The 70915-nt window shown below is 44.0% G+C and overlaps 2 protein-coding genes across 2 annotated transcripts; both read left to right on the top strand.

The window, feature by feature from the left end:
- The first annotated feature begins 2389 nt into the window (after positions 1-2389).
- LOC143810138 (C-C motif chemokine 24-like) lies at positions 2390-6184 on the top strand. Its single transcript, XM_077293030.1, has 4 exons — positions 2390-2511; positions 2956-3061; positions 4701-4778; positions 5944-6184. The coding sequence occupies exons 1-4, from the start codon at positions 2442-2444 to the stop codon at positions 5972-5974; spliced, it is 285 nt and encodes a 94-aa protein (XP_077149145.1). The 5' UTR covers positions 2390-2441; the 3' UTR covers positions 5975-6184.
- Positions 6185-26701: 20517 nt separating this feature from the next.
- On the top strand, positions 26702-60135 carry LOC143810137 (uncharacterized). The gene is made up of 4 exons (XM_077293029.1): positions 26702-26822; positions 45807-45924; positions 49293-49370; positions 59837-60135. The coding sequence occupies exons 1-4, from the start codon at positions 26753-26755 to the stop codon at positions 59928-59930; spliced, it is 360 nt and encodes a 119-aa protein (XP_077149144.1). The 5' UTR covers positions 26702-26752; the 3' UTR covers positions 59931-60135.
- The last annotated feature ends 10780 nt before the right edge of the window (positions 60136-70915 follow it).

The following is a 70915-nucleotide window of genomic DNA, read 5'->3' as shown; positions in this document are numbered from 1 at the left end:
AACACAAACAGAATTAACAGTTTTATGCAAGCAAAATATAATGTGATTAACCCGTTCTATGCATAAATCAAAAAGAAAACAGTATTGTGCCAGTACTTTAGTAATCGCCTACTTGAAGCAGTTTTTGTAGTTTCTCTTACAGAAGAGGCCTTTTCTCTTAACTAACTGGACCTCTATAAGGCTATTTATATATGCACGTATATATTCAGATGTAAGATAGTTCAGGTACGTTCTGAAGTTGAAATAGAAGGGTTCTGGTGGGCTGGGCTGAGTTCTAAATACTAAAAAACGCCACCTCGAAGCTCTTAGGGAATGCGATCTCTCCAACGCAGAGCTTTCCTAAGTCCTTAGCGATAGAAATGCCATCTTAAAGCTCTCAGGGAATGCTGATCTCTCCAATGCAGGGCTTCCTTATGTATTTAGAGGTAAGGCTTCATGTGGCCTTGCACAAGATGCTGTGTACTTGGTTGTCCTCACCGAGTCAGCCTTGTTAAGCTGAACAACGCATTCACCAACAACAGATCCAGAGCCCCACAGCCATATCCAAACTTTCTCCAAGGATCTGCAGCTTCACTTTCACCCAGACTCTTCTTCTTTTACTCCTCCCAACCAACCACCACCTCAAAAAAACCATGCTCTATCTCTGGCCCCTCTCCGCTGCCCTCTACTGGCCATATCATAAATTACATCACAAATCTCCAACACTACAGTAAACTGATATTAACCCTAAAGGTACCTTCACACGAAACGACTTTGTAACGATATCGCTAGCGATCCGTGACGTTGCAGCGTCCTCGCTAGCGATATCGTTTAGTTTGACACGCAGCAGCGATCAGGATCCTGCGATCGCCGGTCTGATCGCCGTGTATCGTTGTGTTTGAAAGCAAAAGCAACGATACCAGCGATGTTTTACACTGGTAACCAGGGTAAACATCGGGTTACCAAGCGCAGGGCCGCGCTTAGTAACCCGATGTTTTCCCTGGTTACCAGCGTAAAAGTAAAAAAAACAAACAGTACATACTCACCTGCGCGTCCCCCAGCGTCTGCTTCCTGACACTGACTGAGCGCCGGCCCTAAAGTGAAAGTGAAAGCACAGCGGTGACGTCACCGCTGTGCTGTTAGGGCCGGAGCTCAGTCAGTGTCAGGAAGCGGACGCCGGGGGACGCATGTAAGTATGTACTGTTTGTTTTTTTACTTTTACGCTGGTAACCAGGGAAAACATCGGGTTACTAAGCGCGGCCCTGCGCTTAGCAACCCGATGTTTACCCTGGTTACCCAGGGACCTCGGCATCGTTGGTCGCTGGAGAGCGGTCTGTGTGACAGCTCCCCAGCGATCAAACAGCGACGCTGCAGCGATCGGCATCGTTGTCGCTATCTCTGCAGCGTCGCTTCGTGTGAAGGTACCTTTACACTAATGTAATGCTTTGAGAAAATTCACAAAGCAAGTGATATTAAATTTCAAATGGTTCGATTATCTTAACTAGTAAATAATGCAGTAATTCAATAATTAAATCTTTAATATTTTTTGTACATTTTACTGCCCCTTAAATTGCAACCAGATCAGTGGGTATCTGGATTCCGAGACTCCCATTGATTGCTCAAAAACCCTTCTACTAAACAATGCTTAGTACAGGAGATAGCATAGGAAAAATAAAAATGTGACAAGTTACAGGAGAACTCTGGTACCACCATTCCTAACCACCTAAGGCAAGTGTTTCCGCTTTAGTTTGCATTACCTTCTTGCTGTATGCAGTTTACAAGGAACAATGATCAGCCATATTGGATTCCTCTAAAGTGAGTATGGCCTTGGATAAGAGCAGCGCTGGCATCCTGAACTCAAATGTATTTACATGAGTTTCACCCTGATACACTGGTTTCTTCCTATATTTCAGACTGTATCCCATTAAGCATAGTTGAGCATAACAGGCATCCACTGAAGCCAATGGAGCTCGACTTTTTCATTCTATAAAAAATAGTTAAAGATAGCTCCAAATTGATGCTCATAGAAAGAAAAAAATAATACCATAAAAAAATGATCTTTATTAGATTATATTAAAATTATATTATTTTAATATAATCTAATAAAGATCATTTTTTATGGTATTAGTTTTTTCTTTCTATGAGTATCTCATTTAACTAATCCTCCTTATCCGAGTTTATAAAAAGTAGCTCCAAATTGAGTTGGAAACTAAATGCTTATATTATTACTTTTGCACATTAATTTTGTAAAGAAAAAAAATGAATCGTCATTGAACTCATTTCACCTGAATTTGCTGATGTCACTGATGCATGCAAAAAATGAAATCATTTCCTTTTTGACTCACGAAGTTCCCCTTTACATGTCTTAAAAAGAAGGTGCCGCCAAGTGAAAATCACACCGCACAGCTGCTCAGCGTGGACGACTGAGGACACTACATACAGAAGAACAAAAACCTACAAAGATGTGCACAATGAGAGTACTGCTGTGCTTAGCCCTGCTGGCCACATACGCAATGTGCAAAACTTCCCTTGGTAAGTAGGATTATTCTGAACACTGTAAAAGTTTTACAAGACTTTATGATGCGATTCCATAGGAGATATTAGATTATTTGTATATATATATTATATTTATCATATGCTGTAGAGAAAGATTTGATTTTCCAATCAATGATAATATGTTCCTATAAACATTACTGAATCCCGAACACGCTACAGTTGATCCCATTTGGTCTTCTGCTTTTCACAAATCATGAATGTTCATCTTTATTACCTAGCTTGGTTGTATAAGTATATAACCTAATATCTAGATGTAGGATCAGTTTAGGGATCACAGTACAAGCTCTACAAGCCAGTAAGTTGACCACCATATCCAACAGCTATATTGGTTGGAAACCTTTGGCTTTTTATATGAATTATTGTCATGAATATCTAGTAAGAATTCAAACTTTCTCACTCTGTTCCAATTTTAATATACAGGCACATTTAGCTCCTGCTGTACCAAGGTCTCAAAAGGCAAACCTAGGGATGCGATTGAAAGTTTCATCATCCAAAAAGAAGATCTTCCATGTGTTGATGCAGTGATGTGAGTATTGGAAAAGTGAACAATCTTTGAGAAATTGAAATAACATTGTACATAAAACTAACCAAATATTACATACCGTAATTCTTCATAGTAACATACTGTATGTCAGAGGTGTCAAACTGCATTCCTCGAGGGCCGCCAACAGGTCATGTTTTCAGGATTTCCTTAGCATTCCACAAGGTGCTGGAATCATTCTGTGCAGGTGATTAAATTATCACCTGTGCAATACAAGGAAATCTTGAAAACATGACCTGTTGGCGGCCCTCGAGGAATGCAGTTTGACACCTCTGCTGTATGTCATATCACCATTTACTATAAAGTCCATTTGTCATGACATAGTAGCATCTATGATACCTGATCAATAGTACTGGCTGGGGGGAGCTAAATAAACAGGGTTCTCCTCATACTAAGCTGTTAAAATAAGGGTGTCTTGATACATGGTGTACATTTCCGCAAACTGTTCCATACATCTGAAGGAACTTGCAGGAATTAACGGCAAAACATATCAATTCAGATGAATTAAATCATTTTCAATCTCAGATATTTCTGAACAAAAATCTGACGCGAAAATATACTTTAAAGTGAATAAAGTACGCTTTGTAGAAAGGGAATTTGTCAGCAGGATTTATACTATTTAAATGCACATGTAGCTATATCAAAGAAAAGTCCAGCAATATCTTTACATGGCCAGTCTGTTCCTTCATTACTGAGAAATCATTTTTTTTAAAATTAATGTGCAAATGAGGCTGAAGGGATCTATGGTAGATCTGAAGCATATTTCACTCCAGCTCTATTCCCGGCCCATGCTGTGTGATGTCAGGAAAATGAGATATCAGTCAATAGAGAATAGGAATAGAGCTGGAGTGACAGAAGCTTCAGACCTACCTTCAGCATTATTTGCATATTAATTCAAACTCTGATTTCTCAGTAACGGAGGCACAGATTGACCATGTAAAGGTATTGCTGAACTTCTCTTTGTCTCTTTGAAAGAGCTACATGCACATAAATAGTTTGGGGGGATGAAATCCTGCTAACAAATTCCCTTTAAAGGTTTAAACCAGTTCACTAGTTTTAAGGTATTCAGGACCCATCCGATGGACTAGACCTTACCACTGCCTTGGCTTTACACATTATTGGGAAAATGTAATGCACAAGCTATCCAATCTAGTAAAGGGAGAGGGCAATGGGTGATGTTTTGTGGATTATCTCTTTCACTTTATTAGGCTTAAATCCAATTTCCACCTCTAAATCTGATGCTGTTTTAGACCTCAGTGTCACTGTAATTAATCTTTAGAGCTCTGCTTTTTCAGGCAGAACCCAAAATACCCTGCCTAGATATACAACTAATTAATAATAATATTGGATATACTGTATAGGACAGATGGATAGATAGATGATAGATAGATGATAGATAGATGATAGATAGATAATAGATAGATAGATAGATAGATGATAGATAGATAGATAGATAGATAGATGATAGATAGATAGATGATAGATAGATAGATAGATAGATAGATAGATAGATAGATAGATAGATGATAGATATATAGATAGATAGATGGATAGATAGATAATCTTAGGTTACATAGATAAATAGATCAGATAATAAATGTGTAACAATATCTGCTCCATTTAGATTCATCACCAATAAAGGAAAAATTATCTGCTCCACTCCTGGCGTTCCCTGGGTGAATTCAAAAATAAAGGAAATCAGGTAGGTTGTGAGTCATTTAGTTTTAAATTAAAAATCTCGGATCTTGTTAGCAGTTTATCGCACAATTTGCCGACTTCTGAATTCCACTTTAAATCTCCACATATCTATACATATTTCTTCAAACTATAATTGCTTTGTATATTTTTTTATTGCTTATATATTTTTTTATTATTGATTTAAATGGTTGCTCTATGATGTGCTTCTCTTCTTATTTTCTCTTAGTATACACAATAGTGGTCAGAAAGTTGCAACCTTCATTCAGATAGACATCCGTAATCTTTCACGTACACAAAAAAACTGGTCCCATTTTCATGAGTGTTTGGCTTTTTACCGTCAGTGTTTCATCAATAATATTCACAGACGAAAAAAAACGTTTGCATAGCTTCTCCTATCCATGGCAATGTTAATCATGGACAGCACACAGATCTGTAGCTGTTCTTATTTTTCACTGGCCCATAGACATGTATGGGTAATTTTAATCCGTGACGCCAATCAAAAATTGACAATGTGATTTTTTTGGAAGACACATGGTCTGCAAAAAAACAAGGTCATGTAAATTGCACCGCAGAATTTACTGGGTATGCGTTTTGTCCATGAAAGTTATGGATAGGGCATAGATGAGATTCACGGACATCTGAGTGAGGTCTAAGTTTGCCATATTAATCAAATTTATGGAGCTCTGTTTGGGACAACTAGTCACCCACTACCTCAAAAGTAACACACAGGACCACACCTTCTTGCTAAACAAAGTATTTTACCACTGCTCCTGACGAAGATCTGCGAAACACCCACGCACGCCAACATTATTGTCACTAAGTAGGTATTCAAAGTATAGGCATTGAGCACCAGTTTATTATTCATATATTTATGTTATGACCATTATTTGCTGCTACTACTATGCCTAGCTTTTTACCTTTATTTATATTGAACTATATTATTTATAGCCGTTTTCTGTGTCCCCTTTTAGGTTTTTCTTGTCATTTGAATAATTAAAAAATGTATTTAATTGAGACATCGTTTCACTGTTTCTCTGGGGTTTAAATAATATATACAGTACAGTCTCCTGTATTATTGCATGTTCCAATCAGGGTTGTGTTGTTTTACTAGCATTTTATTAATAATAATAATAATGTATTGTACTAAAGGGAAACTTTTTTATTTTAAGGAAAAAGAAAGAACAAGAAAATAACGAGTGAAAAAGGAAGAATAAGAAAGGTGCACTCAACGGTGGAAAGCTAATTACAAGGACACTGCAGAGAAAGAATGAATACTAATAATTTATAGATATTTAATTTTAGGGCAGTTTGCTCTTTTGATAATGTATTCCTAATATTGTGCCAAAAATATAGTATTTATTTCAATTCTAAATGGATGTTGTTTTTGTGTTAATAAATGTGCATTATTATAAAATCATTCCTTCTATTTAAAAACAGCACTCTTGTATTTGAATAGAAATTATAGTTATATAGGATTTTCAATAGTTTTCGTCTTCATTCTGCATATCCGTAAATAGCAAATGCTGTCCAGTAAGTAGTGATGATCAGATCGAACTGAGGAGAATCAACTTCGGTTCCTACAGTTCCATTAAAAAGAAAGCTCAATGCCATTTCACACACTGCTGAAGAGTGACATAGAGGGCTAATTACATCAGCCATGACTATTCATGTCTCCTCATATTGCCCTGCATCTATTATAACAAAGCACAGCCAATCAAGGATGACTATCACAGCCGGTATAAAAGATCAGGGCCAGTCAAGCAGTGCCATTTTATGATTTTACAGTGTATGGATAGGAGGTCAGAGCGCACAGCTCATTCCACATAGTGAGAGAATAAGACCAAAACTGGATTGTTGTACTATTGCACTAGTGAAGCACATTGGCGTTGAGAGTGGTAAGCAGTCTGTGAATAATAATCCATAGATTGAAATGAGATTGGTGAGGTGCTGAACCTGCATAGTCAGTGTGACTTTGAATCCATTGATTTGTGATATACTGCAGTACCAGCACAAAACCTAAATAATAGCATTTTTTTTTCTAAATCGATAAATACTGCAACTTCAATCCTGGAGTGGAGTGTAACCCTTTAATGATTGTCAATACGTGTTTTCAACGTGCCCATTAAATGGCCTTATTCCTCATTGTTGCTTTATCGTAGTGGTGATGAAAAAGAGTGTAGCACCACCCAGGGGGCAAAAATGACATGAATGTCAGTTGTATATGACAGCTGATATTCTGCGGCACCAGCCCCCAATGATTTTGGGCCGATTAACTCTTAAATGCTGCTGTCAATTGCGACAGCTGCATCTAAGTGGTTGAAAGAGGGATCGTTAACATGATCGCCCCCCACAACACTCGCAATCGTCATCACAGGTGCCGATAGTTGCAATCGCACCCAAGGCCATCTGATGACCTCAAAGTATCGTGGCCCGTTAGTTTTAGCTATAAAGAGGGTCTAATAAGCTTTGTCAGTGCAAGTCTCATGCACTGCAGTACACAAAAAATGCACAAAAATAAGGAACAATTTGCCATTAAAAACACAACTTTTGTGTTTAACCTCTGGTCGGGAGGGGGTTCACCCAAAGTTACATATATTTACATTACGGTGATCGTTTGGGCACAGGAGATGTGCCAGCACAATCGCTGCTGATGTGTCAGTGTAGGTTAAACCTGGAGCTCCAGATGTCACGGCCAAGAGCAGTGCCTGCATGCCCTGGACCATTCAACCCCCAAAATGGCGCAAACAATAGCGATCACAGCATTTAGAAGGCTAAAAGTGGGAGGTGACACTCCAGCAACATGATTTTGTGAGCCTGATCATTGCCATGGCAACCCAAGGTCATCATGATGACCTCCAGGTCAGTCAGCTACAGCAAGGCTGTTAGACCATGGTCTAAAAGGATTCTGTAAGTGCAGCACTGACAGGTATGATGCATTGCAATGCTGGAGCATTGAAATGCATTATATCAGAGATCAGACTAAAAAAAATTAAAGCCCCATAGAGGGTCAAAGTAAAATGGTAAAAAATTGCATACAAAAATATTTTTTTAAAATAACAAAATAAACAAAAAAACATACACATATTAGCTATTGCCGCATCTGGAACGTCTGACCTATAGAACTGTCACACTTTAACCTCTTCAGTGAACACAGTAAAAAAAAATTAAAATAAAAAACGAGGTAAAAATCTATGTTTTTTCATCATACTGCCAAAAAAAGTGGAATAAAACGTAATCAGAAAGTCGAATATAAATTAAAATAGTATCACTTAAAATGACATCTTGTCCCGCAAAAAACATCCTGCCATACTGCTCCATCAGCAGAAAAATAAAAAAGTGATAGCCCTCAGAATTAAGTGATGCAAAAACAATTTGTTTTTCTATAAAATAGTTTTTATCGTGTAAAAGTGCCAAAACATAAAAAAAAATAACATGGTATCACAGTAACCGTACTGACCCAAAGAATAAAGCTGCCTTATCACTTTTACCATATTTAAACAATACGGCAATAAAAAAAATCCTGAATTGCTGTTTTGTGTTCATTCTGCATCCCAAAAATCGGAATAGAAAGTGATCAAAAAATGTTATATACCCAAAAATGATACCAATAAAAACATAGACGCAAAAAACAAGCTATCACATGACTCCATCTGCAGAAATATATAAAAATTATAGCTCTCAAAATATAGGGATACGAAAACTTTTTTTGCAAAAAGCATAATTTAGTGTGTGAATGTAGTCAAACATAAAACATGATATAAATCTGGTAGCGCTGTAATCGCAGTGAGTTAGTGACCCGAAGGACAAAGCCGTCTTATCACGTTCTATAGCGACTTGATGATGATCGATCTGTAGAAAGATCACTCTTGTGCAAACCTAGATACAGGTGCTTCTCACAAAATTAGAATATCATCAAAAAGTTAATTTATTTCAGCTGTTCAATACAAAAAGTGACACTCATATTAGTCATTACAAACAAAGTAATCTATTTCAAGGATTTATTTCTATTAATGTTGATGATTATGGCTTACAGCCAATCAAAACCCAAAAGTCATTATCTCAGTAAATTAGAATACTTTATAACACCAATTTGAAAAATGATTTTAAAATCTGAAATATTGGCCTACTGAAATGTATATTCAGTAAATGCACTCAATACTTGGTCGGGGCTCCTTTTGCATCAATTACAGAATCAATGTGGAGTGGCATGGAGGCGATCAGCATGTGGCACTGCTGAGGGGTTATGGAAGCCCAGGTTGCTTTGTTAGCAACCTTCAGCTCATCTGCATTGTTGGGTCTGGTGTGTCATATTCCTCTTGACAATACCCCAGGCCAATCAAGCAAATACTGCTGCAAAACCAGACACAACTCAAGTCCGTCATCTGTCATTGGAAATATAGGGGTTTTCCACGTTACTGGTGGAACAAAGAATCTGGAAAAGTGACAGTTACCTACTCCTCAAATAAAATTAAGGGTGCAAAAGACCTTGGAGATCCATTACTTGTTCATCTTGATGAAAGTTAGGCGGTCTACCCTTTCACGGGACAGCCGGCTGCGCTTATCTGTCAGGACACCACCAGCAGCGCTGAAGACATGTTTGCACCCAAATCGCAGACTGTACAGACTAGGTGATATTTCATTTTTTTTGTGTGATGCATTAATGTCACGTACTGCACTGTGTGATATCTTTAGTGTAGGTTCTGTGGCTGCTGTGGCTTTTGTTTGCCCATTCAGCAAATTCAGCGCGCCGATCTGTCATCAGTCGAACATCCCTTTGGCAGATATCAGCTACTCACAAGTGGCACCCTTACAAAATCCAGCTGCTGCAGCATCTTAACGAGGATGACCCAGATCGGAGCACAGAATTTGCAGAATGAGCAAAACAAAAATTTGAACAGGACCTTCAATTTACACAGAACATTACATTCAGTGATGAAGCAAACATTTTGGGGTGGGCCATTTATATGGATACACCTAAATAACATGGGCATGGTGACAGTTTTCTTGCGTAGGGTGTCTTACATTGAAATCTGCTGCAATGACCCGGTTACTGCGTTCACCAGACATCAACACAATTTCTATCCGCTCCTCACGTGTTTACCTCTGCAACATGTCAATGGCTGTAAACAAAGAGAAACTTGTAAATAACTCATGAAAGAATAAAGGTACATTAAAACCAACCACACCATTGTTTTTCTCATGAAATTCTCAATAAGTTTGATGTGTCACATGACCCTCTTCCCATTGGAAAAAATAAAGTTGGATCCAAAATGGCCGACTTCAAAATGGCCGCCATGCTCACCACCCATCTTGAAAAGTTTTCCCATATACTAATGTGCCACAAACAGGAAGTTGATATCACCAACCATTCTCATTTTATTTAGGTGTATCCATATACATGGCCCACCCTGTATTTCTACTGTGGTGAAATTGATGCTACTTTAGTATTGTCTGCCAATAGTTTTTGGAAATGTGAACACTGGATTGGGCGTAGTGGAAGACCAGTGGGACCCTATTATACCATTTATACTGTGGTGAAGTTGATGCCACTTTGGTAGTGTTTGCCAATAATTTTTGGAAATGTGAACATTCCTGGTTGAGTGTCCAACTGCAGGATTGTGAGTTGCAGGATACTCCGGTCACATGGGAGCGCACAGAACACAGATGAAAGGATTAAAAGTTTCTTTGTTCATTAAAATCCACAACGCATTTCGATGGAACAGCTCCGTCTTCATCAGGTGGCAGTATACAGAGAGTGGGCCAGAGTAAGTATATAAAGGAGCACCAACCAATAAGATTTAAGGAGCAATTGTTCGGAACACATGATTAGATGGGATCACATGATTAATTAAGATACAAGTCGCAAACGCAGTTTAAAAACATATCTATATATATAATTGTCTAAGGGTTTTTCTGTCTGTCCTGGAAATCCCGCGTCTCTGATTGGTCGAGGTCGCCTGGGCCTCGACCAATCAGCGACGGGCACAGTGTCAACGTAGATGTCATAATGGTTGCCATGGCGACGATGATGTCATAAAGGTTGCCTTGACTAATCAGCGACGGGCAGTCTGCCGCGAATTCTGGAATCATCATTGTCCATATACTACGGGGACATGCATATTCTAGAATACCTGATGCGTTAGAATCGGGCCACAATCTAGTATATCAAAAAAGGGTAAAAAAGACAGGATATAGCATAATAATATAAAATCAAATAGAATAAAAACAATAAAATGTGAGAACGGGGCAAAAGTGCAGCCATTATGTGACTTTTTCAGTGATGAGTTTTAACCCCTCAGGTGCCAGTGTGCCGAGTTTAAAAATCCAATAACTTTCTCTTCTTACTAAATTGGTAAAACGATCAGGCATATCATTTGGTATCTGATCTATGATGGTAAGCTTTAGTGAACTTAGGATCCTATTATGTACTGCGAGAAAGTGTTTTGACAGACTATGCATTAAATACCCATTCCGGATGTTCTGACGGTGTTTATTCATCCTTTCATGCATAGCCTGTATCGTCCGCCCGACATATTGCAGCCCACAACCACATTTGATCAGATAAATTACATAGCTAGAGTGGCAATTTACATGGCAGTTAATATTAAAACTGGTGCCTGTAGTGTATGACCGAAATTATTTCGCTCCATTACTGATGGAACCAAAACATAAACACTTAGCTGCCCTGCAAGCAAAGCAACCCGGATTACGGTGTGTCCGGCAACTGGATGTGGATGAACACTCACGAGTAGGGTTGAGCGACTTTCATTTTTTTAAGATCGAGTCGGGTTTTGCGAAACCCGACTTTGTCCAGAGTCGAGTCGAGTGCAGTCGGCCGATTATCGCTAAAAGTCGGGGATCGACCGAAACACGAAATTCAATGCAAGTCAATGGGGAAGCATAGTCGACAGTGAGTGGAGGCCAGGAAAACACCTACAGTGCCCATTTTAATGCCAAAAACATCCATTCTTGTTTCTGAAGCTTGTCAATCTTAATTAACTTTATAATAATAGTTGGGCATTGGAAATTGGGGGTCATTTGGCAAAAGTTGTGGGGGGTAGGGCTGGTTCAAGGTTTTAGTGGGCCCAGGAAACGTGGACTACGTCACGGCGGTGGAGCAGTGAGAGGTAAGTATGTCAAGTTTGCAAGTGCTGTAATCCTAAGCAAGCAGGGGGGGCCCACTCGTTGGCATTGGCACTGGCACAGGGCCCCTCAAAGTACAGCGGTGTGTTTGCACGGCGGGTGCGCCTCCCACCAGCAGTGACACTTTTGCGTACTCTGAGGGGCCCCGTGCCAGTGACGTCGCCAACGAGTATGCCCCCCCACCTGATGAAGGAACCTGCACTTTCATCTGCACCTTCCTCTTTGTCCCTGTGTAAGGTGGTATAACATGCGGGAAGGGGAACCTTACTTTCAGCAGGGTCAGATTCTGGCTGTGTAGAGTGCAAGGGGAATGTAGTGGTCTAGGTCAATGTACCAGCAGACTCACGTAGCAGTGGCTGGGCAATGGGCAGGATGAGGAGGAAACACAGATATAGGGCCAAAGAATAAAGTAGGCTAAATGCAGTTCAAAATTGGTAACAGGACTAAACAGGCGGCATTGCTTTGTTCAGTGGAGTAGCAAACCCAGGAGCAGCAGACACTGTTTTAAGGGCCCAACCACACTAGTAGGCCAAATGCAGTTTAATATCTGCTACTATAGGCCAAAAGCCTAAAGACTGAAGCTCAGCTTTATACAGTGGAGGACAACACCAGGGAGCGGCAGACCCCGTTAGTAGGCCGTAACCACCAAGCTTTTTAAAAAACAGCACTTAATGAGAGCCAGAAGGTTGAAGCTCAGCTTTATTCAGTTGAGGTCAACACAAGGGAGCGGTAGACACCGTTAGTAGGCCGTAACCACCAAGCTTTTTAAAAAACAGCACTTAATGAGAGCCAGAAGGTTGAAGCTCAGCTTTATTCAGTTGAGGTCAACACCAGGGAGCGGTAGACACCGTTAGTAGGCCGTAACCACCAAGCTTTTTAAAAAACAGCACTTAATGAGAGCCAGAAGGTTGAAGCTCAGCTTTATACAGTTGAGGACAAACACCAGGGAGCGGCAGACACCGTTAGTAGGCCGCAACCAAAGTTGAAGGCCAAATGCTGTTTAATATCTGATACTATAGGCCGAAAGCCAGAAGGTTGAAGCTCAGCTTTATACAGTTGAGGAAAAACAACAGGGAGCGGCAAACAGAGGTATTAGGCCCCAAACACAAATTTTTTAAAAAAAAGCACTTAATGAGAGCCAGAAGGTTGAAGCTCAGCTTTATACAGTTGAGGACAAACACCAGGGAGCGGCAGACACCGTTAGTAGGCCCTAACCACCAATTTTTAAAAAAACAGCACTTAATGAGAGCCAGAAGGTTGAAGCTCAGCTTTATACAGTTGAGGACAAACACCAGGGAGCGGCAGACACCGTTAGTAGGCCGCAACCAAAGTTGAAGGCCAAATGCTGTTTAATATCTGATACTATAGGCCGAAAGCCAGAAGGTTGAAGCTCAGCTTTATACAGTTGAGGACAAACAACAGGGAGCGGCAAACAGAGGTATTAGGCCCCAACCACCAATTTAAAAAAAAAAAAAAAAAAAAGAGAGCCAGAAGGTTGAAGCTCAGATTTATTCAGTTGAGGAGAACAACAGGGAGCGGCAAACAGAGGTATTAGGCCCCAACCACCAATTTTTTTTAAAAAAAGCACTTATGGAGAGCCAGAAGGTTGAAGCTCAGATTTAGACAGTGGAGGACAATTTGAATTAGGGACTGCAGACACACTTAGTAGGCTGTCCCCTGTGGACCATGCATCCACCACATTCACCCATTGCGCCGTAATGGACACGTAACCTTCCGTGGCCATGCCTACAGGTCCATGCGTCTGTTGTCAGGTGCACCTTTGTACTCACAGATTGCCAGAGTGCATGGACAATGCGGTCTTTTACATGCTGGTGGAGGGTTGGGATGGCTTTTCTCGCAAAAGAAGTGTCGACTGGTTAGCTTGTAGCGTGGTACAGCGTAGTCCATCATGGCTTTATTAATATTAAATAAAATATATAAATAGGCTCTATGAACTTTTAAATAGGTTCCAGGGGTACACGGGCAGCATTGGTGTGGTCAGCGGAGGAGGATTGCAAGGAGGGACCGCAGACAGGCTAATGAAGGTCTAAAATAACAAAAAATAGGCTCAAGGCAGTTTTAAATCGGTTACATGGATACACAGGCAGCATTGTGGTCAGCAGAGGATGAGGATTGCAAGGAGGGACCGCAGACAGGCTCATGAAGGCCCGCAGACAGGCTAATGAAGGCCCGCAGGCAGGCTAATGAAAGCCTAAAATAACAAAAATTAGGCTCAAGGCAGTTTTAAATCGGTTACATGGATACACAGGCAGCATTGTGGTCAGCGGAGGAGGATTGCAAGGAGTGTCTGACACAGTTAGTACTCACAAAAAATAAATAGATGTTAATGTCTCGCAAAACAACAACAAAAAAAGTGTGGCATACTTAGGTACAGGGGTGGGCTCATCTGCTGAGTTTCTGACAAAGTAATTTGGCAGTAAGTATTTACTGGTGTCAATATAGGACACTGACCCAGACTACTTTAACTAGCATCATAGATGTCAACAAATTGGTATTGTCAGTGCCAGGCATTGAATGATGTCAGCGCATAGACTGAACATTAGTGGAGCTGTGTGAGATAATTTTGCACGTGGTAGAGCACAGTTTGAGCTGGGGGGGGAACTCTCTTGTGGCCGGCGGTACCGTCCCAGGGCCCCTCATGTTACAACGGTGTGTCTGACGTTGGGTACGCACCACCACCGCCAGAGACACTTCATTGTACTATGAGGGACCCAGTGGCAGTGCTGTCGACCAAAAGCGGGCACACCCACCTCTTCAGACAAACAGCACTGTAACGGGTGCTTGCGCCAAGTGGCGAGACCACGGCCCCATGGGGGGAATTTTCCCATTGAGGGAGGTGTAAACATGTCGTATGCTGGTCAAACAGCTGCTGCAAATTAAGAGATTGGAACACTCAGTAAGACCAGTCCACAAGCAAGACCTTTTTATAGGAAAGCTAGGTGTCAGCCGGGAAAGGTGGGGCAAAATAATTTGAAATCCAGGAGTGGTTCATTTTAATGAAGGTGAGATCATCCACAATTTGGGTAGCCAGACGAGTCCTTTTTTCGGTTAATATTGAACCAGCAGCACTGAATACTCTTTCTGATAGCACACTAGCTGCTGGGCAAGCAAGCTCCTGCAATGCATATTCTGCCAATTCAGGCCAGGTGTCTAATTTGGATGCCCAGTAATCAAATGGGAATGACGGTTGAGGGAGAACATCGATAAGGGATGAAAAATAGTTAGTAACCATACTGGACAAATGTTGTCTCCTGTCACTTTGAATAGATGCTGCAGTACCTGTCCTGTCTGCGGTCATTGCGAAATCACTCCACAACCTAGTCAGAAAACCCCTCTGTCCAACGCCACTTCTGATCTGTGCACCTCTAACACCTCTGCCCTGTAGCCCCCTGCAGCTTGTGTGAGAACCATCACCGGCGCTGTGTGCTGGGAATGCCTGAATCAAACGGTCTACAAGAGTAGCTTGTTTGGTTGCTAATATTTGTTTGAGGTTCTCATGTGGCATAATATTTTGCAATTTGCCTTTATAGCGAGGGTCAAGGATGCAGGCCAACCAGTAATCGTCATCGCTCATCATTTTAATAATGCGTGGGTCCCTTTTGAGGATAAGTAAGACATAATCCGCCATGTGGGCCAAAGTTCCAGTTGTCAAATCTGCGGTTGTGCTGGTTTGAGGGGCAGTTACAGGCAAATCTACGTCACTTGTCTCCCTTAAAAAAACAGAACCCGGCCTTGCAATGCCACTAATTTCTGTTGGCCCAGGAGAAGCTTCCACATTAAAAAAGTACTCATCCTCATCATCCTCCTCGTCCTCCTCCTCCTCTTCGCCCGCTACCGCGTCCTCTACACGGCCCTGACCAGACAATGGCTGACTGTCATCAAGGCTTTCCTCCTCCTCGGCTGCAGACGCCTGCTCCTTTATGTGCATCAAACTTTGCATCAGCAGACGCATTAGGGGGATGCTCATGCTTATTATGGCGTTGTCTGCACTAACCAGCCGTGTGCATTCCTCAAAACACTGAAGGACTTGACACAGCTTCGACCACTGCACACCTGACAACTCCATGTCTGCCATCCAACTGCCTGCCCGTGTATCCTCCCACAAATACATAACAGCACGCTTCTGTTCGCACACTCTCTGAAGCATGTCCAGTGTGGAGTTCCACCTTGTTGCAATGTCGATGATTAGGCGATGCTGAGGAAGGTTCAAAGAACGCTGATAGTTCTGCATACGGCTGGAGTGTACGGGCGAACGGCGGATATGCGAGCAAAGTCTGCGCACTTTGAGGAGCAGGTCGGGTAACCCCGGATAACTTTTCAGGAAGCACTGCACCACCAGGTTTAAGGTGTGAGCCAGGCAAGGAATGTGTTTCAGTTGGGAAAGGGCTATGGCAGCCATGAAATTCCTTCCGTTATAACTCACTACCTTGCCTGCCTCAAAATGTACAGTGCCCAGCCATGACTGAGTTTCTTTCTGCAAGAACTCGGACAGAACTTCCGCGGTGTGTCTGTTGTCGCCCAAACACTTCATTCCCAATACAGCCTGCTGATGCTTGCCACTAGCTGTCCCATAATGGCACACCTGGTGTGCAACAGTGGCAGCTGCGGATGGAGTGGATGTGCGACTGTGGTCTGTGGACGAGCTCTCGCTTCTGCAGGAGGAGGAGGAAGAGGAGGAGGGGGGGTGAACGCCTACAGCCAACTCTTTCCTTGACCGTGGGCTAGGCAGAACTGTCCCAATATTGCTGTCCCCTGTGGACCCTGCATCCACCACATTCACCCAGTGTGCCGTGATGGACACGTAACGTCCCTGGCCATGCCTACTGGTCCATGCATCTGTTGTCAGGTGCACCTTTGTAGTCACAGACTTCCTGAGTGCATGGACGATGCGGTCTTTAACATGCTGTTGGAGGGCTGGGATGGCTTTTCTAGAAAAGAAGTGCCGACTGGGTAGCTCGTAGCGTGGTACAGCATAGTCCATCAGCGCTTTGAAAGCTTCGCTTTCAACTAACCGGTAGGGCATCATCTCTAATGAGATTAGTCTAGCAATGTGGGCGTTCAAACCCTGTGTACGAGGATGCGAGGATGAGTGCTTCCTTTTCCTAACAAGAGTCTCATGTAGGGTGAACTGGACTGGAGAGCTGGAGATCGTGGAACTAGCGGTGGTGCCGGTGGACATGGGTGACTGAGAGAGGGTTGGAGATGGTATTCTTGCCGGTGCCCTACATGCAGTGTTTCCTACTACTAACCTGGTGATTCCCTGACTGCTTTGGCCTGGCAACGAAAGCTGCACAGATACTGCAGGTGGCGCGGGAAATGGTGGGCTTACAAGGAGGGAAGGGATGTAGCATTGCTGACTAGCTTCATTGGCCGAGAGTGCTGCAACCTTTAGGGACGTTTGGTAGTTAGTCCAGGCTTGCAAATGCATGGTGGATAAATGTCTATGCATGCAACTTGTATTTAGACTTTTAAGATTCTGACCTCTGCTTAAGGTAGTTGAACATTTTTGAAAGATGACTTTGCGCTGATCATTTGGATGTTGTTTAAAAAAATGCCAGACTGCACTCTTTCTACTATCGGATACCTTTTCAGGCATTGCAGACTGAGCTGTCCTCCAACTGGTTTTGGTTTTGCCACGCGTTTTTGGCCAGATACGGGCCCGGCAGATGGAACCTGTTGTGATGTTGATGCCTGCTGCGGCTCCTCCTCCTCCGCTTCAGAACTACTGCCGCCTGCACCCTGTTCCCCCAATGGCTGCCAATCGGGGTCAACAACTGGGTCGTCTATGACCTCCTCTTCTATGTCGTGTGCAACTTCGTCTGTGTCACCATGTAAGCCGGTGGTATTGCGTTCGTGACGGGGCACCATAGTCTCCGCTGGGTTTGATTCTGCCTCAGTACACTGCGAGGGCAATGTTCTGGTCTGAGTCAAAGGAACAGCATAGTAATCTGGCTGTGGCTGTGCATCTGTGCACTCCATGTCCGATTCAACTTCTAATGGGCATGGCCTGTTAACTGTTTCACTGTCTAACCCAGGAACGGTATGTGTAAAGAGCTCCATGGAGTAACCTGTTCTGTCGACTGACGCATCCTTCACTGTTGTTCTGGGTGAAGGACACAAGGAAGCGACTTGTTCCTGACCGGGAGCATCCACTGACGATGCACTGCTCTGACATTTGGCACTTTCCGAGGAGGAGGCGAAAGAGCTAGAGGCAGAGTCAGCAATGAAAGCCAATACTTGTTCCTCCTGCTCCGGCTTCAAAAGTGGTTTTCCTACTCCCAGAAAAGAGAGCGTTCGAGGCCTTGTGTAGCCAGACAACGAACCTGGCTCAACAACTCGAGACTTAGGTGCTGTACTGCTTTTACCACGACCACCTGATGCTCCACCACCACTACCATCATTACCAGCTGACAATGATCGCCCACGGCCACGACCTCTTCCACTAGACTTCCTCATTGTTTGCAAAACGTAACCAAAGTAACGGTATTTGTTACTGTAAAACAACTTATAAGGTGAACTCAAACTTCTGTAGGATTTATATATACCTTTATAGGTGCCTGACACTGAAAGGAAAATCAGGCCCAATGTTACACACTAGGTTTTCTGTGCCCCAATAATTTGAGACAGATGGCACACACAGGACCAGCACTCAAGCAGAAATGCCAATCTTAATCTCCCACTATTTTTTTTTTTTTTTTCTGGGAGAATTAAAAAAAAAAAAAAACAATATTACACACTAGGTTTTCTGTGGCACACAATGAGAGACAGATGCCACACACAGGACTGGCACAGAGGCAGACTTGCCAATCTTTATCTCCCACTATTTTTTTTTTTTTACAGGGAGAATTTACCCCAAAAAAATAAATGGCCAAGTATTACACAGTGGTTTTCGGTGGCACACAATGAGAGACAGATGCCACACACAGGACTGGCACAGAGGCAGACTTGCCAATCTTTATCTCCCACTAATTTTTTTTTTTTTTAAAAAGGGAGAATTTAGTAAAAAAAAAAAAAAGGCCCAGTATTACACAGTGGTTTTCGGTGGTACACAATGAGAGACAGATGCCACACACAGGACTGGCACAGAGGCAGACTTGCCAATCTTTATCTCCCACTAATTTTTTTTTTTTTTTTAAAAGGGAGAATTTAGAAAAAAAAAAAAAAAGGCCCAGTATTACACAGTGGTTTTCGGTGGCACACAATGAGAGACAGATGCCACACACAGGACTGGCACAGAGGCAGACTTGCCAATCTTTATCTCCCTGCAGTAATCTCAGGAAAGTATGGCAGGCAGCTATAAAAAGGACTGCTGCACACAAAAGTGGGGACAAACACACAAGATAGCTGTGCAGAAAGGAAGGAACAACAGGATTTGTGCTTTGAAAAAAGCAGTTGGTTTGCACAGCGGCGTACACACACAGCAAAGCAGCTATCAGGGAGCCTTCTAGGGCAGCCCAATGAGGTACAGCGCTGAGGAAAAAAAAATGTAGCTTCCACTGTCCCTGCAAACAAAAGGTGGTGTTGGACAGTGGAAATCGCTACAGCACAAGCGGTTTGTGGCTTTATGTACCCTGCCTATCACTATCCCTGCTTCTGAAGAAGCGGCAGCAACCTCTCCCTACGCTCAGATCAGCAGCAGTAAGATGGCGGTCGGCGGGAATGCCCCTTTATAGCCCCTGTGACGCGGCAGAAAGCAAGCCAATCACTGCAATGCCCTTCTCTAAGATGGTGGGGACCAGGATCTATGTCATCACGCTGCCCACACTCTGCGTTCACCTTCATTGGCTGAGAAATGGCGCTTTTAGCGTCATTGGAACGCGACTTTGGCGCGAAAGTCGCGTACCGCATGGCCGACCCCACACAGGGATCGGGTCGGTTTCATGAGACGCCGACTTTGCCAAAAGTCGGCGACTTATGAAAATGAACGATCCGTTTCGCTCAACCCTACTCACGAGTTACGTTGCTGGGAGCAACGATGTTACAAAGGGTGCGATTTTTTCTGAATATGGTTCTAGGTTGGGCAGGAATATATGCTGATAAAACTGGATCCCCTTTCAAAATTAACCAATATTTTTTCAAAAGGTTTCCTACGACCCCATGTGATTGGTTAAAGGTAGTTATAAAACTCCATTTAGTGAAATCAGAGGGTTTAACAGACCTATTATTCTTATTTTTAATCTGCTCAATGCATTATTTTTGTGTGAAGGCTCTGGCTCTTGTGAATGCATCAAAAAACAATTTTTTAGGGTACCCTTTACTCTTAAAACGATGTTTCAGGATATCGGCTTCTTTGAAGAAATCACTGTCTTTAGTGCAGTTCTTCCTGATCCTCCAGTAATGCCCATAAGGGATATTTGAAATCCAATTAGGGAGGTGGACACTGCTAAAACTTAGATAGCTATTTACGTCTACCCTTTTGAAGTGCGTGGATGTTGAAAAGTGACCATGCGGGTCAACATGTACCAATAAATCTAGAAATTGGATTGCTGTACTAGATAAGTTGGTTGTGAATTTCAGTTCCCAAGAATTCATATTCAGGGACTGAACGAAATCGAGTGCTTCTAGTTCGGAACCCATCCAGATAATAAAAAGATCATCAATAAAATGGCGGTATAGGGCAATTTTGCCCACCGCCAGTGGGGACTGCGCGATGAAGATGGACTCAAATGCCCCGATGAACAAATTAGTGTAACTGGGGACAAATCTCGTCCCCATCGCGCAGCCCCTCACCTGGCGGTAGAAAGCCCTTTCAAAAGAAAAAACGTTATTGCTAAGGACAAACATTATTATTATGCTATATCCTGTCTTTTTTACCTTTTTTGATATATATGTTTTTAAACTGCGTTTGCGACTTGTATCTTAATTAATTATGTGATCCCATCTAATCATGTGTTCCGAACAATTGCTCCTTAAATCTTATTGGTTGGTGCTCCTTTATATGCTTACTCTGGCCCACTCTCTGTATACTGCCACCTGATGAGCTGTTCTGTCGAAACGCGTTGTGGATTTTAATGAACAAAGAAACTTTTAATCCTTTCATCTGTGTCCTGTGCGCTCCCATGTGACCGGAGTATCCTGCAACTCACTGTTTATTCCTCTCCTGAGGCACCCGGAAGGAGCTGCATCGGACCTTTCTCAATCAACATCTCCCCTGACCGCCAGCCTGGCGCTCCGTTAGCCTGTCTTCTCTGTATCTATTTGAAACTGCTGGATTGGGTATATGGGAATGCCTGTTGGTCCCTATTATACTATTTCTACTGTGGTGAAATTGATGCCACTTTGGTATTGTCTGCCAATAATTTTTGGAAATGTGAACACTCCTGGTTGGGTGTCCATCTGTTGGATTCGGCGAAGTGGAAGACCTGTCGGTCCCTGTTATACTATATCTACTCTTGCGAAATTGATGCTACTTCTGTGGTGTAAGGCCCTCATTTGTTTAAATGTGAACACTTCTGGTTGGGTGTCCATCTGCTGGATTGGGTGTAGTGGAAGAACTGTCGGTCCCTATTATGCAATTTCTACTATGGTGAAATTGATGCGACTTTGGTATTGTCTGTCAATACTTTTTGGAAATGTGAACATTCCTGGTCGGGTGTCCATCTGCTGGATTGGGTGTAATGGAAGACCTGTCGGTCTCTATTATACTATTTCTATTGTGGTGGAATTGATGCCTCTTTGCTATTGACTGCAAACATTTTTTGTAAATATGAACAGTCCGGGTTGGGTGTTCATCTGCTGGATTGGGTGAAGTGGAAGCTCTGTTGGTCCCTATTATACTACTTTTATTGTGGTGAAATTGATGCCACTTTGGTATTATCTGCAAAAAATTTTTGTAAATATAAACAGTCCGGGTTGGGTGTCCATCTGCTGGATTGGGTGAAGTGAAAGATCTGTTGGTCGCTATTATAATATTTTTATTGTGATGAAATTGATGCCACTTTGGTGTTGTCTGCCAATAAATTTTGGAAATGTGAATATGGCACCCCAGGAGTCCGGTTGCCACAGTGTCATTGCCTTCCTCAGGGGGGGTGATGCCATGCCTTTAAGCAAGGAGGGATCCCCTTAACAGGTAATACAGTCCGCATCCAACACCTTTCCTGACTCCAGGCCAGAAGGTGGAGCTCTAACCAAGTTTTCAGGGGAACTTCCCTATAAGTTCTGGCTGGAGGCGGGGGTTAGTTAGTGTGTGTGAGGGAGCAGACAGAGAAGGAGGAAAAGGCAAGAATTGAGGAAAACCTGAGGGATTGGAGCTGTGACTGAGCTCACCCCAGGACTGAGTGCCGAAGATTGGACACCGGAGTCCATGGTTGTGTGGGAACTGCAGGTCCTGCAACCAAATCCGGAGGGCAGGAGATTGCAGGTCTCCTGGCCCCATTGGACACCAGGAGGCAAAGCAGCAGACGAGAGCCCGGAGTCACCACGAGGGAGTGACACCAGGAACAGGTTCAAGCTGCCTGCCATGCGGGTAGTGTTTCACTTAGTGGACAGACTGAGAGAGGGACTTGAGGAGAACAAAAAGCACCAAGCACCCAGTGTACAGCGCAGCAGGGAGGCCTCCAACTCCACCTAGCTAGGTGGACTCTGAAATTGCTTCCAAGCTGCCCGGATCTCCATCACCAGCATTGACTTGTGCCTCAGACTGCACCTGCAACCTGGGATTGAAGGTAAAGGAAACTGCAACCGTTGAGTCCTCTAGTTATTCCTGCACTCCAACATCCACCATCCCTCATAAACTGTTCTGGTAGCCCTGGGGCCCCGCTTCACCTGTGGGGAGCAGAACCATGTCCCGCTGCATCCCCATCGTCCCCAGCGGTCCCTGTAAGCCGAGTACCACAAGTGGCATCATGAATATTCCCCTTTTCCTATATAAACTTTATTCCTTTCCATCATCCATCTCTTTTAATTGCGTGCCCAGGGCCACGGAATGGGTCACTGCTGCCATGACCACCCCATTAAGGACTGTCCGACCGAGTTCTGAGTACCCCATGGCCCTAGCGGGTGTTGCATGAACACTTCCGGTTGGGTGTGCATCTGCTGGATTGGGTGTAGTGGAAGACAGTTCTGGTCTCCGGTGTATAAGAAAGACATAGCTGAACTGGAGCGGGTGCAGAGAAGAGCGACCAAGGTTATTAGAGGACTGGGGGGTCTGCAATACCAAGATAGGTTATTACACTTGGGGCTATTTAGTTTGGAAAAACGAAGGCTAAGGGGTGATCTTATGTTAATGTATAAATATATGAGGGGACAGTACAAAGACCTTTCTGATGATCTTTTTAATCATAGACCGGTGACAGGGACAAGGGGGCATCCTCTACGTCTGGAGGAAAAAAGGTTTAAGCATAACAGACGCGGATTCTTTACTGTAAGAGCAGTGAGACTATGGAACTCTCTGCCGTATGATGTTGTAATGAGTGATTCATTACTTAAATTTAAGAGGGGACTGGATACATTTCTGGAAAAGTATAATGTTACAGGGTATATATATTAGATTCCTTGATAAGGTGTTGATCCAGGGAACTAGTCTGATTGCCGTATGTGGGGTCGGGAAGGAATTTTTTTCCCCATGGTGGAGCTTACTCTTACCACATGGGTTTTTTTTGCCTTCCCCTGGATCAACATGTTAGGGCATGTTAGGTTAGGCTATGGGTTGAACTAGATGGACTTAAAGTCTTCCTTCAACCTTAATAACTATGTAACTATGTAACTATGTAACTATGACCTGTCGGTCCCTATTATACTATTTCTAATGTGGTGAAATTGATGCCACTTTGGTGTTTTCTGCCAATAATTTTTGGAAATGTGTAGAGTCCTGGTTGCGTCTCCTTCATGCATGTTGCCTGTAGCAGTAGGCCTCCAAGATCATCTGGCCTCCACTTCCTTGGAGTCAACTAGCTGTGTTGCTATCTTAGATTTTTCTGACAATAGTAGTCTACGAAATTTGTATGATATTTGTGCCACCCGAGTGTGGCTGAGCATGAAAGCAGGTAGAGGTGTTGGATGTGGTATCAGGGCTCCCAGCACAGGAGGCCTACACCGATCTCTCACCCACCTCATCTTTCTGTGACATCCAATTGAAAGCTGTAAATGCTCTCCCAGACCCCGATACCTCATGCCTGGCTGATTGCTGCAGTTCCATGCTACAATTTGTACTGTGGGTGAATTGAGGCCACTTTCCAGGTGTCTGTCCCTCATTTGATGTGTTTTGGCAGCATTTGGGGCCTTTATAAGGTGTTGTGCAAGTGTTTGTTTTTGCCTCCCATTGACATGAATGGCATTCGGTTATGTTCGGTGAATATTCGACAAATTAATCAGCGAATATTGTAAATTCAGCAATCATAATCTGAACCGAACATTGAAATATTCGCTCATCTCTAACTGAAACACAGTTTTAGCACAAACGATTTGGTGAAGTTAATTAGGACTCATGGCTGCAACACAATTTTAGGCCTAACAATTTTTTCGTGGAAATCTGGCCTTCTGATTTGCCACTGAAACACAGTTTTAGCACAAATGATATGGAGTAGTTAATTGAGACTCGTGGCAGCACCACAATATTAGGCCTAACGATTTTTACTGTGAAATCTGGCCATCTGATTTGACACTGAAACACAGTTTTAGCTCAAACGACTTGGCGTAGCTAATTGGGCCTCATGGCTGCAACACTATATTAGGTCTAACAATTTTTATATAGAAATTTGGCCTTCTGATTTGTCACTGAAACAGTTTTAGCACAAAAGATTTGCATAAACTAATCGGGACTTGTGGCTGTACCACAATATTAGGCCTAATGATTTTTTCGTGGAATTCTATCCTTCTGACTTGCCACTGAAACACAGTTTTAGCACAAGTGATTTGGAGAAGCTAATTAGGTCTCGTGGCTGCAACATTATATTAGGTCTAACAATTTTTACGTGAAAATCTGGCCTTCTGATTTGTAACTGAAGCAAAGTTTTAACACAAATGATTTGAAGAAGCTAATTGGGACTTGTGGCTGCAACACAGTATTAGGCCTAACGATTTTTTCGTGGAAATCTGATCTTCTGATTTTGCACTGAACACAGTTTTAGCACAAACAATTTGGAGTAGCAAATGGGGCTTTCATACACGGCCACACAGTTTTTGCACAATCTACTTCGATGCTGGAAGATCGATTTTACAAAGGACAAGTTCACTTTCAGCAGCACAAGCACTAGTGCAGGAGTGACCTCTCTACACTGTGACACTGAGCAAATGGCCAGCAAAACTAGATGTCCACTTTATAAATGGCCATAGACATGTGACTTTGGCAACCAATCACAGAAGATATTCTGAAAAAGAGAATGGACAGCCCCTCCAAAAATCATACATTGATATAATGCTACTAGGCAAAAATATACTGTATATAACTGAACATGAGGTTTTTTAGTTTAACATTCTGATTAGACTGAATGAAGCCCACTGCCACGTCATGGCAAACCTCTTAGTGGGTCCCTATCACCCCAATCACAGAAGACCTTAAGCCATGATGTTGTGGATTGTTTCTGCGCACTGATTGGTTGCCGTAATCAACACACATAAAGTTAAGTGAAAAAAAAGCCAAAGTAATAGCAAAAGCATTAGTGGAAACGCGACGATTTAAAGAACTGTGACCAATTTTTGCAGACTTTGAGTAAAAATGCTCATGAAAGCGAACACGAATCCAAATGTGCTATGTTCCTGCTGAATTTAAGATTGTCGAATGTTTTCTGAACATGTTCGCTCATCTCTAGTCATCACCACTCCACTCGTGTCATGGACTTGCTTCGCTATAAAGGTCTTTCGGACCTCTGTTTAACAGATTGAGATGCGCTGTGCTGACACGGTGGAATTCAACTGTGCACATGTTGCAGCGACTATGGCAGCAGCGACGACCCCTGGTAAGGGATGACATTTTGCATACTCTGGCCCAATGCAGTACCAACGTGTAGTAAGTCACGCTTGCGGAGTGGGCACATATGAAGGATCTCTGCACCCTTCTGCACAGTTTCCAAATGGCTATTAAAATGGTTAGTGCTGACGTTACCATCATGAACATCACGAAAAGAGGATGCGGATGTGATAACAATATCTCAAATTTCTGGACAGTTGTTGCACAGGAGTGTGCAATGGGAGGGTGGATTACAATGATCAAGGGGGGCTAATAGTACCAGACAAACTGTTAGTGAAGGTGCAGGAGCCGAGAAACAAATGGAGGAGGATAAGGTGATGGATATGCAACAGTTAGGAGATGAAGAGGATAATGATCCCCTCTCTGTTGTCCGTAGTTGGACTGAGGAAGCAAGTTTCAGTGTTACCTCCCTACCAACACAGCATGAACTTGGACCTCATGGAAACACTTGCTGCACTATCTGCAACATGATTTTGGGCAGTATTGCTAGGATTAGAAATAGTGGAGTTGTGTGAACACGAATCCGAATGTGCTATGTGCTGAATTTGTGATTGTCAAACATTTTCCGACCAAGTTTGCTCATCTCTTCTGTTTACTCTTATAACTCCTGCCAAAAGGATGTAGATGAAGTGATGGGATATGTATTACTAATTCTGTTTAATTAAACTTTTGGCAATACAAAGTTTCTTTACTGAGAATTCTTAGAAAAATTATTTATCTTTGGGCAGATTCACTGTCATGACCTGTGCTTATGATGATGAAGTTGATTCATGGAAAATAACATAATTTCCAATGTCTAGCAAAGTTCCCTTTTCATAAGACAAGGTTCCTCCATCTCACAAGCACAGAAAGCAGCTAGAGCTGAAAAGACGAACACAGCCCTAAAAGAACAAAGGGGACCAAGAAATATGTGCTCCACAAAAGTAATGCTGAGTTTAGCTCTGTTTGCTGCAAATGCCATCTGTATTGTCTCTGCCGGTAAGTAGAGTTTTGCTGGTTACGGTTACAGATATAGATATAGATATATCTGTTTTGCTGGTTACAAATCTGTAAAGCAACCAAACCTCGGCTTTTCTTACATAGAGGCTCAGATTTCAATAACACACCTCTCTTGACCACTATGGGAAGCTATTTAGTTTACAGTATGCTATTTAATATTTAATTATAATAATAATAATAATAATAATTTTATTTATATAGCGCCAACATATTCCGCAGCGCTTTACAACTTATAGAGGGGACTTATACAGACAACAGACATTACAGCATAACAGAAATCACAGTTCAAAACAGATACCAGGAGGAATGAGGGCCCTGCTGCTCGCAAGCTTACAATCTATGAGGAAAAGGGGAGACCCGAGAGGTGGATGGTAACAATTGCTTTAGTTATTTGGACCAGCCATAGTGTAAGGCTCGGGTGTTCATGTAAAGCTGCATGAACCAGTTAACTGCCTAAGTATGTAGCAGTACAGACACAGAGGCTATTAACTGCGTAAAGTGTATGAGAACATGATGGAGGAACGTGATTATGTTGTTGTTTTTTATTAATAGGCCACACAGGGATAATTAGGTTAATGCGTTGAGGCGGTAGGCCAATCTGAACAAATGAGTTTTTAGTGCACGCTTAAAACTGTGGGGATTGGGGATTAATTGTATTAACCTAGGTAATGCATTCCAAAGAATCGGCGCCGCACGTGTAAAGTCTTGGAGACGGGAGTGGGAGGTTCTGATTATTGAGGATGCTAACCTGAGGTCATTAGCAGAGCGGAGGGCACGGGTAGGTTGGTAGACTGAGACCAGAGAGGAGATGTAGGGTGGTGCTGAGCCATGGAGTGCTTTGTGGATGAGGGTAGTAGTTTTGTACTGGATTCTGGATTGGATGGGTAGCCAGTGTAATGACTGGCACAAGGTAGAGGCATCGGTGTAACGGTTGGCGAGGAATATGATCCTGGCAGCAGCATTCAGGACAGATTGGAGCGGGGAGAGTCTGGTAAGAGGGAGGCCAATTAGTAGAGAGTTACAATAGTCCAGACGAGAGTGAATAAGTGAGACAGTAAGAGTTTTTGCAGAGTCGAAAGTAAGAAAAGGGCGAATTCTGGAAATGTTTTTGAGATGCAGATAAGAAGAGCGAGCCAGTGATCGGATGTGGGGGGTGAAAGAAAGCTCGGAATCAAGGATGACTCCAAGGCAGCGGGCATGTTGCTTTGGAGTAATGGTGGAACAGCACACAGAGATGGCAATGTCGGGCAAAGGTAGGTTTGTAGAGGGAGAGAACACGAGGAGTTCAGTTTTTGACAGGTTCAGTTTCAGATAGAGGGAGGACATGATGTTAGAGACAGCGGTAAGACAATCACTGGTGTTTTCTAAAAAGGTCGGCGTGATAACAGGAGAAGAGGTATATAATTGGGTGTCGTCAGCATAGAGATGGTACTGGAAACCAAATCTACTGATTGTTTGTCCAATAGGGGCAGTATACAAAGAGAAGAGGAGGGGGCCTAGGACTGATCCTTGAGGAACCCCAACAGTAAGGGGAAGGTGAGAGGAGGAGGAACCAGCAAAACAAACAGTGAAGGATCGGCCAGAGAGATAGGAGGAGAACCAAGAGAGAACGGTGTCCTTGAGGCCGATGGAGCGGAGCATAGTGAGGAGGAGCTGATGATCCACAGTGTCGAATGCTGCGGAGAGATCCAAGAGAATTAGCATGGAATAGTGACCATTAGATTTAGCTGTTAGTAGGTCATTAGAGACTTTAGTGAGGGCAGTTTCAGTAGAGTGTAAAGAGCGGAAACCAGATTGAAGAGGGTCGAGAAGAGAATTATCTGAGAGATAGCGGGTAAGACGGGAGTGGACCAGGCGTTCCAGGAGTTTAGAGATGAAGGGAAGATTAGAGACAGGTCTATAATTAGCGGCACAATTTTGATCGAGGGAGGGCTTTTTAAGTAGTGGATGTATGATGGCATGCTTAAATGAGGAGGGAAAAATACCGGAAGTGAGGGAAAGGTTGAATATTTTTGTTAGGTGAGAGGTGACAGCCGGGGAAAGGGACTGGAGGAGATGCGACGGAATGGGGTCGCTGGTGCAAGTGGTCGGGCGAGAAGATGCAAGGAGCCTGCTTACTTCTTCTTCTGTAACTGGTTCAAAGTCAGAGAGTGAACTAGATGCAGTGGGGGAGGGAGGACAGTGCTTGGTATGAAGAGATTGGGAAATGATTTCCTGTCGAATGTGGTCAATTTTTTCTTTGAAGTAATTGGCCAGATCGTCAGCGTGGAGATCTGTGGTTGGGGCCTGCTCTCTTGGGTTGAGTAGGGACCGGAAAGTGTCAAAGAGACGTTTAGGGTTATTGGACAGCGAGGTGATGAGGGTGTTGAAATAGGTTTGTTTGGAGAGGTGAAGGGCAGAGTTGTATGTTTTTAACATGAACTTATAATGGATGAAATCTTCGGGCAGATTAGATTTTCTCCACAGACGTTCGGCGCACCTGGAGCACCGCTGCAGGAAACGTGTTTGCAGCGTGTGCCACGGTTGTCGCCGTCTGTGCCGAGTTGTTCTATGTATAGGAGGTGCAGCTTCTTCCAGGGCACTTTGCAGGGTTTCATTGTAATGCTTCAGAGCAGAATCAGGACAAGAGATGGAGGAGATTGGGGCCAATGAAGACTGCAAGTTCTTCATAAGTTTCTGGGTGTTAATGGCCTGTATGTTTCTATAAGTGTGGAAAGTGGGGATGACCTGAGCGGGATGGCAGTTCTTGATAGAGAATGAAAGAAGGTTGTGGTCAGAGAGCGGGAGAGGGGAGTTTGTGAAATCATCCAGTGAGCAAAGCCGGGAGAAGACCAAATCAAGGGAGTTTCCATCATCATGTGTTGGAGAGTTAGTATGCTGCGAGAGGCCGAAAGAGGAGGTTAGAGATAAAAGGTGAGAAGCAGATGGGGAGAGGGGAGAAGCAATTGGGATATTGAAATCACCCATGATGAGGGTGGGGGTGTCATAAGAGAGAAAGTGTGGAAGCCAGGTGGCAAAATGATCCAGGAACTGGTGAGAGGGGCCGGGAGGACGATACACCACCGCCACTCGCATGGAGAAGGGGACGTAGAATCTGACAGCATGGACCTCAAAGGAAGGGAATACAAGTGAGGGTACTTGGGGGATAACTTGGAAGGTACATTTGGGTGAAAGGAGCAGACCAACGCCTCCACCTGCTCTGTTGTCTGATCTTGGGGTATGAGAAAAGTGTAGTCCACCAAATGAGAGAGCAGCAGCAGCGGTGGTGTCTGACTGCTGGATCCAGGTTTCAGTAAGAGCCAGGAGATTAAGAGAGTTAGAAAGGAAGAAGTCATGAATGAAGGAGAGTTTATTACACACAGAGCGAGAATTCCAAAGAGCACAATTGAAAGAGACAGAAGGCATGCATGGAATATTAATAAGGTTAGAGGGGTTTCTGGGTGTAGCAGTTGGGAGGTTTGACTGGCTATAACATGGGGGGCCGGGGTTCGGAGAGATGTCTCCAGCAACTAGGAGAAGGAGGATAGAAAGAGTGAGCAGATGGTTAAGTGATTTGTGAGAGCGTCTCTTGTGTTGGATGGTGGGACTGAATGGATCTGCGCTGTTAAGCAATGTGAACAGAGCATGAGTGCTATACATAGGAGAGGCCAGGACAGAGGGGCCAATATGGATGGAGTGTAGAGAGTTAATGCAAGGGCGGTGAGTGAATGCAGCAGCCAGGATATAGATTATACAAATACATATGGTGAGTATTTGCTGTGTGCCAACTGAATAGGGAATAGATTTTGATTGTCTTACCTGTCTCCTGCCCAACTGCCATGTTATAACTGCTGAATACTTAGAAAAAAAAGTACACGAATAATAGTGCACGAATGCCCCCTGCATGAATGCTTCCCCAAGCTATATCTACATTTATAGGTGGCCAGCTCTTAGATCTCACTTTTTTTTTTTTTTTTTTTTTTGGTCTTCCCCCCTCTCGTTACCAATCAATCTAACTCAATTGAGACAGCAGGGCACAATAAATGTAGTGATCAGATAAACAAATGTCCAGGTCTACATGGATCATAAACCCCTTTGAAAAACAGTTATGCGAACTCTTGGCATAAGGACAAGCAGAAGAGAATTAAATATCTAGAAACAAAAACAATTGCATAACAAGCTGGCTAACAAATATAGATATAAGCAGGAATCAATGCCGAAGGTAGAAGGACTCTGATACCATTCAAGCTTGCTTGCTGTCAGGGAATGGAGCAATAGACATGCAGGATATTTCAGTTCAAAGAATGAATGATATGTTACCATTCAAGCTTGCTTGCTGTCAGGGAATGGAGCAATAGACATGCAGGATATTTCAGTTCAAAGAATGAATGATATGTTACCATTCAAGCTTGCTTGCTGTCAGGGAATGGAGCAATAGACATGCAGGATATAATTAATTCTATGCAAACACAGCATGCCATACCCTCCAAACATTCTCTAGAAGTGGCTTCAACCATAATTTCAGTCTGTGCAGGGGATTTGGCATTCTGGAGTTGGAAAATGGAGTAGTGTCTGCGGTGTATACTTGTTGTGTAATTAGGCTACGTTCACATTTGCGGTCTGCGCCGCAGCGTCGGGCGCCGCAGCGTCGCCGCATGCGTCATGCGCCCCTATATTTAACATGGGGGCGCATGGACATGCGTCGCACTTGCGTTTTGCGCCGCATGCGTCACTGCGGCGCCCGCGTCCGGGTGCAGTGGACGCAGCAAGTTGCATTTTTGCTGCGTCCAAAATCAATGAAAAAAAGGATGCATGCGGCGCAAAATGCAGCGTTGTGCATGCGTTTTGCTGCGTTTTTGTTTGCGTTGTGCGTTGCGGCGCCGACGCTGCGGCGCACAACGCAAATGTGAACGTACCCTTATTTAGCGCATAATATTTGTCATGTTAAGGAAAAAAAAAATGTTCAAGGGTGGATAGTCACTTTCATGTATGTCTTGAGGTATCAAAACTTGGAGAAGTCAGTTGCACAAATCATAAAATAATACAATGGCTGAAAAAGGGCATCACATGCATATTCTTATGCATACGAGGACTAAGCTGCTGTAGGTGTAAAGCCGGACACATACATTAGATTGCTGTCAGTCAAACCAATGCTTTGCTTGATCATTCGGCAGACAGCCATATCGACCGTCTCTCCGATACACAGGAGCCCTTATTCGGCTGAGCACTCCTGTGTTCTCTATGAGAAATCAGCAGACTGACATCTCTGTCCGTGGCTTATCTCCAGGAAAACAAAGCAATAGACAGTCCAAAATCGGACATGCCCAGCCAACATCTTCCCCAACGATCACTCGACCAGATCCCCCATATACAGCTCTGGCAACAATTAAGAGACCACCACATCAAAACCCTGTCATGGGCAGCCCAATCTCCAGACCTGAACCCCATTGAAAACCTATGGAATATAATCAAGAGGATGATGGATAATCACAAGCCATCAAACAAAGAAGAACTGCTGACATTTTTGCGCCCGAAGCAGTCTGAAAGACTGGTGGAAAGCATGCCAAGATGCATGTAAGCTGTGATTTAAAATCATGGTTATTCCACAAAATATTGATTTCTGAACTTTTCCTGAGTTAAAACATTAGTATTGTTGTTTCTAAATGATTATGAACTTGTTTTCTTTGCATTATTTGAAGTCTGAAAGCACTGTTTTTTTTTTTAATAATGACCATTAGGGTTGAGCGAAACGGGTCGTTCATTTTCAAAAGTCGCCGACTTTTGGCTAAGTCGGCGTCTCATGAAACCCGATCCGACCCCTGTGCTTGTCGGCCATGCGGTACGCGACTTTCGCGCCAAAGTCGCATTTCAATGACGCGAAAAGCGCCATTTCTCAGCCAATGAAGGTGAACGCAGAGTGTGGGCAGCGTGATGACATAGGTCCTGGTCCCCACCATCTTAGAGAAGGGCATTGCAGTGATTGGCTTGCTGTCTGCGGCGTCACAGGGGCTATAAAGGGGCGTTCCCGCCGACCGCCATCTCACTGCTGCTGATCTGAGCTTAGGGAGAGGTTGCTGCCGCTTCGTCAGAAGCAGGGATAGCGTTAGGCAGGGTCCACTAACCACCAAACCGCTTGTGCTGTAGCGATTTCCACTGTCCAACACCACCTTCGGTGTGCAGGGACAGTGGAAGCTACATTTTTTTTTTTTCTCTCAGCGCTGTAGCTCATTGGGCTGCCCTAGAAGGCTCCGTGATAGCTGTATTGCTGTGTGTACGCCACTGTGGAAACCAACTGCTTTTTTCAAAGCACATATCCTCTTGTTCCTTCCTTTCTGCACAGCTATCTTTTTTGTTTGTCCACACTTTTTATTTAATTTGTGCATCAGTCCACTCCTATTGCTGCCTGCCATACCTGGCTGAGATTACTGCAGGGAGATAGTAATTGTAGGACAGTCCCTGTTTTTTTTTTTTTTTTTTTTTTGTGGGAGATTAAGATTTGCATTTCTGCTACAGTGCCATCCGTGTGTGTGCCATCCCTGTGTGCGCCATCTCTCACTCAGTGGGCCATAGAAAGCCTATTTATTTTTTTGCTTCATTTGGGTTCTAAAATCTACCTGAAAAAAAAAAACACTACATCTATCAGTGGGAGATTAATACTGTCCTCAGGGCTTGTGTGCCACTCCTGATCCTGACTCCTGTGCGCGCCATCTCTCACTCAGTGGGCCATAGAAAGCCTATTTATTTTTTTGCTTGATTTGGGTTCTAAAATCTACCTGAAAAAAAAAACACTACATCCATCAGTGGGAGATTAATACTGTCCTCAGGGCTTGTGTGCCACTCCTGATCCTGTCTCCTGTGCGCGCCATCTCTCACTCAGTGGGCCATATAAAGCCTATTTATTTTTTTGCTTGATTTGGGTTCTAAAATCTAACTGAAAAAAAAATCACTACATCCATCAGTGGGAGATTAATACTGTCCTCAGGGCTTGTGTGCCACTCCTGATCCTGACTCCTGTGAGCGCCATCTCTCACTCTGTGGGCCATAGAAAGCCTATTTATTTTTTTGCTTGATTTGGGTTCTAAAATCTACCTGAAAAAAAAAAACACTACATCCATCAGTGGGAGATTTATACTGTCCTCAGGGCTTGTGTGCCACTCCTGACTCCTGTGTGTGCCATCTCTCACTCAGTGGGCCATAGAAAGCCTATTTATTTTTTTGCTTGATTTGGGTTCTAAAATCTATCTGAAAAAAAAATCACTACATCCATCAGTGGGAGATTAATACTGTCCTCATGGCTTGTGTGACACTCCTTATCCTGACTCCTGTGTGTGCCATCTCTCACTCAGTGGGCACTGGGCCATATAAAGCTTTTTTTTTGTTTGTTTTATTATTATTTGGTTTCTAAATTGTCCCTGAAAAAAACAATTTATCTTATTTGGTTTCTAAAGTCTCCCTGAGGAAAAAAAAAAAAATAGGTGGGAGATTAATATTGACATTTGTGCTTGAGTGACAGTCCTGCGTGTGTGGCATCTCTGTGATTTTGTGCCACAGAAAACAGAGTGTGTAACATTGTGCCTGATTTTCCTTGTGGTCTCACCAACCTGTTAAGGGATATTGAAATCATACTGAAGTTATAGCTTACCGTGTAAGTTGTTTGACAGCAACAAATAAAGTTACTTTGGTTAAGTTTTTAAAACAATGAGGAAGTCTGGTGCAAGAGGTCGTGGCCGTGGGCGTTCATTGTCAGCTGGTAATGATGGTAGTGGTAGTGGAGCATCAGGTGGTCGTGGGGATAAAAATATTCCACGTAAGTCTGGAGCTGTGGAGCCAGTTTCGTCGTCTGGCTACACAAGGCCTCGAACGCTCTCTTTTCTGGGAGTAGGAAAACCGCTTTTAAAGGCAGAGCAGCAACAGCAAGTTTTGGCTTACATTGCAGCCTCTAGCTCTTTTGCCTCCTCTTCTGAAACTGGTAAATGTAAAAGCAGCGCGTCGCTTGTGGATGTCCACGGTCAGGGACAAGTCGCTTCCTTGTCCTCTTCAGCAAAAACTACAACAAGAGAGAAGGATGCAGCAGGCGACACAACGGGTTACTCCATGGAGCTCTTTACACATACCGTCCCTGGCTTACAAAGTGAAACACTTAACAGGCCATGCCCATTACAAGTTGATTCTGACATGGAGTGCACTGATGCACAGCCACAGCCAGAGTACTATGCTGCTCCTTTGACTCAGACCACCACATTGCCCTCTCAGGGTACTGATCCACAATCAGACCCTGATGAGACTATGTTGCCCCGCCACGAACGCTATACCACCGACCGACACAGTGACACAGACGAAGTTGCACACGAGCTCGAAGAGGAGTTAATAGATGACCCAGTTATTGACCCCGATTGGCAGCCATTGGGGGAACAGGGTGCAGGCGGCAGTAGTTCAGAAGCGGAGGTGGAGGAGGGGCCGCAGCAGGCATCAACATCGCAACAGGTTCCATCTGCCGGGCCCGTATCTGGCCCAAAACGCGTGTCAAAGCCAAAACCTGTTGGAGGACAGCGTGGCCATCCGGTTAAAGCTCAGTCTGCAATCCCTGAAAAGGGATCCGATGCTAGGAAGAGTGCAGTCTGGCATTTTTTTAAACAACATCCAATTCATCAGCGCAAAGTCATCTGTCAAAAATGTTCAACTAGCTTAAGCAGAGGTCAGAATCTGAAATGTCTCAATACTAGTTGCATGCATAGACACTTAACCACCATGCATTTTCAAGCCTGGACTAACTACCAAACGTCCCTTAAGGTTGTAGCACCCTCGGCCAATGAAGCTAGTCAGCAACGCAACATCCCTTCCGTCACTGTAAGGCCACCATTTTCCGCACCACCGGCAGTATCTGTGCAGGTTTCTTTGCCAGCCAAAAGCACTCAGGGTCAGGGAATCACCAGTTTTGTAGGAGGAAATATTGCATCTAGGTCACCGGCGGAAACAATACCATCTCCAACCGTCTCGCAGTCTGCCATGTCCACCGGCACACCCGCAAGTTCCACGATCTCCATCTCTCCAGTTCAGCTCACACTACATGAGACTCTGGTTAGAAAAAGGAAGTACTTATCCTCGCATCCGCGTACACAGGGTTTTAACGCCCACATCGCTAGACTAATATCGTTAGAGATGATGCCCTACCGGTTAGTTGAAAGCGAAGCTTTCAAAGCCCTGATGGAGTACGCTGAACCACGATACGAGCTACCCAGTCGACACTTTTTTTCCAGAAAAGCCATCCCGGCCCTGCACCAGCATGTTAAACAGCGCATCGTCCATGCACTCAGGCAATCTGTGAGTACAAAGGTGCACCTGACTACAGATGCATGGACCAGTAGGCATGGCCAGGGACGTTATGTGTCCATCACGGCACACTGGGTGAATGTGGTGGATGCAGGGTCCTCAGGGGACATCAATTTTGGGACAGTTGTGCCTAGCCCACGGTCTAGGAAACAGTTGCACACCAGTTGTCCCATTATGGGCCAGCTACTGCCAAGCGTCAGCAGGCTGTATTGGCTATGAAGTGTTTGGGTGACAACAGACACACCGCGGAAGTTCTGTCCGAGTTCTTGCAACAAGAAACGCAGTCGTGGCTGGGCACAGTAGATCTTGAGGCAGGCAAGGTAGTGAGTGATAACGGAAGGAATTTCATGGCTGCCATCTCCCTTTCCCAACTGAAACACATTCCTTGCCTGGCTCACACCTTAAACCTGGTGGTGCAGTGCTTATTGAAAACTTATCCTGGGTTCTCCGACCTGCTCCTCAAAGTGCGTGGACTTTGCTCACATATCCGACGTTCGCCTGTACACTCCAGCCGTATGCAGACCTATCAGCGGTCTTTGAACCTTCCGCAGCATCGCCTAATCATAGACGTTGCAACAAGGTGGAACTCAACACTGCACATGCTTCAGAGACTGTGCCAACAGAGGCGGGCTGTTATGTTTTTATGGGAGGATACACATACACGGGCAGGCAGTAGGATGGCAGACATGGAGTTGTCTGGTGTGCAGTGGTCCAAGATACAAGACATGTGTCAAGTCCTTCAGTGTTTTGAGGAATGCACACGGCTGGTTAGTGCAGACAACGCCGTAATAAGCATGAGCATCCCCCTAATGTGTCTGCTGATGCAAAGTTTGACGCACATAAAGGAGCAGGCGTCTGCACCAGAGGAAGAGGAAAGCCTTGATGACAGTCAGCCATTGTCTGGTCAGGGCAGTGTACAGGACGAGGTAGCGGGCGAAGAGGAGGTGGAGGACGAGGAGGATGATGGGGATGAGTATATTTTTAATGCGGAAGCTTTCCCGGGGGCACTGGAAATTGGTTGCGTGGCAAGGCCGGGTTCTGGTTTTTTGAGGGACACAAGTGACGTAGATTTGCCTGAAACTGCCCCTCAACCAATCACAACCGGAGATTTGACAACTGGAACTTTGGCCCACATGGCGGATTATGCCTTACGTATCCTAAAAAGGGACACACGCATAACGAAAATGATGAACGATGACGATTACTGGTTGGCCTGCCTCCTTGATCCACGCTATAAAGGCAAATTGCAAAATATTATGCCACATGAGAACTTGGAACTAATATTAGCAACCAAACAATCAACTCTTGTTGACCGTTTGCTTCAGGCATTCCCAGCACACAGCGCACATGATCGTTATCACACGAGCTCCAGGGGGCAGCAGATTAGTAGTGTTAGGGGTGCACACATCAGAAGTGGCGTTGGACAAAGGGGTTTTCTGACCAGGTTGTGGAGTGATTTTGCTATGACCGCAGACAGGACAGGTACTGCTGCATCAATTGAAAGTGACAGGCGACAACATTTGTCCAGTATGGTTACTAACTATTTTTCATCCCTTATCGATGTTCTCCCTCAACCGTCATTCCCATTTGATTACTGGGCCTCCAAATTAGACACCTGGCCAGAATTGGCAGAATATGCATTGCAGGAGCTTGCTTGCCCGGCAGCAAGTGTCCTATCAGAAAGAGTATTCAGTGCTGCAGGTTCAATATTAACCGAAAAAAGGACTCGTCTGGCTACCCAAAATGTTGACGATCTAACATTCATTAAAATGAACCACAACTGGATTTCAAAATCTTTTGCCCCACCTTGCCCGGCCGACACCTAGCTTTCCTATGAAAAGCTCTTGCCTGTGGACTACTGTGAATTACTTTTCTAATGTCTAATTTTCTGCAGCTGATTGTCCGGCATATGACATGTTTACACCTCCCTAAATGGCCAAACTCCCCACACGGGGCCGTGGTATCGCGACTTGGCGCAAGCACCCGTGAGACAGCTGTTTGCCTGAAGAGGTGGGTGTGCTCGCTTTTGGTTGACGGCATTGGTACTGGGTCCCTCATAGTACAATAAAGTGTCTCTGGCGGTGGTGGTGCGCACCCAACGTCAGACACACTGTTGTAACATGAGGGGCCCTGGGCCTGTACCGCCGGCCACAAGAGAGTTCACCCACCCCCAGGTCAAACATTGCTCTACCACTTCCACAGTTATCTCTCACACTTCCACCAATGTTTAGTCTATGCGCTGACATCCTTCCATACCTGCCACTGACAATACCATTGTGTTGACATGTATGATGGTACATAACATAGTCAGGGGCAGTGTCCTCTATTTACCACAGTAAATACTTTGCGCTAAATTAGTAGGTCTGAAACAACGCAGAGGATCCCACCCCTGAACCTAATGATTGCACCCTTTAGTGTCTTTGTTTTAATGCGAGACATTCACATTTATTTGTTGTTTTTTGACTACTAACTGGCAGACACTCATTACAATCGGCCTCCGTTGACCACACCACTGCTGCCCGTGTACCCCTGGAACCTATTTTACAGTGCCTACAGCCAGCCCATTTTATTATGTTAGGCCTTCGAAGCCTGTCTGCGGTCCTTCCTTCCACTAGGCCTCCACTGACCAGACCACTGCTGCCCGTGTACCCCTGGAACCTATTTTACAGTGCCTACAGCCAGCCCATTTTATTATGTTAGGCCTTCGAAGCCTGTCTGCGGTCCCTCCTTCCACTAGGCCTCCACTGACCAGACCACTGCTGCCCGTGTACCCCTGGAACCTATTTTACAGTGCCTACAGCCAGCCCATTTTATTATGTTAGGCCTTCGAAGCCTGTCTGCGGTCCCTCCTTCCACTAGGCCTCCACTGACCAGACCACTGCTGCCCGTGTACCCCTGGAACCTATTTTACAGTGCCTACAGCCAGCCCATTTTATTATGTTAGGCCTTCGAAGCCTGTCTGCGGTCCCTCCTTCCACTAGGCCTCCACTGACCAGACCACTGCTGCCCGTGTACCCCTGGAACCTATTTTACAGTGCCTACAGCCAGCCCATTTTATTATGTTAGGCCTTCGAAGCCTGTCTGCGGTCCCTCCTTCCACTAGGCCTCCACTGACCACACCACTGCTGCCCGTGTACCCCTGGAACCTATTTTACAGTGCCTACAGCCAGCCCATTTTATTATGTTAGGCCTTCGAAGCCTGTCTGCGGTCCCTCCTTCCACTAGGCCTCCACTGACCAGACCACTGCTGCCCGTGTACCCCTGGAACCAATTATAAAGTGCCTACAGCCAGCCCATTTTATTATGTTAGGCCTTCGAAGCCTGTCTGCGGTCCCTCCTTCCACTAGGCCTCCACTGACCAGACCACTGCTGCCCGTGTACCCCTGGAACCAATTATAAAGTGCCTACAGCCAGCCCATTTTATCATGTTAGGCCTTCAAAGCCTGTCTGCGGTCCTTCCTTCCACTAGGCCTCCACTGACCAGACCACTGCTGCCCGTGTACCCCTGGAACCTATTTTACAGTGCCTACAGCCAGCCCATTTTATTATGTTAGGCCTTCGAAGCCTGTCTGCGGTCCCTCCTTCCACTAGGCCTCCACTGACCAGACCACTGCTGCCCGTGTACCCCTGGAACCAATTATAAAGTGCCTACAGCCAGCCCATTTTATCATGTTAGGCCTTCAAAGCCTGTCTGCGGTCCTTCCTTCCACTAGGCCTCCACTGACCAGACCACTGCTGCCCGTGTACCCCTGGAACCAATTATAAAGTGCCTACAGCCAGCCCATTTTATTGTGTTAGGCCTCCGAAGCCTGTCTGCGGTCCCTCCTTCCACTAGGCCTCCACTGACCAGATCACTGCTGCCCGTGTACCCCTGGAACCAATTATCAAGTTTATAAGCGTGTCCCGAGGAACACTCCGGTATAAAACATCAGAAAATATAAAAATAAGTATTTTGCTTATAATAAAGAAAATACTGGAGAGATATCAAATGCATACATTTTAACATTAAAAACAAAAACACATACAACCAAAAACTGGTACAGTACCAAAATTGGCCACCAGCTACAAAAACTTTCTCCTGCAAGTAGTTAACTGAAAGGTTTTTTTCCATTGAAAACACAGATATGGCATCCACCGAGTGTTGTCCTGTCGCGTCTTCTTTATATTATTGCAAAGAAGCTGCAACTGAATAAAGCTGTGCTTCAACCTTCTGGCTTTCGGCCTATAGTATCAGATATTAAACTGCATTTGGCCTTCAACTTTGGTTACGGCCTACTAACGGTGTCTGCCCCTCCCTGGTGTTGTCCTCAACTGAATACAGCTGAGCTTCAACCTTCTGGCTCTCATTAAGTGTTTTTTTTTAAAACAAAATGGTGGTTAGGGCCTACTAACGGTGTCTGCCCCTCCCTGGTGTTGCCCTCAACTGAATAAAGCTGAGCTTCAACCTTCTGGCTCTCATTAAGTGCTGTGTTTTTAAAAATTGGTGGTTAGGGCCTACTAACGGTGTCTGCCCCTCCCTGGTGTTGCCCTCAACTGAATAAAGCTGTGCTTCAACCTTCTGGATTTCGGCCTATAGTATCAGATATTAAACTGCATTTGGCCTTCAACTTTGGTTACGGCCTACTAACGGTGTCTGCCCCTCCCTGGTGTTGCCCTCAACTGAATAAAGCTGAGCTTCAACCTTCTGACTCTCATTAAGTGCTGTGTTTTTAAAAATTGTGTGTTAGGGCCTACTAACGGTGTCTGCCCCTCCCTGGTGTTGCCCTCAACTGAATAAAGCTGTGCTTCAACCTTCTGGCTTTCGGCCTATAGTATCAGATATTAAACTGCATTTGGCCTTCAACTTTGGTTATGGCCTACTAACGGTGTCTGCCCCTCCCTGGTGTTGCCCTCAACTGAATAAAGCTGTGCTTCAACCTTGTGGCTTTCGGCCTATAGTATCAGATATTAAACTGCATTTGGCCTTCAACTTTGGTTACGGCCTACTAACGGTGTCTGCCCCTCCCTGGTGTTGCCCTCAACTGAATAAAGCTGAGCTTCAACCTTCTGGCTCTCATTAAGTGCTGTATTTTTAAAAATTGGTGGTTAGGGCCTACTAACGGTTTCTGCCCCTCCCTGGTGTTGCCCTCAACTGAATAAAGCTGTGCTTCAACCTTCTGGCTTTCGGCCTATAGTATCAGATATTAAACTGCATTTGGCCTTCAACTTTGGTTACGGCCTACTAACGGTGTCTGCCCCTCCCTGGTGTTGTCCTCAACTGAATAAAGCTGAGCTTCAACCTTCTGGCTCTCATTAAGTGCTGTGTTTTTAAAAATTGGTGGTTAGGGCCTACTAACGGTGTCTGCCCCTCCCTGGTGTTGCCCTCAACTGAATAAAGCTGTGCTTCAACCTTGTGGCTTTCGGCCTATAGTATCAGATATTAAACTGCATTTGGCCTTCAACTTTGGTTACGGCCTACTAACGGTGTCTGCCCCTCCCTGGTGTTGTCCTCAACTGAATACAGCTGAGCTTCAACCTTCTGGCTCTCATTAAGTGTTTTTTAAAAAACAAAATGGTGGTTAGGGCCTACTAACGGTGTCTGCCCCTCCCTGGTGTTGCCCTCAACTGAATAAAGCTGTGCTTCAACCTTCTGGCTTTCGGCCTATAGTATCAGATATTAAACTGCATTTGGCCTTCAACTTTGGTTACGGCCTACTAACGGTGTCTGCCCCTCCCTGGTGTTGTCCTCAACTGAATAAAGCTGAGCTTCAACCTTCTGGCTCTCATTAAGTGCTGTGTTTTTAAAAATTGGTGGTTAGGGCCTACTAACGGTGTCTGCCCCTCCCTGGTGTTGCCCTCAACTGAATACAGCTGAGCTTCAACCTTCTTGCTCTCATTAAGTGCTGTGTTTTTAAAAATTGGTGGTTAGGGCCTACTAACGGTGTCTGCCCCTGCCTGGTGTTGTCCTCCACTGAACAAAGCTGAGTTTCCACCTTCTGGCTCTTTTTTTTTTTTTTTAAATTGCTGGATGGGGCCTAATAGCTCTGTTTGCTCCTCCCTGGTGTTTGTCCTCAACTAAAAAAAGCTGAGCTTCAACCTTATGGCTTTCGGCCTATAGTATCAGATATTAAACTGCATTTGGCCTATTAGTGTGTTTGGGCCCTTAAAACAGTGTCTGCTGCTCCTGGGTTTGCTACTCCACTCAACAAAGCAATGCCGCCTGTTTAGTCCTGTTACCAATTTTGAACTGCATTTAGCCTACTTTATTCTTTGGCCCTATATCTGTTTCCTCCTCATCCTGCCCACTGCCCAGCCACTGCTAGATGAGTCTGCTGGTACATTGACCTAGACCACTACATTCCCCTTGCACTCTACACAGCCAGAATCTGACCCTGCTGAAAGTCAGGTTCCCCTTCCCGCATGTTATACCACCTTACACAGGGACAAAGAGGAAGGTGCAGATGAAAGTGCAGGTTCCTTCATCAGGTGGGGGGGGGCATACTCGTTGGCGACGTCACTGGCACATGGCCCCTCAGAGTACGCAAAAGTGTCGCTGCTGGTGGGAGGTGCCCCCGCCGTGCAAACACACTGCTGTACTTTGAGGGGCCCTGTGCCAGTGCCAATGCCAACGAGTGGGCCCCCCTGCTTGCTTAGGATCACAGCACTTGCAAACTTGACATACTTACCTCTCACTGCTCCACCGCCGTGACGTAGTCCATGTTTCCTGTGCCCACTAAAACCTTGAACCAGCCCTACCCCCCACAACTTTTGCCAAATCACCCCCAATTTCCAGTGCCCAACTATTATTATAAAGTTAATTTAGATTGACAAGCTTCAGAAAACAAGAATGGATGTTTTTGGCATTAAAATGGGCACTGTAGGTGTTTTCCTGGCCTCCACTCACTGCCGGCTATGCTTCCCCATTGACTTGCATTGGGTTTCGTGTTTCGGTCGATCCCCGACTTTTAGCGATAATCGGCTGACTTCACTCGACTCGACTCTGGACTAAGTCGGGTTTCACAAAACCTGACTCGATCTTAAAAAAATGAAAGTCGCTCAACCCTAATGACCATTTCTCCTTTTCAGAAAAAAAAAAGTATTGCTTGGAACTTCGGAAACGTTGTCAGAAGTTTATAGAATAAAAGAGAAATTTACATTTTACTCAAAAATATACCTATAAAGAGAAAAATCAGACAAAGTGAACATTTTGCAGTGGTCTCTTAATTTTTGCCAGAGCTGTATATTACAGTGTTGGCTGAACCCTTTGATATCAGCAAGTTTTGCCAATACTCTAATGTGTATGGGGGCCTGAACAGTATATACACCGGGGACTTGATTTTCTGCCAAAGATTAGAGTGCAAACAATGCGCAGCATAATACACTGGATGAGATTTTTAGAAATATTATCAAGGAACTGTAGGTTAAGTCTGCAGCGGAAATTGTCAATTAATAGTGAGTATTTTGTCACTCAAGTTCATTTTTCCATTAAATGCAGAGGATGAAATCTACATGAAAATCAGCAACAAGTCCTTATGTATCACATGCAAATTCTGTTGCAGATTTTAACAGGATTTTCCTGTGGAACTGTGACAAAAACCATCACCAGAAAAGTTCTTCACGTGATGATCATTTTTAGTGAATTCACGCCTCTTTCAGTTGTATCGTAGAGTATATTGACATGGTGCAATCAAAAGTCTGGCAGAATATGCCCCGTTTCTTGCTCTAAATACTCGTAAACTGCTGCAAAATGCAAAGGGGTTTTTATATTCACGGATTTTTATACAATTTAGTGGTCATCATGTAAAAATATGTTAGCCTATTCTTAGAGTGGATAACAATCTGTCTTGGTCGTGTGATGAAAATACAGGTGCATGTCTCAGTACACCTTGCATTTCTTATACAGTACCTGTAAAGCTACGATCAGGAATAGTAACTTTTTGGATGCAGAGTACTTGCACTGTGTCCAAGAAGCTGCGTTCTACATTACAAGGACAGTGGATGGGATATAAAGAAATCTCATGCAAACTCTGCTTCTATTTAACGCTGCATAAACTGACCAGAGGTGCAGGTTTCCGAGCTGCAGCATGTAAATTTCTGTAGCAGAGACGCTCGTCATCTCTGTGTACTTTCCTTGAATAGATTGTCATTAGATGTATAAATCTGCATAGTTCTAAGACAAGTGCATATTGTAGAGCGCAGCACTTTGGATACAGAGAAAATAGGCTGCGTCCAAAATGCTACTATTCCTGATCATGGGGATGTAGCCTAAAGGAACTGTAGAGAGCAGTGCATCTGACTATCCATCACATCCCCAGGACAGGTTGTCAACCACAGGAATTAAACTATGTAGAACAGCGCAGTGAGGACCATGAGGAGTACATTGGAATATGCTACAACTTTTCATTAAACAAAGAAAACACTTATCATAAAAATTTTACAACCCTTAACCTTCTTCCGACGAATACGCCCACTTTGGACTTAGTCCCTTTGATGTGGGCTCCGGCGCACATCTTTCCAGGCACATGTCAGCTGTTTTGAACAGCTGACATGTGTCTCTAACAGCCGCGGGTGGAATCGCGATCCACCTGCGGCTGTTAACCTGTTAAATTCCATTGTCAATCTCTGACAGCGGTATTTAACTCACGCTTCCGTGGGTTGGTCCTCAATGATTGTCACTGCCGGATTGTTATGAGTGCTACCCGGTGGTCAGCGCTCATAGCAAGTGAGCATTTCTGCTACATACAGGCGATCTGGTCATCGCCTGTATGAGGCAGAGTCAATCAGACAACTGCAGCTTCTAGTCTCGCATAGAAACTATAGAAGCATGCAAAAAAGTTAAAAAAAGTTTTAAAAAATATTTAAAAAATATAAAAGTTCAAATCACCCCCCTTTCGCCCCATTCACAATAAAATAATTTAAAAAATCAAACATACACATATTTGGTATTGTCACAATTAGAATCGCCCGATCTATCAATATAATAAAAGAATTAATCTGATCGCTAAACGGCGTAACAAGAAAAAAAGTAAAAACACCAGAATTACGTTTTTTTTTATTGCCTCTACATTGCAATAAAATGCAATAACGGGGGTTCAAAAATTCATATCTGCATCAAAAAGATATCAATCAAAATGTCAGTTCGGCACACAAAAAATAACCTGACCCAGCCCCAAATCACAAAAAATAGAGATGATGCAGGGCTCGGAAAATGGCACCATTTTTTTTTTTTAACCAAAGTTTGGAATTTGTTTTCACCACTTAAATAAAAAAGAACCTAGACATGTTAGGTGTCTATGAACTCGTAATGACCTGGAGAATCATATTGGCAGGACAGTTTTAGCATTGTGAACATGGTAAAGAAAAAAAAACAACTGTGGAAATTCACTTTTTTTGCAATTTTACCGAGCTTGGAATTTTTTGTCCATTTTCCAGTACACAATATGTTATAACTAATGGTGTCTTTCAAAAGTACAACTCGTCCTACAAAAAACGAGCTCTCACATGACCAAAAATTTAAAAAGTTATGGCTGTGGGAAGAAAGGGAGCAAAAAACAAAAACGCAAAAACAGAGAGTGTCACAGGGATTAAGGGGATAAAATAAATTATTGTGCAACTTATGACAAACCATAAAGAAATATATATTTTTATGTTTTTCTCAATTTGTCATGTCTCCAGATATTGGCAAGCCTAGCATCTGCTGTACCAAGGTGTCCAAAGCCAAACCAAGTCCTGCAATTCAAATTGACCATTTCTACGTCCAGAAAGCAAGTCCTCCATGTGTTGAAGCAGTAATGTGAGTATTGCTGTAAAATGCCCTGAGCATAATTATATTCACAAAGTACAACTGAGTAAAATGATAGGAAGGACTATTTTAAAGCTTATGGCATCAAGATAATGGCTGAAGTCAGGAGCATTTAGCCTGCACTATCCCAGGAACTGGCACATTCATTGGTCAGGAAGAGAATACTGAGTACCAGCAGTGGTAACCTGCTTTGCAGAGCATTAGGTTGGGTCTATTTCTTGTTTTTTTAAAGGTTTTGTTCTGGACTAAATTATTGATAACTAGAGATGAGTGAATTTGTTTGCATTTTGTTCCCGAATCTGATTTTGACATATTCGTGTTATATTCGAACACTATTCATGCCGCATGTACTGTATGTTTGATGATCGGTTCAAAACATATTCAGTAATTTTTACTCCCATTATCTCTAATGATGCTCGGCTGTGTTCGGCGAATATTGCAAAAACAATATTCGATGCCGATCGTATTTGGAACCGAATCCGAACAAATTCGCTCAACTCTATTGATAACCATTTTACTAGATAAGTCATCAGTATTAAATTGTTGGGCTCCACCACACTGCACGCTTACTGATCAGCTGTTAGCTGCTCTGCCAATGGCCGGATGTAAACTTTGTAGGAAATCAGGAAAGGTAAGGTCTGTACAATGATTTGTGGCTGCTCCGGAGTGCTGCTTATCTTCTGTCAAAGAGAATGTGTGTTGGTATCTTAAAAATAGGTCATCAATATGTTCGTCCAGGACAACCCATTTAACTGAATAACTAAAAGGCAGACAGCCGACATAAAAGTGTAAGGCTGTGTGCCCACATTGCGTTTTTTATGCGTTTCTGTCACATTTTTCGCCACAGTGGAAACGCATGAAAGGCTTAAAAAGCGCATTCCCATGCAATCCTTTGGGATTCCGCAGTTGCTGTGCCCATGCTGCTGATTTTCCCACTGCGGAATCGCATAGTGATAAAATCCGAAGCATGTTCATTATTTTTGCGGAATCGCGGCGATTCCTCAGCCATAGGATTGCATTTAAATGCTCACTATACACATGTGGCTATGCCCACCATGCGTAAAGTGAGCGCTTCATGTGCGGATGGTACCCGGGTATGGAGGAGAGGAGACTCTCCTCCACGCCCTTGGGAATCATATTTCTGTAAAAAAAAGAATTAAAATAAAAAAATAGTGATATACTTACCTTCTCATGGCCCCCGGAGTCCTCCCGCCTCTCAGCGGTGCACGCGGTGGCTTCCGTTCCCAGGGATACATTGCGCAAATCACTTGGGATGACGTCGCAGTCACGCGACCGTGATGTCACAAAGGTCTTTCGCTCAAAGCATCCCTGGGAACGGAACGTACCAGATTGCCGCTGAGGAGATGGGGGGCCATCGGAAGGGGAGTATCACCATATTTTTGTATTATTATTATTATTTTTAACATTCTATCTTTTACTAATGATGCTGCATAGGCATAGGCATAGGTCCTGCATCTCAACCAGATGTGCTGTACCCCAACTCTCTGGTTAAGAGGGGACACTGCACAGAACCATAACACTTGCACCCAACACCAGACCTCTCCAGGCCAGGGAGGCATTAGGAAGTGGGAGTGGGTGGAGAGTTAGGAGTTGTCAGGGAAGACAGGAGGGAGGAGTAATGGAGTCTGTGAGGAGTGCCAGAGCTGAGCAGACGTAGGAGTCTGCAGCTCCTGTGAGTGGAAAAAAAGAAAGAAGCTCGAAGGAAGAAGGAGTTCCAGGGGCACGCGAAGTGCAGAAGCCCCCTGTGGGACCCATTTCCAGAGGTGGAGGAACCAAGCCGCAGTAAGGGACCCGGCCCCTGAACTAGTGGGAAAACTTCAGGCTCCAGCTAGCAACCCAGAAGCTGCTGTGACTATAGGTGCAGCAGCCACATTTGCACCTACTCGCCGAAAAGGTGAACATAGAGGGTCCAGGGGACAGAGAGTTTGTCGCCCGACAACACCCGCGTTCACTGGCTTGGGACACTGGGTGGCAAGTGCAGGGCAGGAGAGGAGGTAGCCAGTGCAGAAAGACGACCAGGAGAGGCATATAAAAGAAGAGTACTGGACAGGTGCCCAACTTGCCAGAGAGCTTCCTGGACTTCACACCTGGAGGACACAGCACCCCGGCTGAGGGCCCGAACTGTGAGTAAAACCATGAGAACTGCAACATGCTGTGTCCTTTCCGGCATCACCTACTCTAACCCTCTACCTGTCACTAGCAACAGTGCCATCCACACCACTAACTGCCCTGGGGACCAGGCTCTACCTGTGGAGAGCTATAACAACTCAGCTGCATTATCATCTGCCCAAGAGGATTGTACAGCAGCGTCAGCCAACACCTTTATTGCTGAGTACCACAGGGGGCATCACGACCATTTTCCCCTTTATCCCCCTTGCAAACTTTATTCCCATTTCCCATCATTTATTATTTCATTTCACCACCCCTTTAATTGGACACCCAGGGCCACGGACTGGGTCATTGCTGCCATGACCTTCCCCTTTAAGAATCATGTATGGCCCAGTACCGAGTATCTCACGGTCCTAGCGGGCGCTTCACTTTTGTGTTTTGGATCATTGTCCTGTTGCATAACAAAAGTATGTTTCAGCTTGAGGTCTCAACAGATGGCCGGACATCTCCTTCAGGATTTTTAAATAGACAGCACGGTAAGTATTCCAGGTCTGAAGCAGCAAAACAGCCCCAGTCCACCACACTACCACCACCACATTTTACTGTTGGTATGATGTTCCTTTTCTGAAATGCTGTGTTACTTCAAGATGTAATAGGACATACACCTTCCAAAAAGCTCAACTTTTATCTTGTCAGTCCACATAGTATTCTCTTAAAAGTCTTGGGTATCATCAAAATGTTTTCTGGCAAAACTGAGATGCACATTTATGTTCATATTGCTCAGTAGTGGTTTTCGTGACTTCCTATTCTTTTGCATATTTGTCAAGCTTAAATGTTTCAGATCACGAAAGCATATAGCAGAGCTCAAAGTTAACCTGGCCCACACCCCTGATTATCTACTTTCTGTGTACATTGTCCATTGACAGTAAACTGCTAATCAGTGCTGGGGGGCATAGTTGGTCAGGGTGCAAAGGAGTGGTAGCTTATAAGTGATAATCTCCTGCTGATAAAGCATTAATTGTATTAGAAAACAGCACACAGACTAATAACTGACACTTCATAGAAGTCAGTGTATCAGCTCCTACTATATGCTGTCCTCAGATTACATAGTAAAAATCTTAAAGGTATACATGGATAATTAGTCTTGAAGGGTGTAGACTTTGAATCAAAATGTTTAGTTAATTAGTTATAATCAACCCTTATTTTCTCACAATATGTTCTCCACACAGGTTTATAACCAATGCTAAGAGGATAATTTGCTCCAAACCTAACACGCCCTGGGTTAAGAAGAAGCAAGAGGAACTTAGGTAAGATGAATTATATTTTAAAAGGGAACTGTGATGTTTCCTCTGCTCAGAGTGACTGGGACTCAGAGGTGGACAGCTCTGTCATTCTATCCTGTGCTGGGATGCGCTGAGCTGTCAGTGCTTTGATTGACAGCTCGATTGACCTGTCTGAGATTAGAAGGTACAGAGATTTCCACAGGTTCTCCCTGGTCTTGGTAATTGCTCAGCTATTTAGGTGACCTGTCTGGCCCAGATCATTGCCAGTCAAAAACTTGTTCTAAGCTTTTTGCTCTCTGATGTGTGTTCGCCTGATAACTGTTCTGTAAGTTCTGGTCTTCTGCAGCTAACCTTTGGACCGTGTTCTGACTACTTGTTTGATATTGCCCCTTTGTTTCTGATCTTCTGCTGCTGACCTTTGGATGGTGTTCTATCATTTGTTATTGCACCTTTGCTTATCCACTATTTCTCTGGTATTCTGACCATGGAATGTGACCTGACTTACAACTTCATATTTTCCATTGGTTTACTGTATGCTCTTTTGATATTGACCCCCCCGAAACGTCTGACTTTGCTGACTAACGGCCTGTCCATGGGTTGTGACTAGCATCACAGAAAACCATCACTATGAATAACAACCTGAATTACTACAATAATGTAGTCCTCTTTTTCTCAGAAGAGGCAATTTGCATATTACAATAATGTAGAGATTAGAAGAGACACTGAATCCCAGGGTCTTTTTTCTTATCAGTGAACTCACTTTTAGGCCATGTGCACACGTTCAGGATTGTTAGCGTTTTTTTCGCGTTTTTTCGCTATAAAAACGTGATAAAAACGCGAAAAAAACCGCTTACATAAGCCTCCTATTATTTACAGGGTATTCCGCATTTTTGGTGCAAATGTTGCGATTTTTTCCGCGAAAAAATCGCATAGCGGAAAAAAAAGCAACATGTTCATTAAAAATGCGGAATTGCAGGGATTCCGCACACCTAGGGGTCCATTGATCTGCTTACTTCCCGCACGGGGCTGTGCACACCATGCGGGAAGTAAGCAGATTATATGCGGTTGGTACCCAGGGTGGAGGAGAGGAGACTCTCCTCCACGCACTGGGCACCATATAAGTGGTCAAAAAATAAGAAATAAAATAATAAACAGTCCTATACTCACCCTCGATGTCTTGCCGCCTCCTCGCACGCTGCCGTTCGGTTTCTGTACCTGGTGTGCGCTGAAGGACCTCGCCGAATGACGTCACTGTCCTGTGATTGGTCGTGAGCGGTCATGTGACCGCTCACGTGACCGTGACGTCACGGGAGGTCCTGTGCGCACAGACCAGCTATACGGAACGGACGCCGGTGAGATGTCTGGGTGAGTATAAGCATTTTTTTATTTTTTTTATTATTTTTAAACATTCTATCTTTTACTATAGATGCTGCATAGGCAGCATCTATAGTAAAAAGTTGGTCACACTTGTCAAACGCTATGTTTGACAAGTGTGACCAACCTGTCAGTCAGTTTTCCAAGCGATGCTACAGATCGCAGGGAAAACTTTAGCATTCTGCAAGCTAATTACGCTTGCAGAATGCTAAAAAAACGCGAAAAAAACGGAAAAAAACGCAAAAAAAAAAATGCGGATTTCTTGCAGAAAATTTCCGGTTTTCTTCAGGAATTTTCTGCAAGAAATCTGCAACGTGTGCACATACCCTTACTCCCCTGCACTAAATCAGCTGATAACCTGGCCTCTGTATACTAATGTGGCATCTAGATGTCCACTGTACTGTTCATGAAATGCATTCAAATGCAGAACCCATACCATTTGTTGCATGGTAGGGAAAGTGAGTTTAGAGATAAAAATGATACCATTGTAATTTATGTCTATCTGTAAGGGTTAGTCACAGTTTACTTTGTTGGAGATTTATGATGTATATATGTATATATGTGCATATGAAATGGTGGCTGGTGGGCAGTTGGGAGAAGTTGAAGGAGAGTCCGGGTGGAAATGAAGCTGTGGATCCTTGGAGAAAGTCTGGATAGGTTGGTGCGACTCTGGATCAGTTGTTGGTGACTCTGGGACGCGTTGTTCAGCTTGATATGAGCCGACTCGGTGAAGACAACCAAGACACAGCATCTTGGGTTAAGTGAGGCCTTATCTCAAATGGCTTAGGAAAGCCCTGTGTTGGAGAGATCAGCATTCTCTGAGAGCTTTAAGATGGCATTTCTATCGCTAAGGACTTAGGTAAGCTCTGTGATGGAGAGGTCGGCATTCCCTAAGAGCTTCAAGACAGTGTTTCTGATTATTCAGGACTCATCCCAGCAAGGACCCTTCTACTTCAGTTTTAGGGTGTATAGCCCCTTCATGACCCAGCCTATTTTGGCCTTAATGACCTTGCCATTTTTTGCAATTCTGACCAGTGTCCCTTTATGAGGTAATAACTCAGGAACGCTTCAACGGATCCTTGCGGTTCTGAGATTGTTTTTTCGTGACATATTGGGCTTCATGTTAGTTGTAAATTTAGGTCGATAATTTCTGAGTTTATTTGTGAAAAAAATGGAAATTTGGCGAAAAATTTGAAAATTTTGCAATTTTCACATTTTTAATTTTTATTCTGTTAAACCAGAGAGTTATGTGACACAAAATAGTTAATAAATAACATTTCCCACATGTCTACTTTACATCAGCACAATTTTGGAAACAAATTTTTTTTTTGCTAGGAAGTTATAAGGGTTAAAAGTTGACCAGTGATTTCTCATTTTTACAACAAAATTTACAAAACCATTTTTTTTAGGGACCACCTCACATTTGAAGTCAGTTTGAGGGTTCTATATGGCTGAAAATACCCAAAAGTGACACCATTCTAAAAACTGCACCCCTCAAGGTGCTCAAAACCACATTCAAGAAGTTTATTAACCCTTCAGGTGTTTCACAGCAGCAGAAGCAACATGGAGGGGAAAAATTAACATTTAACTTTTTAGTCACAAAAATGATTTTTTGCAACAATTTTTTTATTTTCCCAAGGGTAAAAGGAGAAACTGGACCACGAATGTTGTTGTCCAATTTGTCCTGAATATGCTGATACCTCATATGTGGGGGTAAACCACTGTTTGGGCGCACGGCAGGGCTCGGAAGGGAAGGAGCGCCATTTGACTTTTTGAATGAAAAATTGGCTCCAATCTTTAGCGGACACCATGTCGCGTTTGGAGAGCCCCCGTGTGCCTAAACATTGGAGCTCCCCCACAAGTGACCCCATTTTGGAAACTAGACCCCCCAAGGAACTTATCTAGAAGCATAGTGAGCACTTTAAACCCCCAGGTGCTTCACAAATTAATCCGTAAAAATGAAAAAGAACTTTTTTTTCACACAAAATTTCTTTTAGCCTCAATTTTTTCATTTTCACATGGGCAGCAGGATAAAATGGATCCTAAAGTTTGTTGGGCAATTTCTCCTGAGTATGCCGATACCTCATATGTGGGGGTAAACCACTGTTTGGGTGCACGGCAAGGCTCGGAAGGGAAGGCGCGCCATTTGACTTTTTGAATGGAAAATTAGCTCCAATCGTTAGTGGACACCATGTCGCGTTTGGAGAGCCCCTGTGTGCCTAAACATTGGAGCTCCCCTACAAGTGACCCCATTTTGGAAACTAGACCCCCCAAGGAACTAATCTAGATGCATAGTGAGCACTTAAAACCCCCAGGTGCTTCACAGAAGTTTATAACGCAGAGCCATGAAAATAAAAAATTATTTTTCTTTCCTCAAAAATGATTTTTAGCCCGGAGTTTTTTATTTTCCCAAGGATAATAGGAGAAATTGGACCCCAAATGTTGTTGTCCAGTTTGTCCTGAGTACGATGATACCCCATATGTGGGGGTAAACCACTGTTTGGGCGCACGGCAGGGCTCGGAAGGGAAGGCACGCCATTTGGCTTTTTGAATGGAAAATTAGCTTCAATCATTAGCGGACACCATGTCGCGTTTGGAGAGCCCCTGTGTGCCTACACATTGGAGCTCCCGCACAAGTGACCCCATTTTGGAAACTAGACCTCCCAAGGAACTAATCTAGATGTGTGGTGAGCACTTTGAACCCCCAAGTGCTTCACAGAAGTTTATAACGCAGAGCCATGAAAATAAAAAATTATTTTTCTTTCCTCAAAAATGATTTTTTAACCCACAATTTTTTATTTTCCCAAGGGTAACAGGAGAAATTGGACCCCAAAAGTTGTTCTGCAGTTTCTCCTGAGTACGCTGATACCCCATATGTGGGGGTAAACCACTGTTTGGGCACATGCCGGGGCTTGGAAGGGAAGTAGTGACGATTTGGAATGCAGACTTTGATGGAATGGTCTGCGGGAATCATGTTACGTTTGCAGAGCCCCTGATGTGCCTAAACAGTAGAAACCCCCCACAAGTGACCCCATTTTGGAAACTAGACCCCCCAAGGAACTTATCTAGATGTGTGGTGAGCACATTCAACCCCCAAGTGCTTCACAGAAGTTTACAACGCAGAGCCGTGAAAATAAAAAATCATTTTTCTTTCCTCAAAAAAGATGTTTTAGCAAGCAATTGTTTATTTTCACAAGGGTAACAGGAGAAATTGGACCCCAATATTTGTTGCCCAGTTTGTTGTGAGTACGCTTATACCTCATATGTGGGGGTAAACCACTGTTTGGGCGCACGTCAGGGCTCGGAAGGGAAGTAGTGACATTTGAAATGCAGACTTTGATGGAATGGTCTGCGGGCGTCACGTTGCATTTGCAGAGCCCCTGATGTGCCTAAACAGTAGAAACACCCCACAAGTGACCCCATTTTGGAAACTAGACCCCAAAAGGATCTTATCTAGATGTGTGGTGAGCACTTTCAACCCCCAAGTGCTTCACATAAGTTTATAACGTAGAGCCGTGAAAATAAAAAATAATTGTTCTTTCCTCAAAATTTATGTTTTAGCAAGTAATTTTTTATTTTTGCAAGGGTAACAGGAGAAATTGGACCCCAATAGTTGTTGCCCAGTTTGTCCTGAGTACGCTGGTATCCCATATGTGGGGGTAAACCACTGTTTGGGCGCACGTCGGGGCTTGGAAGGGAGGGCGCACCATTTGACTTTTTGAACGCAAGATTGGCTGGAATCAATGGTGGCGCCATGTTGCGTTTGGAGACCCCTGATGTGCCTAAACAGTGGAAACCCCTCAATTCTAACTTCAACACTAACCCCAACACACCCCTAACCCTAATCCCAACTGTAGCCATAACCCTAATCACAACCCTAACCCCAACACACCCCTAACCACAACCCTAACCCCAACACACCCGTAACCCTAAATCCAACCCTAACCCTAATCCTAACCCTAATCCCAACCCTACCCACAACTGTAACCCCAACACAACCCCAATCCTATCCTTAACCCTAACCACAAGCCTAATCTTAACCCTATTTCCAACCCTAGCCCTAATTCCAACCCTAAGGGTACCGTCTCACATAACGATTTACCAACGATCACGACCAGCGATACGACCTGGCCGTGATCGTTGGAAAGTCGTTGTGTGGTCGCTGAGGAGCTGTCACACAGACCACTCTCCAGCGACCAAAGATGCCAAGGTCCCGGGTAACCAGGGTAAACATCGGGTTACTAAGCGCAGGGCCGCGCTTAGTAACCCGATGTTTACCGTGGTTACCAGCGTAAAAGTAAAAAAAAAAAAAACGTACATACTCACATTTCGGTGTCCTTCAGGTCCCTTGCCATCTGCTTCCCGCTCTGACTGAGTGCCGCCGTACAGTGAGAGCAGAGCGCAGCGGTGACGTCACTGCTGTGCTGTGTTCTCACTTTCCGGCTGGCAGACAGTCAGAGCGGGAAGCAGACGGCAAGGGACCTGAAGGACACCGAAATGTGAGTATGTACGTTTTTTTTTTTTTTACTTTTACGCTGGTAACCACGGTAAACATCGGGTTACTAAGCGCGGCCCTGTGCTTAGTAACCCGATGTTTACCCTGGTTACAAGCGAACGCATCACTGGATCGCTGTCACAATGATCCAGCGATGACAGCGGGAGATCCAGCGACGAAAGAAAGTTCCAAACGATCTGCTACGACGTACGATTCTCAGCAGGGTCCCTGATCGCTGCTGCGTGTCAGACACAGCGATATCGTATGGATATCGCTGGAACGTCACGGATCGTACCGTCGTAGCGATCAAAGTGCCACTGTGAGACGGTACCCTAACTCGAATTCCAACCCTAACCCTAAGGCTATGTGCCCACTTTGCGGATTCGTGTGAGATTTTTCCGCACCATTTTTGAAAAATCCGCAGGTAAAAGGCACTGCGTTTTACCTACGGATTTACAGCGGACTTCCAGTGTTTTTTTGTGCGGATTTCACCTGCGGATTCCTATTGAGGAACAGGTGTAAAACGCTGCGGAATCCGCACAAAATTGACATGCTGCGGAAAATACAACACAGCGTTTCCGCACGGTATTTTCCGCACCATGGGCACAGCGGATTTGGTTTTCCATAGGTGTACATGGTACTGTAAACCTGATGGAAAACTGCTACGAATTCGCAGCGGCTAATCCGCTGCGGATCCGCTGCGGATCCGCGGCCAATCTGCTGCGGATACACGGCAATCCGCTGCAGATTCGCAGCCAAATCCGCACTGTGTGCACATGCCCTAACCCTACCCCTAACCCTACCCCTAATTCTAACCCTAATTCTAACCCTGGTTCTAACCCTAACCCTAGTAGAAAAAAAAAAAAAAAATATTTATTTTTATTATTGTCCCTATGGGGGTGATAAAGGGGGGTCATTTACTATTTTTTTTTATTTTGATCACTGTGATAGGCTATATCGCAGTGATCAAAATACTTCTGAAATGAATCTGCCAGCCGGCAGATTCGGCGGGCGCAGTGCACATGCGCCCGCCATTTTGGAAGATGGCGGCGCCCATGGAGAAGCCGGACGGACACGGGGAGGCCCGGTAAGTATGAAGGGGGGTGATCGGATCACAGGGGGGGGGACCGGAGCACAGGGAGGGGGGACCAGAGCACGGGGGGAGCGGACAGGAGGACAGAGGAGCGGACAGGACCACTTAGGGGGGCGGACCACGTAACGGAGCACTGGGGGGGGCGATCGGTGGGGTGGGGGGGACAGATTAGGTTTTCCAGCCATGGCCGATGATATTGCAGCATCGGCCATGGCTGGATTGTAATATTTCACCGTTTTTTTGGGTGAAATATTACAAATCGCTCTGATTGGCAGTTTCACTTTCAACAGCCAATCAGAGCGATCGTAGCCACGAGGGGGTGAAGCCACCCCCCCTGGGCTGAAGCACCACTCCCCCTGTTCCTGGAGATCGGGTGAAATTGGAGTTAACCCTTTCACCCGATCTGCAGGAGCACGATCCCTCCATGACGCATACGCTGCGTCACAGGTCGGATTGGCACCGACTTTCATGACGCAGCGTATGCGTCAAAGGTCGGGAAGGGGATAGGTACCATCATACATATGAATATACAAGTATATGCGCTTATATAAATAGCCTTGTAGAGGTCCAGTTAGTTAGGAGAAAAGGCCTCTTCTGTAAGAGACACTTCGAAAACTGCTCAGAGTAGGCGATTACTAAAGTCCTGGCACAACACTGTTAATTGATTTTTGCATAGAAAGAGTTACTCATGTTGTATTTTGTTTGCATATAACTGTTAATTCTATTTAGGTGTACCTGGGTATACTCTTAGGGTACCGTTACACAAAACGATTTACCAACGATCACGACCAGCGATACGACCTGGCCGTGATCGTTGGTAAGTCGTTGTGTGGTCACTGGAGAGCTGTCACACAGACAGCTCTCCAGCGACCAACGATGCCGAAGTCCCCAGGTAACCAGGGTAAACATTGGGTTACTAAGCGCAGGGCCGCGCTTAGTAACCCGATGTTTACCCTGGTTACCAGCGTAAACGTAAAATTAAAAAAACACATACTCACATTCCGGTGCCGGCGCTCACAGTCAGTGCAGGGAAGCAGACGGCCAGGGACCTGACGGACACCGGAATGTAAGTATGTACTGGGTTTTTTTTTTACATTTACGATGGTAACCAGGGTAAACATTGGGTTACTAAGCGCGGCCCTGCGCTTAGTAACCCGATGTTTACCCTGGTTACAAGCGAACGCATCGCTGGATCGGTGTCACACACAACGATCCAGCGATGACAGCGGGAGATCCAGCGACGAAATAAAGTTTCAAACGATCTGCTACGACGTACGATTCTCAGCAGGGTCCCTGATCGCCGCTGCGTGTCAGACACAGCGATATCGTATGGATATCGCTGGAACGTCACGGATCGTACCGTCGTAGCGATCAAAGTGCCAATGTGAGACGGTACCTTTAGTTGGTGTTATTGAGAGTAACTGCTGTCACTGTATTTGTTGCGTATACACTGTTTACCTACCATCCTTTACAATGTTTTGTAACCTGGTTAGTAAATATTCATATTATATTACCTAATCTTTGTGCGTGTCTGCTGATTGTTGATGTACCCCTTGTCTGGTGGCCATCCATCCTCTACATTTCATTTCCTAACATTATTATATTTCAGGATCGCTTCTGATGTTTAGGGTTTGTTCACGCTCTCTGTTTTTGTCACATTTTTTTTTCTTTGTGTTTTTTACATTTTTTACAGTACCGGAAAAGTGAATGAGATTTCTGAAATCATATGCTTATTTTCCATGCAAATTTGAAACATCAAAGCTTTTTTTTTTCCAGTCTGCAGAATGTCAATTATTTCACCATTCTTGCAACGTTTTTCACACATTCAAATAAATGGGAAAAACGCAAGTAAAAATGCATAAAAAACGCACACATTTTACGCAGTGTTTTCCTCCAACACACTGAGTTTTTTAAACTTTTTTTTAAGCATACTTAAAATATTTTCATTATCTTGGGCATTAACTTATAATGCAAGAGATGTGGTGTTATTTCACAAAGAACTCCATTACAACATAGGGGCCTCATGGCCTTATAACATACATGCTGTCTTCATATTCACTGCACAATTAACCCTGCTGTTTTGTTCGCATTTACTATACACTTGTAGTGTTCCGGGTCACTATGACCCGGCTTATTAAACCTTGATTTTAGACACTCTAACTCCATTTTTTTTATACTTTTTGCTTACTAGACTGTGAACATGTTTGGTAGTAAAAAAAAAAAGAAAAATGAACTAGAAATCTTTTTTTTTTGTTTTTATTCTGAAAAAAACAGATCAATGAGCAAAACGAAAATAGTAAACTACACATATTTTGTAAAAAAAAAAACCTTTGTAAGTAAACAATAATAATAAAGTCTGAGAAAAAAAACAGCCTCACAAACAATAAGAGCTTCTATACTACATCAAAGCATACCAGTGCTCAATATCCAGCAATCTATCATGCTAAGTGTAGAGCAGTGTATCACACAGTAATAACATTAATTACATGTAATAAAATAAAATAAAAGTATTCCTTTACAATATACAATCTATCAATAGAATTGATTAGTAAAAGCATAACAAGCAACATACCTGTAGAAAACAAAGATACTGCCTGGAACAGAGATATCCGGGAACAGAGGTATGTACACAGCTTCTCTCCAAAGAAACTGAAAGGTAACATGTCTGGGCTAGCATATGTGTACTGATAAGAGCAGAGAAGATAAGAACCCTTCTGAAAACAAGCAGATAAGCCAGGAAGACAGACTTACTTAGCAAAAAAAAATTATTTGCAAGACTTTACAGCTCAGCTTTACAAAAAAAAACGTCTTAGACAGCGCGTTCTGAGCAGTCCGTTCTGCGCATAATATACACGTGTAGTGCACACCTAGTGATCTCTCCGGATGCACTCTACATTTTAGAATAGACTGCGCACCAAAAATAATCAATATAAAGCCATTTTTATGGTGCGCAGATCTCAATGCATACCCCCGGTAGAGCGCGTGTACGACCCCATTGAAATAATTTAGGAAATAAATCAATTGATATACAATAGTAGATGCAATAAATAGACCCAACTGAGGTTATAACTCCTTTATTTCACTGAAAATATGGCCTCACAGCTGTAAAAAACGATGTCGGGTCATTATGACCCGAACACAACAAGTGTAACTTTTTGCGTGTAGCAAAAAGCAAACGAAAAAAAAAAAAAAAAAAATACTCATAGGTAGGTCCCCCAAATGAGGAAAAGTCAAGGAGTCTCAAGTTTTATAGACTTACAGAAAAAAATCTACAGGGCCGCAAAAAGTCTGTTCGGGTCACTATGACCCGAACACAACAGCAGGCAAACAAGAATTGGGAAAATGTACAGTAGTAGTACTTTATTCCAAGGTCCCTCAATATCTATGCACTTTTAAAATGACCCTTCCTTTTAAACTTACTCCAGAGTAGAAATTATTCTATTTCATTCTATTACATCTATAACTAAATTGCACTTTTCCTTTAACATATATTTTATGTTCTAATAGTTTGTATTCATTTCTTTTAAGGAAAAAGGATGAAGAAGCAAGAAGTCTGAGTAGCATAGAATGGAACAATATTAATGGAACCTCATTACCTCATACCTCTCATGTACAGAACTAATAATAACATGTCATTTAGAGAAATATAAGTTACGGGTTCTTTATGATACATTTTTATCACATGATTATTATCATTATATTATCTACAACAATCTTAGTCTTAATTTATCATTAAATGTGTCAGTGTTTAAATTTAAAGTTTGTTATATCCTTTTTATCATGTCTAGTCTCTGTTTTAATTATATTTTTTTGTTATTTTGATTGGTGTCCCTAATAATATTATGTTGTTTTTTTATATGGATTCTTTTTATTATAGTCTTCTCTTGATTTTAGTGCTCAAGTAGTTTTTGTATGTATTAGTTTATCTTGTCTACTTGAACGATTTGGTACAATATTGATTTTGATTAGGTTATTTAAATACTCCTTTTTTCTTTTTGGTTTAAAATGTGTCAGTATTGGCTGATTTCTTAATATGGATAACATGTTTTAACTTATTGAACTGGAACCACACAAACTTGTCAAGAACTTGTGAACAATCTGAGAAATGAGCCTGGATTGACCTATCAGCCCTCCGTGTCTTGGGAATGCACTGTGTGTGTTGCAGATCACTAGCTCAGAAATAGCTATCAAATGCAATTTAATAATAATATTTATTTTTTATTTATTGTAATTGTAAAATAAAATTCAGAGGAGTCCAGTTTGGTCATTAAAGGGAATCTATGAGCATAGAATACGTGTTCAAGCCAAGTACCTCCGCTTGGTGCATCATGGCGTGACCAAACATTTAAACACTCCTTCCCACCTGCTTGGCTTCCACCTATCTAAAGCCCTCCTCTTCTTTGATTGGCAACTCTGGCTTCATATATCAGAGGTAGATGGAAGCCAAGCAGGTGGGAAGGTTTATCTACATGATTGCCCCGCCGTGATGCACCGAGCAACGGTTCTTGGTTTGAAAAGTCATTCTGTGCTGACGGATTCCCATTAAATGTGTTATATCAAGCTCCCAATTCATCAAGTATCCAAAAACAAGAACAAGGATGGAGGTCCTGAGCCTCCTGCGTCAACAATTCAAGCTGCCCCTGTAAGAGAGTGGAAGAATGAAATCTAAATCTGCACATAGTAATTGTATTGTGCTATATTGATGCTTTTCTCAACTTTTGCATTGATTTGTTTAGTATGTAAATTATTGCTACTGCAGAAGTTTGGGATGACAATTAGTGGGAAGTTCAGGAACGAGCGTCTGTTATATAAGGGGCTGTGGAGGCCTAGGTCATCAGAGTGCCTGTAGTTACAACACAAGTGATCATCAGCCAGATAGAAAGAAAAGTGGCAGAAGGTTTATCCTAGAAGTGAGTACGGCTTAGAGGGAAGCTGGGAGAGGCCCGAAGAGGAATATATTTGGGGACCATGGTTATGGAGAACTATTAGTGTTCCTGACACTGCTGTTGGGTAGACAACGTTGCCTGTGCACATACAGTGGTGGACTAGAAGTGCCAATCTAGTGTGGAAGATTTAGATAAGGAATCCTATTTATTGTCTCATGGGAAAATCCGGAAAAGTAACTGCTGCAGCCAGTGTCGAGAAATTAATGAAGCTGGATTTCGGTAAATGGGATTCATATGAGATTATATTGGAGAAGAAGTGTAAACTACTGCCATGTGTAACCATCTGTATGAAAACTGTCAAATCTAAGTGTGAATACCATCTAATCTCATGCAATTAATCTGTTATGTCTTTTCAAGTTCATCTACATAAGTAAAGGACATTGTGTTGCTAACTATAATGGCCTTTCCTGTTTCCTTGTCCATTGCCTTGACTACACTACATCACAGGCCATTGCCACCAGCTCCTAAGGGAGCTGTATCATGAGTCATGAGTATCATGACTATTGTCACCACATCACGTGTTTCACTGTTAAAGGTTTCCAAATTACACTCTGCCAAACGAAACCTTGAACCCCATCTTTCAAAGATAGTCAAGTACCATACTGTATTACTTTCATCAGCCCCTTAGATAGAGAGTGAAGCGATTTTGCTAATGTTTGACTGCTGCTTCCTTCAAAATGGGGAATTAGGACCCTCATTCTCATAATCAGCAGGGGTTTCAATGGACCTCCAGTGATAATACACTTACCTAAATGTGACCACTCATCAGTAGTGATGAGCGAGTGTACTCGTTGCTCTGGTTTTCCCGAGCACGCTCGGGTGACCTCCGAGTATTTGTTATTGCTCGGAGATATAGTTTTCATTGCTTCAGTTGCATGATTTACGGCTTCCAAATATGCTGAATACATGTGGGGATTCCCTAACAAACAGGCATTCCTTACATGTATTCAGCGTATCTGGAAGCCGTAAATCATGCAACTGAGGTGATGAAAACTATATCTCCGAGCAATAACAAATACTCGGAGGTCACCCGAGCATGCTCGGGAAAACCTCAGCAACGAGTACACTCTCTCATCACTGCTCATCAGCTATCCACAGTGATAAGCTGATACTTTGGTGCACCTTTTAAAGTCAATGGGAGATAGCCATGGGCAATGATCAGCTATCTTTGTCACCCTATAGATAGTGAGAAGATGGGAAAAAATATCCATCTTCTCAGTTCTCTCAGACTGTGGAAAAAAACTGCATTCAGATGTCAGAGTGCAGTGCAATTTTTTTCCATGGACTCATTGACTTTCATTGCCAAGTGCAATCCGAATATTGGATTCAAATCGTGCATGCTGGTATTTTTAGCCGTCTGAGGAAAAAAAATTGGACACGTGGATGGCCCCACAGAGTAACAATTGTCCGAGCAGGATCCAATATTTTTTCGGATCGCACAGAGACCGAAAATACAGATGTCTGCAGGAAACCAATGAGAGCCTCATCCTGGTCTAATTCTGGCTGTCATTGACTTACATTGAGTCATGACTTTTGATCGCCCAGCAAACACTGGAGTGATACAGTAGGTCACAAACTGTTGGAAATGACCATAACAGCACTGTTAAAAGATGAAGATGGTGGCCGGTGAGAATAAGACTAGGTGCCGGGAACTTAGATTTGTATCACCACTCCAGAACTGGAATTAAAAAAAATCTAGCGTGGTGCTTTAAGTCATTAATGCCACATCATGTTTTGCACTGTATTTTCTGTTGTGGATTCTGTTTGCGGGCTCCCTCTGGTGGTTACTGCTGGTACTGGGTGACTTTGGTGGGTTGCGGCCTTTGGTTTCCATCTGTCCATCAGAGGCTGGGTGTTTCCTATTTTACCTGGCCTTTCTGTCATTTCCCTTGCCGGCTATCAATGTATTCAGATGTGCTCTGTTTGGTTCCTGCCTACCTGCTCCCAGATCTTTCAGGATAAGCTAAGTGCTGATTTTCAGTTGTTTGGTTTTTTGTCCAGCTTGCTTAGAATGTCTCTTTGTTAGCTGGTTGCTCTAGTGGACTGAGGTTCTCCCCATGTGCCATGAGTTGGCACATGGGTTCTTGTAATCTCAGGATGGTTTTTTTGATTAGGGTTTTTTTGCTGACCGCTCAGTCCCCTTTTGTGTCATTCTGCTTTCTAGTTTTCAGCGGGCCTCTATTTGCTAAAGCTATATACATCATCTCTATGTATGTGCCTTCCTCTCATTTCACCGTCAATACATGTGGGGGGCAACTATATCTTTGGGGTTAATTCCTCTGGAGACAAGTGAGGTCTTTGTTTTCTCTGCAGTACTAGTTAGCTCTTAGGCTGGTGCGTGGCGTCTAGAACCAACGTAGGCACGCTCCCTGCCTATCTCTAGTTGCGTTTGTCAGGCGTAGGGCAGCGGTCAGCCCAGGTTCCATCACCCTAGAGCTCGTCCGATATTTATTATACTTTGCTTATCCTGTGCTATCCCTAGCCATTGGGGATTCATGACAGTATAGCCGGCCCACAAAGTGTTAATTGTTTGGGCTGAAGCAGGAGGAAAAGAAGTGTTCAAGGAAAATTTTTTTTTTTTTTTTTTTCCTTCAGAGTTTTGCTGCCTAGCCCTTAATTGCTGTCTAGCTGCTTCTTACCTCCTCTTAACCCTTGAATGGCTCTGATCTTAGCTGTTTATCATGGATGTCCAGAGTTTGGCTTCCAGCCTGAGTAATCTCGCGGCAAAGGTTCAAAACATACAGGATTTCGTTGTTCACACTCCCATGTCTGAACCTAGAATTCCTATTCCAGAGTTTTTTTCTGGAGATAGATCTACCTTCCTGAATTTCAGGAACAATTGTAAATTGTTTCTCTCTTTGAAATCTCGCTCCTCTGGAGACCCTGCTCAACAGGTCAAGATTGTTATATCGTTCCTACGGGGCGACCCTCAGAATTGGGCATTTGCATTGGCACCAGGGGATCCTGCATTGCTCAGTGTGGATGCGTTTTTTCTGGCATTGGGATTGCTCTATGAGGAACCTAACCTAGAGATTCAGGCTGAAAAGGCTTTATTGGCCCTCTCTCAGGGGCATGATGAAGCGGAAATATATTGTCAGAAATTTCGGAAATGGTCGGTGCTTACTCAGTGGAATGAGTGCGCCCTGGCTGCAAACTTCAGAAATGGTCTTTCTGAGGCCATTAAGGATATTATGGTGGGGTTCCCTGCGCCTACAGGTCTGAATGAGTCTATGGCTATGGCCATTCAGATTGATCGGCGTTTATGGGAGCGCAAACCCGTGCACCAGTTGGCGGTGTCTTCTGAACAGGCACCTGAGACTATGCAATGTGATAGAATTCAGTCCAGAAGTGAACGGCAAAATTATAGGCGGAAAAATGGTTTGTGTTTTTATTGTGGTGATTCAGCTCATGTTATATCAGCATGCTCTAAACACACAAAAAGGGTTGATAAATCTTTTGCCATTGATACTCTGCAGTCTAAGTTCATTTTGTCTGTGACTCTGATTTTTTCACTGTCTTCCATTTCCGTCGATGCCTATGTGGATTCAGGCGCTGCCCTGAGTCTTATGGATTGGTCATTTGCTAAACGCTGCGGTTTTAGTCTAGAGCCTCTGGAAGTTCCTATTCCTCTGAAAGGAATTGATTCTACACCATTGGCTATGAATAAACCGCAGTATTGGACACAAGTGACCATGCGCATGACTCCCGTTCATCAGGAGGTGATTCGCTTCCTTGTACTGTATAATTTACATGATGTACTAGTGCTTGGTCTGCCATGGTTACAAACTCATAATCCTGTCCTGGACTGGAAAACAATGTCTGTGCTAAGCTGGGGATGTCACGGGGTTCATGATGATGCACCTCCGATTTCTATAGCTTCATCTACTCCTTCGGAGATCCCTGCGTTTTTGTCGGATTATAGGGATGTTTTTGAGGAGCCTAAGCTCAATTCGCTCCCTCCCCATAGAGAGTGTGACTGTGCTATAGAATTGATTCCTGGCAGTAAGTTCCCTAAGGGTCGTTTATTTAATCTGTCACTGCCAGAGCATACTGCTATGCGGAATTATATTAAGGAGTCCTTGGAAAAGGGACATATTCATCCATCTTCGTCCCCTCAGGTTTTTTTTTCGTGGCAAAAAAAAGATGGTTCCCTGAGGCCTTGTATAGATTATCGCCTTCTGAATAAGATTACAGTCAAATACCAGTATCCATTGCCATTATTTACTGATTTGTTTGCTCGCATTAAGGGGGCTAGGTGGTTCACTAAAATAGATCTTCGTGGTGCGTATAATCTGGTGCGGATAAAACAGGGTGATGAGTGGAAAACCGCATTTAATACGCCTGAGGGCCATTTTGAGTATTTGGTAATGCCTTTTGGACTCTCCAATGCTCCGTCAGTCTTTCAGTCCTTTATGCACAATATTTTCCGTGAATATCTGGATAAGTTTATGATTGTGTATTTGGATGATATTTTGGTGTTTTCTGATGACTGGGAGTCTCATGTTCTACAGGTCAGGAAGGTGTTTCAGGTTTTGCGGGCCAATTCTCTGTTTGTGAAGGGCTCAAAGTGTCTCTTCGGAGTCCAGAAGATTTCTTTTTTGGGGTACATTTTTTCTCCTTCTACTATTGAGATGGATCCCGTTAAGGTTCAGGCTATTTGTGACTGGACACAACCTACATCTGTTAAGAGCCTTCAGAAGTTCTTGGGGTTTGCTAATTGTTATCGTCGGTTCATTGCTAATTTTTCCAGTATTGTTAAACCTTTGACTGATTTGACTAAAAAGGGTGCTGATGTTGCTGATTGGTCTCCTGCGGCCGTGGAGGCCTTTCGGGAACTTAAGCGCCGGTTTTCTTCTGCTCCTGTGTTGTGTCAACCAGATGTTTCACTTCCTTTCCAGGTGGAGGTTGATGCTTCCGAGATTGGAGCGGGGGCGGTTTTGTCACAGAGAAGTTCTAATGGCTCGGTGATGAAGCCATGTGCTTTCTTCTCTAGAAAATTCTCGCCCGCCGAGCGCAATTATGATGTGGGTAATCGGGAGCTTTTGGCCATGAAGTGGGCATTTGAGGAGTGGCGTCATTGGCTTGAGGGTGCTAAACATCGCGTGGTGGTCTTGACTGATCACAAGAATCTCATTTACCTTGAGTCTGCCAGGCGTTTGAATCCTAGACAGGCTCGTTGGTCGTTATTTTTTTCTCGTTTCAATTTCGTGGTTTCATACCTGCCAGGTTCAAAGAATGTGAAGGCAGATGCTCTTTCCAGGAGTTTTGTGCCTGACTCTCCTGGAGACACTGGGCCTGCTGGTATCCTTAGGGATGGAGTAATATTGTCCGCCGTATCCCCAGACTTGCGACGCGCATTGCAGGAGTTTCAGGTGGATAAACCGGATCGATGTCCACCAGAAAGACTGTTTGTTCCGGATGATTGGACCAGTAGAGTCATCTCCGAGGTCCATTCTTCTGTGTTGGCTGGTCATCCTGGAATATTTGGTATAAGAGACTTGGTGGCCAGGTCTTTTTGGTGGCCTTCCTTGTCTAGGGATGTGCGTACCTTTGTGCAGTCTTGTGAAGTGTGTGCTCGAGCTAAGCCTTGCTGTTCACGGGCTAGTGGGTTGTTGTTATCCTTGCCCATCCCGAAGAGGCCTTGGACGCACATTTCCATGGATTTTATTTCTGATCTCCCGGTTTCACAGAATATGTCCGTTATCTGGGTTGTGTGTGACTGCTTTTCTAAGATGGTTCATTTGGTGCCCTTGCCTAAGTTGCCCTCCTCCTCTGAGTTGGTTCCTTTGTTTTTTCAGAACGTGGTTCGTTTGCATGGGATTCCGGAGAATATCGTTTCTGACAGGGGATCCCAGTTTGTGTCTAGATTTTGGCGGACGTTTTGTGCCAAGATGGGCATTGATTTGTCTTTCTCGTCTGCATTCCATCCTCAGACGAATGGCCAGATGGAGCGAACTAATCAGACCTTGGAAACTTATTTGAGGTGTTTTGTTTCTGCTGATCAGGATGACTGGGTTGCTTTTTTGCCACTGGCCGAATTTGCTCTTAATAATCGGGCTAGTTCGGCCACGTTGGTCTCTCCTTTTTTTTGTAATTCGGGGTTTCATCCTCGTTTTTCCTCTGGTCAGGTGGAGTCTTCGGATTGTCCTGGAGTGGACGTGGTGGTGGACAGGCTACATCACATTAGTTATCTCAGGAGAAGACTCAGCAGTTTGCTAATCGCCGTCGCCGCGTGGGTCCCCGACTTCTTGTTGGGGACTTGGTGTGGTTGTCTTCTCGTTTTGTCCCTATGAAGGTCTCTTCTCCTAAGTTCAAGCCTCGGTTCATCGGTCCTTATAGGATCTCGGAGATTCTTAACCCTGTATCTTTCCGTTTGGATCTCCCAGCATCGTTCGCTATTCATAATGTGTTCCATCGGTCGTTGTTGCGGAGGTATGAGGTGCCTGTTGTTCCTTCGGTCGAGCCTCCTGCTCCGGTGCTGGTGGAGGGAGAATTGGAGTATGTTGTTGAAAAGATCTTGGATTCTCGTGTTTCCAGACGCAAACTCCAGTATTTGGTTAAGTGGAAGGGTTATGGTCAGGAGGACAATTCCTGGGTGGTCGCCTCCGATGTTCATGTGACTGATTTGGTCCGCGCCTTCCATAGAGCTCACCCTGATCGCCCTGGGGGTTCTCGTGAGGGTTCGGTGACCCCTCCTCAAGGGGGGGGTACTGTTGTGGATTCTGTTTGCGGGCTCCCTCTGGTGGTTACTGCTGGTACTGGGTGACTTTGGTGGGTTGCGGCCTTTGGTTTCCATCTGTCCATCAGAGGCTGGGTGTTTCCTATTTTACCTGGCCTCTCTGTCATTTCCCTTGCCGGCTATCAATGTGTTCAGATGTGCTCTGTTTGGTTCCTGCCTACCTGCTCCCAGATCTTTCAGGATAAGCTAAGTGCTGATTTTCAGTTGTTTGGTTTTTTGTCCAGCTTGCTTAGAATGTCTCTTTGTTAGCTGGTTGCTCTAGTGGACTGAGGTTCTCCCCATGTGCCATGAGTTGGCACATGGGTTCTTGTAATCTCAGGATGGTTTTTTTGATTAGGGTTTTTTTGCTGACCGCTCAGTCCCCTTTTGTGTCATTCTGCTTTCTAGTTTTCAGCTGGCCTCTATTTGCTAAAGCTATATACATCATCTCTATGTATGTGCCTTCCTCTCATTTCACCGTCAATACATGTGGGGGGCAACTATATCTTTGGGGTTAATTCCTCTGGAGGCAAGTGAGGTCTTTGTTTTCTCTGCAGTACTAGTTAGCTCTTAGGCTGGTGCGTGGCGTCTAGAACCAACGTAGGCACGCTCCCTGGCTATCTCTAGTTGCGTTTGTCAGGCGTAGGGCAGCGGTCAGCCCAGGTTCCATCACCCTAGAGCTCGTCCGATATTTATTATACTTTGCTTATCCTGTGCTATCCCTAGCCATTGGGGATTCATGACAATTTTCCCAGTTTCAGTCATGGAGGTGTATTTTCTTACAGTAAATGACAGAATCTCAGCATAAGACCATACATATACTTCTACACTACTCTTGATAACTTTCTACCACTTATCCCCCTTCTTCTGTACTATTACTGATGAGGTAAGTAATAGGTTGCAAGTAACCCACTTATTCATATATAAGTTATTATATCTCAGTACAAGGTTAGATCTCCTCTGCAGCGCACTATTGAAAAAAGTTATTTCCTACATTTCTCTCGGAAGCCGTGTGGGAAGTGGTAGATGATCATGTTCCGGATGTGGCTTTGTGGTCAGTGAGATAAGCTACAACAAACATATGTTTCTGCTCCATGTATTATCTCAACCTCCTTCTCATAAGTTAAGATTTCTCGATAATTCACGTTTTCTGTTAGACAGTGTAAGCCCCCTGACAACATCCAATGTCAATATTAACATGATTTAAGAGAAAGATTGGTGATTTCCACAATATCGCGGTATCTGAATCACTCTAAACCCCATTTTATGAATGACGTGCCCGTAAGATTGACCAACTCCTACATCTCCCTGATACACTACAGAGAGAATGGTTTTGTCGACACACCTCTCATTCATTGAATTTAGGTCTTTCATTCACTCTCAATGCCAAAGGTGTATAAAATGCAGCCCCTAGCCATGCCGTCTACATTTACAGATTTTTTTATTTTTTTTTACAGACTGGCTAATGATTCATTAGTAATGAACTCAATGAATTTCGGCTTTGTCCTGTAATAGGAGCCACCATTGTAACAAGTCAGTTCATGAAATTTCTTCCCACCTAAATATTTCACCATTGACTATGAGTGGTATCATTAAAAAGTGGAAACTTTAAAGGGAACCTGTCACCAGGTTTGGCCGATATAAGTTACAGCCATCACCTTTCGGGGCTTATATACTGCATTCTATAATACTGTATATCTGCCCCAAACCTGACTTGGAAGAGAAGAAAAATAACTTTTCTTATACTCACCTGTAGGGTGGTTCGGTCCGATGGCTGTCGCTGGTCTTGGTCCGGCGCCTCCCATCTTCTTACTATCCCTGTCCTCCTGCTTGCTTTGTGTGGATGACACGTCCCAGCATCATCCACACATTCTCTTCAGCACCACGCTCCTGTGCAGGCGTACTTCTCTGCCCTCTTGAGGGAGGAGCACATTACTGCAGTGCATGGGTGCCGGAGCTCTTTGATGTTGTTTAGATGTTCTTTTGCTTACTTCTGATGCTGAATTTTATGCTGAGGATGCACATTTCTTCTATTGACTCTTCCATGAAGGCCATATTTGGGCAGGTCTCTCTGAGCAGTAGAACAATGTACCACAATTCCAGAGTCTACTAAATCTTTCTGTAGGTATTTTGCAGTAAAGTGGGGGTTTTAATTTGCCTCTAGCAATCCTACGGGGCAGCTTTCACTGAAATTTTGCTTAGTCTTCCAGACCTTATTTTCAGCTGCTTAGAAGGACCCATGGCTGCTGTTTTTTGGCACAAGGTTAGGCCGGTTTCACACGTCAGTGGCTCCGATACGTGAGGTGATAGTTTCCTCACGTACCGGAGCCACTGACACACGTAGACACATTGAAATCAATGCATCTGTGCAGATGTCATTGATTTTTTGCAGACCGTGTCTCCGTGTGCCAAACACGGAGACATGTCAGTGTTCGTAGGAGCGCATGGATTACACGGACCCATTAAAGTCAATGGGTCTGTGTAAAACACGTACCGCACACGGACGTTGTCCGTGTGCAGTCCGTGTGCCGTGCAGGAGACAGCGCTACAGTAAGCGCTGTCCCCCCACATGGTGCTGAAGCCGCCATTCATTTCTTCCCTGCAGCAGCGTTTGCTGTAGAGAAGATATGAATAATCATTTTTCTTGTTTGTTTCTCGTGTTTAACATAAAGATCCATGTCCCCACCCCCCTCCCACCCCCTGTGCGCCCGCCCGCTGTTATTAAAATACTCATCTGCCTCCCTCGCAGTGTCCTGTCTTGGCCGCAGCTTCTCCTGTATGCGGTCACGTGGGGCTGCCCATTACAGAAATTAATATGCGGCTCCACCCCTATGGGAGGTGGAGCCGCATATTCATGACTGTAATCGGGGGCCCCACGTGACCGCTCATACAAGAGAAGCCGGCGGAGAGGATGCAGCGAGGGAGCCGGGTAAGTATTTTAGT

Source organism: Ranitomeya variabilis, chromosome 2 (genome assembly GCF_051348905.1).
Source record: "Ranitomeya variabilis isolate aRanVar5 chromosome 2, aRanVar5.hap1, whole genome shotgun sequence".
NCBI classification, from domain to species: domain Eukaryota; kingdom Metazoa; phylum Chordata; class Amphibia; order Anura; family Dendrobatidae; genus Ranitomeya; species Ranitomeya variabilis.
This window is presented reverse-complemented; position numbering and strand designations above follow the sequence as displayed.

Coding starts and splice junctions, on each gene's coding strand:
- LOC143810137 (XM_077293029.1), top strand. CDS start 26,753: ATGTGCTCCACAAAAGTAATGCTGAGTTTAGCTCTGTTTGCTGCAAAT. Junction 26,823..45,806: donor CATCTGTATTGTCTCTGCCG/GTAAGTAGAGTT, acceptor TCATGTCTCCAG/ATATTGGCAAGCCTAGCATC. Junction 45,925..49,292: donor CCATGTGTTGAAGCAGTAAT/GTGAGTATTGCT, acceptor TTCTCCACACAG/GTTTATAACCAATGCTAAGA.
- LOC143810138 (XM_077293030.1), top strand. CDS start 2,442: ATGTGCACAATGAGAGTACTGCTGTGCTTAGCCCTGCTGGCCACATAC. Junction 2,512..2,955: donor AATGTGCAAAACTTCCCTTG/GTAAGTAGGATT, acceptor TTTAATATACAG/GCACATTTAGCTCCTGCTGT. Junction 4,779..5,943: donor TCAAAAATAAAGGAAATCAG/GTAGGTTGTGAG, acceptor TTTTATTTTAAG/GAAAAAGAAAGAACAAGAAA.